At 48.9% G+C, this 55,396-nt stretch overlaps 1 protein-coding gene across 1 annotated transcript; it reads left to right on the forward strand.

The window, feature by feature from the left end:
• Window positions 1–24,096: 24,096 nt before the first annotated feature.
• CRY2 (cryptochrome circadian regulator 2) lies at window positions 24,097–51,853 on the forward strand. Its single transcript, XM_036764927.1, has 12 exons — window positions 24,097–24,356; window positions 32,192–32,300; window positions 34,188–34,330; window positions 35,762–35,946; window positions 36,276–36,364; window positions 37,951–38,091; window positions 39,132–39,443; window positions 39,698–39,849; window positions 39,950–40,152; window positions 40,502–40,591; window positions 41,391–41,573; window positions 49,838–51,853. The coding sequence occupies exons 1-11, from the start codon at window positions 24,106–24,108 to the stop codon at window positions 41,528–41,530; spliced, it is 1,815 nt and encodes a 604-aa protein (XP_036620822.1). The 5' UTR covers window positions 24,097–24,105; the 3' UTR covers window positions 41,531–41,573; window positions 49,838–51,853.
• Window positions 51,854–55,396: the final 3,543 nt, after the last annotated feature.

Genomic DNA, 55,396 nt, shown 5'->3' on the forward strand with positions numbered 1-55,396 from the left:
TACACAGGGTTTTTATTTAGGCTTTTTCACATTGTGATTTTAGAAAATAAAATAGATTTTAAGCGATTTTAATTTTGGAATGACATCTAGTGGGACTCATTTGTAACAGGAAGATAGATCTTAAGGTCTGAATGCTGTGATTGATAATAATAAATAATAAATAATGATAATATAATAAATAACTATTCATTAGACACTTCTGTCTGGAAGACGAAATGTTCTGATTAATGACGGTCTTAAGTACTCAAATATATATGCTCTGGTTCAGGGGTGGGGAAACTGCCTGGTTAGTTAAAAAAACAAAACTGTGAATTGGGGGAGGGGAGGTAAATAATACAGCAGACTTGGAGAAGTTGGACATGCTACGAAACCTCAGGAATCCAGACCACTCTGCCTTCCTCTGTTCAGATAACCTTAGGATGTTTGTGACTGAGGAGAGTGTAACCCCAGGCAAAAGTCCCAAGAATCCTTCTTGTTGGGGTGAAATGACATTCCAATTCTAGAGAACTGTGAAGACCCCTCCTGGAGTGAATGTCAACCTGTTCTCTGGAAAGCCAAAAGTTAAATCGTTGGCACATTTGTTTGGCAGAACGCCTGAAGCTTTCAAGAAAGGATTTTTCAGAGAGTACAAACTGAGGCCATCTTGGGACTGACTAGGCAATTTAGAAAACAGAGATCCGAACTGACTCCTTAGCCAAGCTCTGTGGCCTTTTTCGAGCATCAGGAAGAATAATTATGACTTAATTTGATTCCCCTCCCTCCCCCCCAGTTTTTATCAGCCATTCTAGAAGACTCTGCTTTTCTACCAGGTTTCTTTTTGGTATTCCTTACCTTTCCCATTAGATTGGGAGGCAGAGATTATCTTTCGCTTCTCTTTGTATTTATTCTCAGTGTACAGCACAGTGCCTGGCACGTGGTTGGTGCTTAATAAATGCTCATCGACTAGCCGACTGGTTGACATAATACACTTTAATAAAGGGAGGGGAAATTGGTGTTATCGGTGTTCACTGGCTTTGCTGCGAGGAAAATGGCTGAAATTTTTCTCTAACAGCCCAACAATATTATTGTACTGACTTCATCTGTCAGACACATAATGGCCAAACCAAAAGGCAGCTAGGTGGTCTAGTGGACAGAATGCTAAACTTGGGATCAGCAAGAGCTGAGTTCAAATCCAACCAAAGATGATTGCTAGCAATGTGAGCTAACCTCTCTAAGCCTCAGTTTCTCTGTTGGTGAAATGTGGATAATAACAGCATCTACTTTCCAGGGTTGGTAGAAGGATTAAATTCAGAGTGCTTTACAAACCTAAAAGGGTTTAAGAAATGTTAGAATGTTAGCTGTTAAGACAAAGTGATCTCCATACATGATGGTGGTGGTGGGGTATTGGTTATCATACAAATTGATTTTATTCAAATGACTACGTGCTATAATGATGAATGTGTTCTGGTTTAAAGGGATATATGCTTTTAGGATAAACTGGAATTTCAAATTAAACAGCTGAAAGACTTTCATGGTCAGATTATTTACTCTTTTAGACAGGAAAGCAGCTGCTGGAAACCAGGCTCTTCCATGCTGAGTTCATAGATACTGAGTTGTAAAAGGACTTTGGAACCCAAAGGATTAGAGGCAAAAGGACCCAGCGACTACACTAGTAACTTTTGATCTGTCCAGAGAAGAGGATGTGCAACTAGACTGGGCAGGGCAACTGGACTGCATTTTGTGGTGGTGATGAGGTGTTTGTGCTTGAACCCTAAATCCTAACAGCCTCTGCTTGGGTGCCTGTGCCTGAACCCCAAGTTCAAAATACAACCAGTTTTCATAAACACATCTTGTTCTCAAAACATTCTATCCCAGGCTGTCTCTCTCTAGCTAAAGGGAAACCTGCCCCAAATTATCTCTGCTTCTTCCTCAGTAAGGACCTAAGTGCAACTATAGATTGAATTCCAGATGCTGGTAATTGACTGAACACTGAGTCATAACCATATTTACTATTCACTGCCCTTTATAACATGTATCTTAGAGATAGTATTTTGTCTAACAAGACCCTAGATAAGAAACCATACAGAGATTCCCCTTTAGCTCCTACCCAAGAGTGAACTTAGTGACGTTTCACAGTAAAGACCACACCCCCCAGTGACCCCACTGTAGGCTATTTCCTAGAGAATTCTGGGTAATACACCTTCGAAATAGATACTAAATGCGTATGTTCCTTTAAGAACTAACCACTCCTTGAACACGCCCTAAACCACTCCCTAATCACACCCCTAAACACCTAACTGACATGTTCCCCCCCCCAATCCCCTATTAGCTTCTATAAAGATTCCCCCTGCACCTCTTTATGGTTGCTGGTTCTCTAAGAACTCTTGCCCGTTGAAAAAGCATAATAAACCTTTGCCTCCTTGACTTAAAGAATGCTTGTGTCTGTGAATTCATTCCAGGTGGCCCCTTCCTGGGAACTTTGGTTTGGGATCCCTGCATCCCTGGGTTTCTTCTCCCCCTCTACATTTGTTTCTCCCTCAACAGTGGTACCACTACCATGTCTGGAACAAAAGACTGTACATTAATCTCTAATTAGAAAAAGATCTTTCTGGAAGAATTGTGAAAGGTTTAATTGTGAATGTGAGATGTAACAATACATTATGTAACTCAATGTTGGAACAGCCAGAAACATTTATTGTTATGTCTCTCTACCTGCTGCTTCCTACCTCAGTGACCAGACATATAATCTTTAAGAAAGTGTTTGGTATGCTTGCATGCAGGGTACACAACACCTGTAATGATTTATTGTGCAAATTGTTGCCTTTGAGGGCCAGACTTTCTCTACAATAATGTCACTGCATGGTGTAGTAGATTTATTTAACCAGGTTTCCTGGTCCTGCTGTTCTAAGATAGATCCATAATACTATCTTATTACAGGAAAAGAAGGCAGGAAGGTAGATACTTGTAAATGCTGTGCTAGGGATTTTTAAATGACCTTTTAAATAATCTATGGTTTCCTAGTGTTCTTATTTGCTCTAAGGCTACAGCTATCTCATTTGACACAACTTGACTGCACTTAATAAGCACTGAGTACCCTTACAACCTAGGAGAGGCAAGCAAGAATTTATCAGATACCTCTAAAGATTTAGAAGGAGACCCCTAGATAGTATAATTAGAAAAGCCACTGTCCTTATGATGGAAACCTATTGAATCAGCTCCAAGTGGGTTTGGGAGAGCTCCCCATAATTTCTTCACTAGGTATTCACATAGAATGTCAGTTCCAAGAGAGCAGGGATTGTATTCCTGGTGCTTAGCACAACTCTAGGCACATAGTACTCACTTAATGTTTATTGACTGACTGACTCTCTTCAATAATGAGAGATTTTCTAACAGGCTGAGGTAACTCCAGTGGGACAGAGCAATGCTCTAAGGTCCAGAATTTCTTGAAGACCCAGCTGTGGGCCAAACATCATGACCTCATCAACACTGGCCAGACAATTCAAAGAATCAAGAATTCCTTCTGACCTCCAGCCATGGAGTTATGCCTGGAAGTTCTTGGGCTGGGAATACGGGGCTACCTCTGCTAATCTCCCATGCCTCTGGCTTCATGCAGGGGAGTCTATGCTCTGACCCAGACTCTAGGAAGGATGTATGTGGGACTGAGTAGCCCATTGGGTTGTGTGGAAGCTCAACCCTCCAGGGGAGCCTAGTAAGTACTCTTGGAATAATGTCAGCTATTTCGTCTGGAATAGAGAATTAATGGGCTTTCCTTGGAAAAGCCACTTGGAAAGGTGGGTGATAGTGAAGGTGTTCCTAAAGGAACTGGAATTCCGGTCATCCCTTTCCCCACCCCTCAAGACTCACTCCACCCCCACCCTTCACCAATCAAGGATTAAGACATCCATCAAAGGGAGGAGTTCTCTTTGTTTACTCTGGGGGGGGGAGGGGAGTTGGGGGGGGCGGGGAATGATTCAGGAGGTTATGGAATGGCGACTTCTGGAATTCTAAACCAAACTGTCTTGTTGTATATTGTGATTATCTTCTTCTGTAATATTCTAAACCAGAGGTGGGGAACCTGCCTTTGGCCCTCTAGGTCCTCAAGTGCAGCCCTTTGACTGAATCCAAACTTCACAGAACAAATCCCCTTAATAAAAGGATTTGTTCTGTAAAACTTAGACTCAGTCAAAAGGCTGCACCAGAGGACGTAGAAGGCCACATGTGACCTCGAGGCCACGGGTTCCCCACCCCTGTAAATCCTCTTGGGGCAGAGTCATGAAAGAGGCCATAGGAGACTCTGCTTCTCTCTTTCTGCTAAAAATGCTTAGATATTAGATTAGCAATAATTTATAATTAGATGAATAACAAAATTGTTTGACGGACTTGAGTCTCAAAATTCAGAGCATAATAGAAGCATTAATATTTGTTTTTCTTGGACAACTCCACGTTCTGTGTTAAATACCAGCGATATAAGAACAAAAGCTCCTGGCCTCAAGGACCTTACATTCTACCAGCTCTTCAAGTGTTAGAAAGCGTTGACCCAGAATATCAGAAGAGTCCCCGAACCACTGAATCTGTAGTGCAAAGAGGCACTTCAGACAACGGACCTGTTTCCTCATCTGTAAAATGAGGTGGCCTCAAAGGTCTCTGATAACTCTAAAGCCTCTCATCTTAAGACAGCAGTGCTCTAGAAACATAGTAAAGATGATATGATTTCTCAAGTCAACAATCTATGCAGAAGTTTGCTTTGCCCCAGAAGGATCACAGGCTGAGGTCTGTCTGCTTCCACACACCTTGCAGTGGTAATTATTTTAATTGAGCCAGGTCTATTACTACTACTGATTTGATCCCTTGCCTGAAGCCCCACCCAAATAAATGTACCTGGGTCAATTAGCATGAAAGCGTGCTCAGCTCGTTGAGATAAATTCAGTTTCGGGGAAAAGATTATCTTGGAGACACATAGCCCCCAGAAACACTGTCCCCTGGAAAAGGGAAGATCCCGAGATAGCTGCCACTGGGAGAAGGCAGAGAGAAGCCAGAAATGGGTGGGGAGAAGCCAGAAATGGGTGGGGTGCAGCCAAAGGTGGAGAGGAGTGGAATAGGCTATCTGGTGACTTCTTATTCTAAAGAATTCTTCTTGCTAATCAGCTCTATCCTTTCCATCTGCAGCACACACACAAGTGTAGCCAGCACCCCCTAAATTTCTGCACCTTGATACAAGGCTCCCGTAGCCCTGCTCTAGCTACAGCTCTCAAGCAATATTGGCAGGGGTCCTCAGGTTTGTAAGGAGCACCATCATCTTCCCTGATTTCTTCCTCATAAGCATGGAAGACTCCCTGGTGAGGGATCAGGGTTTTGAGTTTATTACTATATTAACAGCAGTCCAAGTAAAATCGGATGAGAGCTTCAGTTAGGAAGACAGCAATGTGGGACGGATGCAAGAGATATGAAGGTGGAATTCCCATGAATTGTCAACAATGTCTTACATAGAGTAGGCACTTAATAAATGTTTGCTCAGTTGAGTTGACTTCAGTTGATAAGGGATGAAGGAGAACCCTTCTTAGGTATCTTCTGTAAAAGGAGCATGACCACCATGTGCCCTAGAAGATGCTTTAAGTTAACATTCTGAACGGGAAACAACCAGTATGACCCAACAGGACAAGGCAGGGAGGAGGGAGGAGGAGTCTGAAGGGGATTAAGGAAGGCCCAGATCTTCAATAACAGACAAGTCACCAGTTAAGGTAGCCTTCCTCTCCTACTTTCTCCTGAGAAAAAAAGATAGAGACTAAGTATAATAGTAATGATAATAATGAGCGTTTATGTGTTTTATAAATATTATCATATTGGATCCTCCCAACAACCCTAAGGAGCAAAGACTATTATTTATCCCCATTTTACAGTCAAGGAAACTGAGATACTGAACAGAATTTAAGTAACTTGGCCAGGATCCCAAAGCCAGATTTGTGTCTGAGGTCACATTGGAACTCGGGTCTTCCTGAGTTTCTGGAGCTGCTAGGTGGCACCAGGCCCAGAGTCAGGAAGATTCAGAGACTTACTAGCTATGTAACCCTGGGCAAGTCACCTAACCCTGTTTGCCTCAGTTCCCATAAATTCCTGTAAAATGAACTAGAGAAGGAAAATGGCAAACCACTCCAATATCTGCCAAGAAAAACCCAAATGGGGTCACCAAGAGTTGAACCCAACTGAAATAACTGAACAACAGCCTTCCGACTTCAGGCCAGGTGCTCTATCTATTACACCGCTTAGTTTTCTCTGAGTATATTCAAGGGGTTGTTGGTAAATGTTTAACAACCAGCTCCTGGGGGAGGGTGGGGTGTACAAATGACATATTCAAATTTAATCTGTCTTACTAACAGTGTTCTCCATCACTTTCTCAAGGCTAGACAAGGAAGAAAATCAAGCCTCTACTTGTAATGTTTGCCCATTTCCAAGGTATAACTACTCACACTGAACATTTAATAGTTACTCTCGTGAGCCTCGTGAGCTGATTCTGGCATACCCCCCTATTAAGGTAGCCCTATTATCCACCCACAATCAGCAAATTCATAGGTTAACATGGTACAAATGATTATTTCTGTTGTTGTTGTGGTCATTGAGTCATTTCAGTCATTATCCAATTCTCTGTGACCCCATTTTGGGGTTTTCTTGGCAAAAATACTGTAGTGCTTTGCCATTTCCTATTTCCTTTAACAGCTCATTTTACAGATGAGGAAACTGAGGCAAACAGGGTTAAGTGACTTGCTCAGGGTCACACAACTGGAAAGTATCTGAGGCCAGATTTGAACTCAGGTCTTCCTAAGCTCTATTCTGCCTAGCTGCCCATATTATTATTAATTATATTATATTGATAGAATAGTTATATTATTAATTATTATTATACCGTGTTAACCTATTCAAGATAATAATATTAGCATTTATATCTTTTTTTAAGGTTTGCAATCAGTTGATAGATGGCTGGGTTTCCCACTGACTGGAGGGCTGGACAGCTGTGCTGGTCAAGTCATTCTAGATTGGCAAAGGGCTATTGCACATTTTTCAGTGGAAAGTTCTCTCGGAATGATTGCTGAATTCTACTTTCTTGCTTTTATCATGCAAACGTGTTTTCTCCTTCCCCTTGGGGATGGATGGTTTGGAAAAATTTGCACATTTTTCAGTGGAAAGTTCTCTCAGAATGATTGCTGAATTCTATTTTCTTGCTTTTATCATGCAAACATGTGTTTTCTCCTTCCCCTTGGGGATGGATGGTTTGGAAAAATTTCCATTGCTGCTGATTTCCACTAAATTAGAGTGATCTTGCATATCCCAACCAGTCAAAAGCTGGTCCACCATCCAAGACAGCCACTCTTTCCTCATCTTCCCAAGCAGAAGTATCCGCCATGGCCGAATGATACAAAGTATTGATTTATCACACCGCGTTGCCGGTGTCTGAGTCAGGCGAAACCAACAAGACACATCAACCAGCACCGATAAAGACGGCAGGCGCTGTGCTAAATATAGGGAGTACGAATATATGCAAAAAGACTATCAGTCCCTGCTCTCAAGGGGCTACTTTTTAGTAGGAGGAGACCCTAAAAGGAAGCTGCAAAGGGGGAGGGGAGGCGGGGAGGACAGGTGGAGGGTGACTAAGTCCGGAGAATGAGGGATGGCTGGTCTGGGCCCTTCCCTGCCACTCACCCAGAAATCACTTTAAAGACCCTCTGGGTATATTGTATATTTGCTGTATTGTCATCAAACGGTGGCAAGCTCCTTGAGAGCAGAGGCTGGGCTCATTTTCGTCTTTGTATCGCCGGAGCTTGGCAGTAACTCAGAACGTTGAATAAATGCTTATTGAATTGAATTAAAATGACTAATCATAAGGAAACAACAAAATTAAAACAACTTCTGGGATTTCACCTACCTGCCGTCCATCAATTCGACAACCATGATCAAAGATGGAAATAGGCAACGTAGATGAGTCATAGGATCATAGGCACATTAACAATAATAAAAATAACCGTAGCATTTATATGGAATTCTAAGGCTTGCAAAGAACTCTGTATGTATCTCATTGGCTCTTCACAACAACTCTGGGAAGTAAGTATTTTCACTATTCCCATTATACAGATGGGGAAATGAAGGCAGATGGAGGTTAAGTGACTTGTCCAGGATCACACAGCTAGTAAATGTCTGAGGCCAAATTTGAACTCAGGTCCTCCTGACTCCAGGGCCGGCGCTCTATCCACTGTACCACCTGGTTGATAGAGCTATGACTTGGTCCAACCACCTGGACTTGGAATTATTTAAGAATTTATTTAAGAATTATTTAAGAAAGAGAACCGGCTTGTTTATACCCTTTGACCTAAGACAAAAAGAAAGATCTCATATATTCAGAGCTGAATTTTTGTGGTATCCAAAAATCAAAAGCAAAATATTTGTCCATCAATTGCAAAATAGCTGAACTGAACGAATATCGGCATTATGCATATCAGCACAATAGAGAATTTTTGATTTGTAAGAAACAATGAATATCAAAAGTTCAGAAAAATATGGAAAGATTCATATGAACTGATACAAGGCAAAGAAAGTAGACGATACTTAAAAACCCAAATAATGCAAATGAAAACATCACTATAAATCAAAAAGATTCGTTTCTTTGACCAACCTTTGTCCCTAAAAGTAAGTGATGAAACACACTTGGTTTTTTCTTGGTAGAGAAAAGGTGGGGACCTACAGGAACAGAATGTTGTATACATCGTCAGACAAGGTAATTTTGTTGATTGGTTTCACATGGCAGTTTTCCTTTGTTACAAGGAGGGTTAAACGGCAGGATGTGGGGAAATTGTTGTTCGTCCTTGACATCATAGGACGTGAGATCAGGAAGGTGACGCCATGACATGCAAGTGAATTGGATTTCAGTGAGGTGGGGCTGTGCAAAGTCACCAGCCTCACTTTCTCCTCCAGTGGCCAGACATAGATCAGGATGACTGGAGATGGCCCCAGTTGTGGTGGAAGACCTTGGCCTTCTAAAGCTAAGATCTTTAGCAGGTATCAGTTTGACTGAGGCAACTCCCATTCAGTGATTAAGATTTAAAAAAAAAAAAAAGACACCAAGGGAGAAGTTGGACAGGACAAAGGGAAGTCTCAGGCTCTTACCAGGGCAACCCTATATCCGTACTAGGGCACTGTGACAGGGACAGTCGTGAACCGGCCGCTTTGTTTACCCGGTTCTGAGTCACAGATGGGGCAGATTGAGACGTGGACTTGTACAACAGGGTGCAGCTAGGTCCGTGGAGTCAGGAAGACTCTCCTTCCTAAGTTCAAATCTGGCCTCAGACATTCACTAGCTGTGTGACCCTGGGCAAATCAATTCACCCTGTTTGCCTCAGTTTCCTCATATGTGAAATGAGCTGGAGAAGGAAATAGAAAACCACTCCACGTCTTTGCCAAGAAAACCCCAAAATGGGGTCATGAAGAGTTGGACATGACTGAAAAGCAATTGAACTAATTCCTAAGATGTGTACTAAGAAAGGAAAAAGTTCAGAAGCCAGCAGCAGCAGCGGCGGCGGCAGTGGCAGTAACATGGCTCCATGGGGAAATTATTGCATTGTTTGAACCTAGCCCTATGTGGCTGCCAGACTAGATCTACTTAATGCTTAACTCAGGACATCCAGGTTATGCTGACCTCAGAATCCTTCCAAGGGAGAAGGAGCCAGCTGCCAGGAATATGCCAAGTTTTCTCCTGCTATTCATCTCAAGCAACCCCTGCTCTTATCTGGAAACTGCCTCCCTGCTGGCCCATCATCTGCAGTTCCCTCTTTCCTTTGCTTGAGCTCTATGTAATGTAAAACTTGGAGAGAATGTGGGACCAGGGCCATATTTGGGGTCTCCCTTCTGCCGGAGCACCTAAAAAACTTCCTTCTAAAAAGCCTTTCTCAGTTCGGGGTTTGTTCTCCATCAACAAAGGGCAACATATCAGGAAATGACTATGAGGTAAAAAACTATTGGATAGAATAAAACTTTTTTTTTTAAAGAAAGAACTTTGAATGGCAAGTCAGGAGGCTTACGTTCTAATCCTGACTCCGTCTCTAATTAATTGTGTAATGTCGCCCAAGTCTCCTACCTTTGCTGAGCCTCAGAATTTTCAAACAACCAAGCAATTCTAGCCAGTTTCTGTTACCATCTTGGAAAGGAAGAGGTCCTCAGCTTAGGTATTAGTTTCTTCCTCTATAAAATAGGGGTGAGATACAATGACTCTAAGGTCCCTTCCGGAGCTGCATTCTCTAATCCCCTAGTTAAACTTCCGTTGACACCACCTGTCCAAGTTAACAGTTTCTTTATTTAACTAATGGCCATGCTCTTCAAATGGGGATATTAGCACCAGAAAATGTGTTTGTTGAGCCTAATGAAATGATAAATAATATTTATCTTCTCTCTCTTGTCCCAAAGTCTAGTTACTGGAGTGTTTGTTTTGTTGTTTTAATATTTTTCCTCTGTTTTATGTCCTCTGAGGAGGTCAGAGATTTGCGGTGTATAGTGTAATAAACACTGAGCTTAGCATTCTGAAACGTAGGTGCCAGTGCCAGGATCTGCCACAAACTGGCTAGAGGAGGAGCCTTAATTTGATTTCCTCACCTGTAAAATGGGCACCATAAACGCTGGCCCTCCGTGATTCACAGGCCTGTGGGGAAGACAAGTAGCCTACAACGGTGGAGGGAGCTTCCACACACAGAAGGCCCCAAAGAAATGAAATACATGATAAAGAAAAAAAAGACACAATTCTTGCTCTCCAGGAAATTTTCGTCTAATACAGGGATGGGATGTGTGCACAAATGAGTACGATCCAAGGTAAAGATTCAGACAAAATCCTTCAGTATAACACCAGGGGTCATTCCACTACATCTGGTGCCCAATGAGGCAGATCTAAATGCCTGGGTTCTTGGTGGTTCTGTGGTGGTTTGGCCATGAAACTCATGAATGGCTCGTGATTGTTTCTCCAAGATGGAGAGAATGCTCTAACCATGGGCTAGAAGGGGAAGGAAGATAGAAGGGGATGGAAAGGTCAAAGGAAGACTTTTTTAGGATCAGGTTGGCCTGAATGCAGGGTGGGGCTAAGGAAGAGGAGGAGCCAGTAGATAGAAGAGACTGAAGAAGTTTGAGAGCCCAATCCATCTCCCAGAGGAGACAGGAAGAGATGGGATCAAGGGCACACTGTTCTTATCTTGAGAAGGAGAAGCAGCCCTTCAACCTCTGAGGCTGGAGCTGAGGATAGGATGGCAGAAGAAATAGATAGGTTTTTGTGGTGGAGAGGACGGACATCAAGAGAGATGCCCTTAGCCTTCTCAGTGAAGTAGGAGGTGAAGGCATCTGTAGGGGAGGAGCGAGGGATAGAGCTTGAGGAGAGAGGAGAAAATTGGGAGCATTTGCTGTGGGGAGGTGGGATCAGGATCTAATCAGACATAAATAAGAGAATTGCCTTGTGTCCTGGTTAGAGCCCATTTGAGGTTGAATAACATTAATTTGCAGTAGACCCAAGTCTTATTGGGCAGCTAGGTGGCACCATGGTGCATAGAGCACTAGACCTGGAGTCAGGAAGACTCATCTTCCTGAGTTCAAATCTAGCCTCAGACATTTACTAACTGTATGACCCTGGGCAAGTCATTTCACCCTGTTTGCCTCAGTTTCCTCATCTGTCAAATGAGCTGGAGAAGGAAATGGAGAACCACTCCAGTATCTCTGCCAAGAAAAGCCCAAACAGGATTACAGTCAGACACAACTGAACATGACTGAACAACAAAAGAGCACATTATTTCCTCCAGTAGTGTTCAGCACCTCAGAAGTGGGACCAGAGAATTTGGGTGGAAGGGCAACCCTGGATTGAGGATTAGGGCAGAAACACAAAAGAGTCAAGGAATTCAAAGATTCCAGAGAGTATTTTGTTGAAATGGTTTTCTAAAGGTCAGAGTTGAACAGAAGGAAAGAAAGAGATCAGAGCAGGCATGATGGATGGGGAACATGGAGGAAGGATAAAGGGACCAGGTGTTAGGATGAAGGTGAAAAACTAGTAAAGGAAGAATGAGACCGTGGGAAGGGGAAAAGAAAGGGGATTGTAATCTGAGAAATCATCAGAGTTCAAGATCTTGGCGACAGGACAGTTTGGGGTGATGGTGATGTCTAAGATGTGACTGATCCTTTCAGTGGTGGAGATACAACAGATTAGGGGATGAGAAGGGACCTCTGGCTATCTAGTCCAACCCCTTGGTTTTAGAAATGAGGAAACTAAAGTAGGGTGGAAGTTGTGGTAGTTGAAAAAGTTGTGGGATCTGGACTGTTATATAGGTCTACTAGATCTGGGATCTCGTGGAGGTGGGTACCCCTTCCAATGATGTAGGGCCATCAATCCTCCCCAGCTTGTGTGATTCTTGTCTGTCTTTCCATAATTTATTATGGGATGGTAGTCTGCCCACTGTGTCCTTGACATTGTATTGATACCAGTGACCCAAGGCATTTGTCCACTGGTTACCCTTAGCTCGCACTAAATGTCCAGCACATCCTTTTTTACTGATGAAATTCATTAGAAAAGTCATGAACATAAACACCATGACTGACATTTCTAAAGCACTTTAACACTTGCTAAGGACCTTATATATATTAGCCTTTGGAGCCTCGCAATGACCCTGGTGTGAGGTGGTTATTGTTTTTAATCACGCAAAGTATATTACCATTATTAATGATATTGTGAAAGAAGACACAGAGTGCCCCGCCCCCCCCAAAAGAAAGAAAATGAAATTAGTCTGCCTCAATCTGCATTCACAGTCCATCGGTTCTTTCTCTGGATGTGGACGGCATTTTCCATCATGAGTCCTTTGGAATTGTCTTGGATCATTGTATTGATGAGAAGAGCTGAGTCTATCAGAGTTGGCCAGTGCACAGTGTTGCTGTTACTAAATACAATGTTTTCCTGGTTCTGTTCATTTCATTTGGCATCAGTTCATATAAGTCTTTCCAGGTTTTTCTGAAATCAGCTTGCTCATTATTTCTTATAGTGCAGTAATATTCAGTTACAACCATATGCCACAACTTGTTTGGGCATTCCTCAATTAATGGCCATCCCCTCCATTTCCAATTCTTTGCCACCACAAAAAGAGCTGCTATAAATATTTTTGTCCTTTCCCCTTTTCTTTGGTCTCTTTGGGATACAGACCTAGTAGAGATATTGCTAGGTCAAAGGGGTATGTAAAGTTTTATAGCCACTTGGACATAGTTCCAAATTGTTTTCCAGAATGGTTCACCAATTCCACCAACAATGCGGTAGTTTTCCAATTTTCCCCACACCTTCTCCAACATTTATCATTTCCCTTTTCTGTCATATTAGCCAGTCTGATAGGCATGAGGTGGTACCTCAGAGTAGTTTTAATTTGCATTTCCCTAATCAATAGTGATTTAGAGCATTTTTTTCCACATGACAGCTTTGATTTGTCTGTTCATATCCTTTGACTATTTAGCAGTTGGGGAATGAAGTGGTTATTATAGGCATTATTAACCCCATTTTACAGACGAAGAAACTGAGCCACAGAGAAGTTACTTGGCCCTGCAGCTAGGGTCTGAGGTAGGATTTGAACTTAGCTCTTCCTGCCTTCAAGTCCAGAAGGCTAACCCCATGAGCCACCTCTGCCCAGAACAAAGCTAGCCATTCTTCTACATCAATTAATAGTTGTGAGGAAGTTGGACCAGCTGGCCTTGGTGGTCCCTTCCAGCTCTAGACCTGCATCCTCTAGTTCCATGACCCCAGCGCTCCATCCCTAGGGAGCGGTTTGCTTCTTATCTGTCTTAGTCACATCTTTGCCTAGAGCTGCCTCTATCATTCTACCAGCCATCCTGGTGTATTGGTAAGAACTCTGGACTTGGAGCTGAAAGACCTAGGTTCGAATCCTGAGTGCATAGCTTTGCTCGGTCCTGGTCTGGGTGACCTCGGATCAGTTAATTCTGATCTTGGACTTCAGAGTCCTTATCTGCAAAATGGGGCCAAAGAGGCTCACTCCACACACCTTGATTGCCTTGAGGGCTAAGCAAGCAAACAAAGCAGTGATTATGCAGATATATGCAAATATACCTCCTGGAGCCTCCTGGGAGTTTTTTTTGGGGGGGAGACCTAAGCCCTAAAGGAATCAGCATTACCAAAAACATGCACCTATAGGCTACTGAAAATTTGCTGTGCACATTTTTGTTCTTGTTCAGTTGTTTTCAGTTGTGTCCGACTCTTTAAGACTCCCCCACCTGGGGTTTTCTTGGCAAAGATGCTGGAGCGGTTTGCCTTTTCTTCTCTAGGTCATTTTACAGGTGAGGAAATTGAGGCAAACAGGTTGAAGTGACTTGCCCAGGGTCACACAGCTAGGAAGTGTCTAAATGAGATGGGATTTGAACTCAGGTCTTCCTGATTCCAGACTCTGTGGTCTATCCACTGTGCTGCCTAGTGCCCACTGTGCGCATTACAGTGGAGATCTTATTTCCCATTGTATAGATCTTCCTTCAAGTCAACAAGCATTAGTCAGGCTGGGTCAGCTAGGCGGCTGAACCTGGAGTCAGGAAGACTCATCTTCATGAATTCGAATCCAGCCTCAGACACATACTAGCTGTGTGACCTTGGGTAAGTCACTTCACTCTGTTTACCTCAGTTTCCTCACCTGTAAAAGGAGCTGGAGAAGGAAATGTCAAACTGACGGGGTATAGGCTGTGGAAACCCCCTTGAACTCCCTTTGAATCTTCCCACTTGATCTAGTGTTCACCTGAGGCATCTACCCATCCCAGTCCACCGGCCCTTCACTGTCTACACCTGGCCCCACCCTCGACCTCCACCCCTGGATCCTAAAACCCTGTTGTCTTGGTTCTTGGCATCCAACCTCTAGTCACCCAGTCTACTGGATGCTCCCACCAAGATCTTCCTCGACCCCTCCTCCAGTCACCCCAGCCTACTTGGCCAACCCTAGATCACGCCGGCAGTCTTTCTATATATATGATTCATCTCGTTTCCATGAAAGGGCTCAGATTCAATCTGGCTCACTTGCATTAGCGATACAAATGTTCAGATTCCTTAAGAGTCTGGCCAGTATGGCAGAGTTTTAGAATCACCCTCTACAGGTATTTTAATAAACTTCATCTTTGGCTGAGAGAAAGCTTGAGTCAAATACATTTGGGCAGGACCCGTGCATCCCTATTTCAGGGTCCCAGAACCCCTAAACCTCAACAAAATCCCTCCAGTATCTCTGCCAAGAAAACCCCAAGTGGGGTTGCCAAGAGTCAGACACAGCTGAAACAACCAAACAACAAAAAAGTATCAGGCACAGTGTAAAGTGCAAGTGGTACAAAGAAAGGCAAAACCAGCCGCTGCCCTCAAGGGGCTCACAATCCAATGGGAGAGGCAACCTGCAAACCATGAGCACACACAAGACGTAAATGGGAAGAAACAGAGATGGTGTCTGAGGGAGGGCATTGACAGAGAACCAGGAAGGACTTGGAAGAGACCGTGGAAGTCTGACCCATTCGTTTTACAGATGGGGAAACTGAGGCACAGAGGTGGAAATGACATATCCACAGCCACACAGCTAGAGGTGGGATTTGGCCCCCAAGATTCCTGGCTCCTGCAACATCCCATCCAGGGCATCATGCTCCCCCTCTTAAATGCAACGAAGAAAACATTTCTCTTCTCTCCTCTTGGAGAGTGGCCTTCTGGGCCCTACCTTTCAGCTGCGTCCCCCTCCCCTCCCACACACAAGGAAAAGCACGAAGAACTGCAAGCAGATTTGCCCAGGAGTAAACAGAGAGCAAAGTCCATGACCTGTCAGGCACCAGTAATAATAAGGCTCATGACTTTTAAGTTTCCTATTGACTCAGTGCTTTTTACTTACAAGGATTCAGGGACAGCTTAACCACCTTGTGCCCTGAATCGGTGGATCATACATTCAGAATTCATCAATTCTTTTTTTTTTTTGAATGAAAAATCCATTTTAATATTTCAATTCAGAGTCAGATAAGAACTGACATTCTGGGCTTAATGTGGTGAGGAAGGAAGAAGAAGCTCTTGAAAGGCCTCAATGGACTGCAAAACTGCTGCTCACAACAGGAAACAGCTCGAAGAAGCCCTTAAAGAGAGTGAGGGTCTGAAACACACTGGAAGTACATGCCATCTCACAGATGGAGTGCACGGCCAGCTGGGGGCTGCCCAAATCAAGCACCCACAGCCCCAGACAAGCAGCCAGGATGGGCCCGATGGTTGAGCCACAGCAGGAACCATGAACTCCTGAAGGGGCACCCCAACTCGGGCAGCCACCTCTCAGATCAATGCCTCAGATTGGAAGCATAACCTTGTTTGTCGTTCACCTTGATCACAGGTCCCTTGTGGAAAAAAGGTCGGTGGTTTTCTCCATGTTTATCCAGGTAGTGGGGTGCACAGCGTGGGCCATGTCAGCGCTGGTCATGTAGGATTTAGGCACGGCCTCCTCAAACGCCGTCACATTCTGGGATGAGGCTGAGATACCCCGAAGCACCAATTCCATTAGCAGCGACTCTGTTCCTTGTGCACTCTGGGATCCTACCTCCTCATGGTCATACAGTGCGATCATTCGAATGTGAGGCTCAGAAGCAAGAGAAGCTGGGACTGAACAGGAGTCGATCAAAGCCCGGAGGGCACAGAAGCAACAGTGCAGGTTGTCCAGCCTGGGGGCAGAATTCATCAATTCTAAGGATCTCCTCCACTGGTGCAGATTGCGACCCTTCCACATAGTCTCATACGTGTCTTTCCAGGAATCTTCCCTAGGAGTTATACTTAACAGGTTTGGGGCCTTCCTCTCATTGTTTTAGTGGGGGAAGGGAACAAACGCTTATTAAGTGCCTACTGTGTGCTTTACAAATGTCATCTCGTCTTGTTTATAGATGCTTGACCTGGCAAGTGGCCTTCCCTTCCTAAGGCTCGATCCCCTCGTCTGTGAAATAACAGTAATCCTACTTGTGCTGCCACGCAGGATTGTTGTGAGAAAACTGTAAAGGACAAAGCTCTACGGAAATGTGACCACTTTATTAATATTATTATTACTAATAAACATCAATGAATTACAAAACCTGGGTGACCATTCAGCCCACAATCACCTATTCTAAAGCAGAGATACATGCTAGGATCACAGCTTCCTCATTTTTAAAATTGGGGGGGCTGGTGTATCCTCCAGCTCTGTTAAGCACTTTGCTGTTGTCGAGTTGTTTCAGTCACGTCCAACTCTGTGTGACCCCATTTGGGGTTTTCTTGGCAAAGATACTGGAGTGGTTTGCCATTTTCTTCTCCGGCTCATTTTGCAGGTGAGGAAACTGAGGCAAACAGGGTAAAGTGACTTGCCCAGGGTCACACAGCTAGGCAAGATTTAAACTCAGATCTTTCTGGCTCCAGGCCAGGAGCTCTATCTACCATACAACCCAGCCGCCCCATTAAGCACTTTCCAGGTAACAAAGTACTTCCAAACCCTTCTTCTTTGTTTTTATTATTATTTCTTACTTATATGTATTGATATATTTCTTACACATAAAAATATTTATTATTCATTTCACCACAAACCCATGAAGTCTGAAGGGTAGTGATCATTATCCCCAATTTATAGATGAGGAAACAGAATGATGACTGACTTGTGGAGGTCACACCCTTAGTAAGTGGCAGGTTCAAGACTCCTCTGGGTTGGTTTCCACACAGGAAGGGCATTTACTTAGGAAAACACCAGAATGGCTCCCAAACTGGCTGCTACAGGATTCAATGGTCTTATATTTTGCCTTGCAAATCCATTGACACAAGACAAGTTAATGGACAAGCCCACTGTCCAGGCTCAATGAGAAACACAAATGGGTAGGATTGATTGGTTTCTTCTCTTCTTATCCATAAGCTTAAAAAATCAGGTGTTGCTTTATTCCCCAAGGCCTATGAAACTTCACTTTTGAAATACAGATTGCTGCAACATTCCAGCTCTTTCTCTTTTCCTTTGGGTTTCCATCTTTCCCACCAGCCCCAAGCCCTAGACCAGACCACGGGTACCAAGCTGCACCCAATGATTCCACCACAAGAGGGCATGATCATCTCAGGCATGATGCTACTGTGGGCTCCCTCAGGGAATCAGCTGGAAGGACTCTTCAGAGACCACCTAGTCCAACCCCCGCATTTGAGAAGGTGCAAACTGAGGCACAGAGATGGAAAATGATTTGCCCAAGGTGAGAGTAAGCAACAGACGAAATTGTGACCCGAGGTCCTTGACCATGGAACTAGGAACCGCTGCTTTCTGCTGTGCCAGAAAGTCCCTTCCCCACCAAGAAAGCTGCTTGCCTATCAATCAGCAAGTATTTCCTAAGGACTTGGTATGGGCACAATTGGGAAAGTCCCCTAGAGGTCATCTAGTCCAGTCCCCTGGCTCCATATAGACTATATCTATGCCCCAGGGCATTTTCCACCCAGCCAGATAACCCCAAGCCTGAGATAAGACATCACCCACCTTTCTGTTCTGCCTTAGCTCCAGGGACTTCTCCAGCTGGGCCCTCAAGGGAGAACCTTGAACAGGGTATTCACCTGTATCCCCTCAATGGACCTCCCTCCAGCTGGTGATCCTCTACCTGGATTCATTCGTGGACGGTTAGCATACTCCTACACTCTGTACTTTACCTTTCCCAATGATTCTGAACCCCTGGCTACCAGGTCCCTATCCCCAGTGACCGGCTGCTCCCTTACTCCCATCCTCCTCAATCAAAACCATCAATACCCTGCTCGATCTCTGACCGTGCCTTCTGCCCTGATCTATCTAGAAGGCCTGCTCCATAAATCACAAGCTTCCTTTCATTTAAAACCTCTTCCTTTGTTTTTGCTTCTTTAGAACTTGACTGAGGACGCCGCTTCCCTCAACATCCTTTCCCATTGCTTTCAGTCGTGTCAAATTCTTCTTGACCCCATTTGGGGTTTTCTTGGCAGAGATACTGGGGTACTTTGTCATTACCTTCTCCAGCTCATTTTATAGATGAGGAAATTGAGGCGAGTGACTTGCCCAGGGTCATACAGCTAGGAAGTGTCAAAGGCTGGATTTGAACTCATGAAGAGGAGTTTTAGATATGACTTTATCATCGCTTTAACCTCCATTCTTTCCACTGCTCAGTTCTTTCCAGGCCATCACCTATGCACTGTCTACACTGTCCTCCCTTCCCTATCTTGAACCCTTGGGGAACCAGTTCAACTTGAAACTATCCTTGACTCTCAAAGCTCACAGTCTTGGTGTCTGCCTCTTGACCTGCTCATAGTCCCCCACACAGACAATCAGGGCCAGATTTCATTGTTTCAGCCTTCACAGCATCTCTCACATTGATTTGATTCTCTCTGCTCACACAGCCACCCCCCCCCCCAGTCCAAGCCCTTGTTACCTCTTGCCTAAACTATCGCAACAACCATCTCTTTTAAAAATTATTGATCTTTTTAAAAATATTTCCAAATTTTCCCCAGTATCTTTTACCCTTATCCTCCCAAAGAGCAAGGAGGAGGAGGAGGAGGGGAAGAAGGAGAAGAAGGAGAAGAAGAAGAAGAAGAAGAAGAAGAAGAAGAAGAAGAAGAAGAAGAAGAAGAAGAAGAAGAAGAAGAAGAAGAAGAAGAAGAAGAAGAAGAAGAAGAAGAAGAAAGAGAAGAAGGAGAAGGAAGAGGAGGAGGAGAATGAGAAGTAGAAGAAGGAGAACAAGTAAAAGGAGAAGGAAAAGGAAGAGGAGGAGGAGGAGGAGGGGAAGGAAGAGGGAGAGGATGAGGAGGAGGAGAAGAAGAAGAAGAAGAAGAAGAAGAAGAAGAAGAAGAAGAAGAAGAAGAAGAAGAAGAAGAAGAAGAAGAAGAAGAAGAAGAAGAAGAAGAAGAAGAAGAAGAAGAAGAAGAAGAAGAAGAAGAAAGAGGAGGAAGACGAGGACGAGGAAGAGAATCAATACACCTGATTGAAAAAGTCTGAAAAAACGTACAATGTGAAACACATGTGGATGTCCCACTTCTACCAAGGACTAATTCGTCTTCTCATAGCTCTTTTTTTCAAGCTTGGCTTCCTCTTAACCCTAACCCCATAATTTTTGCAATAGCTTTCTTATTGGTGTCCCTTCCTCAAGTGTCTCCTCACTCCAATCCATTCTCCACTCAGCTATTCCCCCTCAATAAGCTCCAGCAGCTCCCTATTACCTCCCAGATCAGGCCTCTTATACTTTACTCTTAACCTGGCCTCTTATACTTTACTCCTCTCAAACTCTACAGTTAAGCTAAATTAACCTCCTGATGATTCCTCATATCTCTGGTTGCCGTGTCTTTGCACTGCCTGTGCCTCATGCCTGGAATGCTCTCCCTTCTCATCTCTGCCTTTTGTTTTCCATCTTCTTTCAAAACTCAGTTCAAATGCTGCTTTGTTCAGTAGGCCTTTCCCAGTCCTTTAAACTGCTAACTCCTTCTTGTAGAATACTTTCATCTCCTTTGCATATACCTTGTATGACCCAGTTATTTAGATGCTGTCTTCCTTGTTAGAATGTAAGCTCCTTAAGAGTTGTTTGTCATGGAATATACAGTGCCCATGGTTAGGCCATGCAAACAGAATGAAAAGGACCAACAAAAGAGAGTTTGTTGCCCTTCTTTGTATCTCTAGTACTTAGCACAGTGTATGGAACATAGTAAGCTTTTAATAAATACTTGCTGACTGACTATACCTCAAACATACAGTACAGAAGGCTGATTGTGTCCATTTGAACTATTTTTTTTACATTGCTGTCACTTCCCAATGATTCTGCACCCTCCTCCTTAACTTTCCTTCCTACTAAGAAGTACGTTGAAACCATTCACATTGTTATATCTAACAAGGCACACCCCATTCTATACCTGGAGTCTACCGCCTCTCTGCCAAAAGGTGGGGGGTGGGAGTCACAGTGGGTCCTCCAAAATCCTGATTAGTCATGGCATTGATAAGAGTTCAGGTGGTGTGCAGATAAATGTTTAATAACAGGCTCAACAGGCTCTCTGAAAAAAACTACTTACAGCATGCTTTTACGTTTAATTTATATCATTAACATTTGCTCCATAGTCAAGAAAACTATAATAAATCAAGCCCTGATTTGTAGCATTTGCTGATTTCTGAGGGAGAAATTTAACAATCTTCAAGTCGACTTCAGTATACCTCCAGAAAAGTTCTTCCAAGGTTATTTTTCATTACATTTATTGAGGTCAGTGTCTAAATTCTGACTAAATTCTGATTGTATTCCCTCTCAGTTGTTTGCCGCAGTGCTGAAAACACTTGCTAAAAGAAAGTTCTTTCTCAAGTCTAATCTAACTCTCTCGTATTTTAAAAAATAATTTATTTTTCCCCAATTACATGTTAAAAGAAAATTTTAATATATATATTATAATATATATTATATATTATATATATATTTTAATATATATATATTTTTAAAGCTTTGGGTTCCAAATTCTATCCCCCCATCCCTCCCTTCCTTCCTCCCTCCCTGAGATGGTAATCAATCTGATATAGGTTATACACATGCAATCATGTAAAACGTTTCCATATTAGTCGTTTCATACAAGGAAACTCAAACAAGAAAAAGGAAGGAAGGAAGAAAAAAGAAAGGAAAAATACCATGCCTCAGTCTGCATTCAGACGATATCAGTTCTTTCTCTGGAGGTGGATAGCATACTTCATCGTCAGTTTTTTGGGATTGTCTTGGGTCATTGTATTGCTGAGAAGAGCTAAGTCATTCACACTTCTTCATAGTACAAAGTGATGTAACTGTGTACAATGTTCTGCTGGTTCTGCTCACTTCAGTTTGCATCAGTTCATGTAAGTCTTTCCATTAAACCTTTCTCATTGCAGGCTAAGCCCATTTCTGGAGATGACTCTCACATTCCTTACAGTGGCTACAGTAGCACAGAGGATCATATACTAAATAAGATTGCCCTGACCAATATCATTCAGCACTGACTTCCTTGAATACTTTACAATAACCGATATCAACAGGAGCCTTAAAGTTTGCAAATGACTTGGCACTGTCGTTGTTCATTCATGTCTGACTCTCCGTGACCCCTTCTGGAGTTTTCTTGGCAAAGATAGGAGAGTGGTTTGCCCTTGCCTTCTCCAGCTTATTTTACAGGTGAGGAAACTGAGATAAACGGGGTGAAGTGACTTGCCCAGGGTCACACTAATAAGTGTCTGAGACCAGATTTGAATTCACAAATCATAACCTGCTCCCATTTGATCCTCACAGTGAGTTCCATTTCCATTGTTAACCCATTTTACAGATCAGGAAAACAGGCTCTGAGAGGTTAAGTAGTTTGCCCAGGGTCACGTAGCTAATAAGTTTCAAAGGCAGGATTTGACTCTAAATCTAGGGTTCTAGCCTGATCCACACTGTATTGAGTTTGAAAAACAAAAACAAACCCAACAACAATGACAAAAAACATCAAACCCAGTTGTAAGGCAATTTACCTAATTGTCCATTTGGCACAGCTTCTCTGCAGAACCTGTGCTCCCTGCAACATAAAGTAACATTTTTGCCTGAACCTCACTAGGTAGAACCTCACAGTAGTTATTACGTCAGCCCAGAGCCTTTCCATCAGCAGATGTGATAAGCCCTACTGGTTGTCATTCCTCCAAGCATTCCTGCTCTTCCTTGGACTGGTTCCAATTTTTCTATATATAGAGCCCAAAGTGGAGTTAGGACTCTAGCCTAACGGTCAATGCCAGTATTACTTCCTGGTTCTAAATTGTTATAGGGAAGAATCATAGAGTCATAGAGCTGGAAGAGACCTTAGAATACAGAATATTAGCTCTGGAAGGGTTAGAAAAGAAGATTGATCGCTCAACTGACGGGCATTAAGGACCCACTATGGGCATGAAGAGACAAAAACAGAACTGTCCTTACCTTCAATGAGCTTACATTCTATTAGAGCTAGGTGTTTTTAATTTTTTTTTGAAATTTAGTTATTTGCAATAATTATACTTATTTTTATTTATTTTTAATAAGTTTTAGTTCCCAATTCTCTCCCTCCCCCACTCATTGAGAAGACAAGCAATATGGTATCAATCATATATGTGAAGTCATGCAAAATGTTTCCACATTAGCCATGTTTCAAGAAAGGAAGGAAGGGAGAGAAGTATGGGGCAGTGGTTCTAAACATGGGGGCTATGAACTCATTTAAAAAATATTTTGATAACCGGATTTCAATATAATTGTTTTCTTTTGTAATCCCATGTGTTTTATTTTATGTATTTAAAAACATTTTGCTGGGCTCACCAGACTTGCCAAAGGGTAAGAAGCCCTGTAGTAGGTAATGATCACTGCGTGTGTGTATAATGTGCGTGTATGTATATACAAGGAGAGATGGCATCGGTGGCACCTATTATCATGGGGGGTATATGTGTTGGCTGACATACAGCAGGTGCTTAACAAACGCTAGCCGCCTGCCCTCCCTGAACGAGAAGAGGAAGGGGAACGCGAAGGATCCCTTCCTTCCCCCTCCCCCAGCCGACGCGGAGGCCTGAACTCATCCCACGCCTTCCAGAGAAGAGTACAGGAGGCTCCGACATCAGAGGCTCCGGCTCCTCCCACAGAGAAGCCCCGCCCCCGCCCTCCGGGCCCCGCCCTGCCCTCGCCCCAATTCCTGAACTGGACTGAGGGAGAGGCGGAGCCCGGAGGGCGGGGCAAACGGCATCAAGCCGGGGCAAAAGCAGGCACACGCGTGCCCGCGCAGCGCCGGCGGGGCCAGGACCAGACACCTCCCTGGGAGTCCAGGGTGGAAAACGAAGAACAGACGTAGCCAGAAACCCGCAGGATGCCGGCCCACGCAGGCGCAGTGCGTCACCGCTGCCACGCCCGTGGTCCCGCCCCCTGCCTGGGCCGACACACACATGGTGGGAACGTGACGGGGCGGGACCGGTCCCGGGGCTCTGGGCCAATCAGGCCGCGGGAAGCCCCGAACCAGTAAGACTGGCGCTCTGAGAGCAGCGGGGCGGGCCGGCAAGCTCAGACAAAACTCTATTGGTTGAGGCATCGAGAGGGGGCGGGGCTCGAGGGCCCAACCTGGGCGGAGCGGCGGCGCCGGCCGCAGTCTGGGCTGTGATGGCGGCGACGACTGTGGTGACTGTGCCGGCTGCGGCCGCGGCCACTGCCCCCGCCCCGGCCCCGGCCCCCACCCCCGCGTCAGCCCCGGAGGAAGGCGCCTCCTCAGTACACTGGTTCCGCAAGGGGCTGCGGCTCCACGACAACCCGGCGCTGCAGGCGGCCCTGCGCGGGGCGCGCTGCGTGCGATGCGTCTACATCCTCGACCCGTGGTTCGCGGCCTCGTCCTCGGTGGGGATCAACCGCTGGAGGTGAGCGGGCCGGGGGCTCGGGGGGTCGAGAGAGGCACGGCCGGAGGGGACGGAGGGACAAGGGAGGGTTGGCTTCCCGAGGGCCAGCTGGACAGGAGAGGCCTACCGTGGGGAGGAGGGCAGGGGTGACGCGATGGCTGGGTGGCGGTGACAGGAGGGGGCCAGAGAGAGGCGCCTCAGGAGAGGATTCAGAGGGAGGCTCCGGGAGGGGGAGGGGAGGTAGGAAGGGAAACCCTTGGAGGGAGAGATCGAAATAAGGGAGGAAAGAAATGCTTATTAAGCGCCTACTGTGTGGCAGGTACTGTGTGCCAGAAGAGAGATCGTGGAGAGGAGGGGGGATGGGAGGGGAGACCCTTTGGAAGGGACGGCCGAGGGAAGGAAGACTTCCTGAAGGAGAGGGGATTGGAGGAAGGCGATCATTAGAGGGGAGGGGAAGGGAGAGGAGGGGGTAACCTTAAAGAACAAAGGCGAGGCTGGTTTAGGGGCAGGTTCACTGCAGATTTCTGGTAGGAACCCCAGGGTTTGTGAAAATAGGGCCCCAGAAGAGGCATTTGGCCCAACATTCCAGCCCCCTGGCCTGAGGACTTGACCCCATCTGAGTAAGAAAAAGCCGTGAAGTTACCTGTGTTAGGGAGGTGGGGGGAGTAAGTTTAGGGTGTCTGGAAAGGGAGAAGCAGGAGCAATTCCAGGTGTGCTTGGAGCTAGCATTAGTGGAAGTTGGTCTTTGAAGTAGATCCATATCCTCCTGCAACTTGGTAGATCTTTACGTCCCCATGTTGTGACCTCAGTCGGTCCTTGCTAAACCTCTGGCTTTCTGAATTACCTTCCTTCCCCTTGTTCCGCATCTTCCTAGTTAGTGTCTGTCATTGGGATCCTGTCTTAGCTAATGCCAGAGAAAGGACCACGTATACTTCCAGCTATAAATAAAGACCCAGGAGATGTCTTTGAGACAGGTATCTTGTGTCCTGCCTGGGCTCTAATCCAACTGGTTTGGAAGAATTCTCAGCATCTGGGGTTAGTAGACAAATGAGCAGCTTGGCTTCACCCTTTGCCATACTTCCTGAGGGAACTTGAGAACAGATATCCATGCAGTCATCTTTTATGTAGGGTGGACTTGGGAGTAGGGAACAGGAAAGCTGTGATGTCAAGAGTATCCCCAATACCGATGTCCCAGAGAGGATGGTGACAGATTCTTGAAGGGCTTAGCAACTGTTTCATGATAGCTTGTGTTTACTTCTGCAACCAGAGGTGAGAGCAGTTCAAATTTGAGACACTGTGTACCCACTGTGTACTCTAAAATGTGATGCAACAGAATGGTTTGTTTGCATTGTTCCAGAGGGATGTTTGTCCAAGTGGCTTTGGTGGTAGCAGAGGTGCTCCTGGCTCCAGGGTGGCTGTTCCTCTTGGATAGCTGGCCGCAGCTTCTGACTGCCCCCTCCGAGTAGAGCTGTGGTCGTTGGAGATAGGTCCCTGTACAGAGTTGGCCTGCTCTGTCTCTGTTGTCATTCATTACACTTGTGTGCCAGTTTCCATAAATAGTAGCCTGGTATGTCAAACTCATGACCTCAGATCATAGATGACGGTGCCCAACATCAGTATCAGCATCACTGTCTTTCCTCCTCCCAGCATCTTTTCTGCTTAGCAAATAAGACCTGAATCAGGCTTTTCTGTCTTCGTGCCCCTTCCACACGGCAGTACACCAGTTGGGCCATGGCCCATAGGCTGTCTCTCACCTGCCTGTCATGTCATTGGATGGACATTAGGGTTGGCACTTTTGAGGTCTCTTATTCCGGCTCCTCATCTTATGGAGGAGGAAACTGAGGACTAGAGACCAGAATAACTTTGCCTTTCCAGTGTACATTATTTAATGGAAACTGGATCGGACTGTGTGGTTCATTGAAGAGTGCCTGCTTACTAATTGCTTCTGAATTTGGCAGGAGTGATATATGGTGTGGATTTTGGTACTTGCCATGAATGTTCTGTGATTATGCTTCAAATGATTTAATGAAAGGAGGGATAGCAGGCTACTGGCACCTGACTTACATGCTGTGGGACTAATACAGAATCCTAGTGAGCCTTACAGCCCTTCCAGTGGGCTGCATTTCCATGCCTGGTACAGGCTCTTTGGCTGGCCCAGAAGGGCAGAGCAGGCTATCGTGTTGCTGAGGCCTTGAAGCCAAAAGACTCCTCCCCCCAGGGGTGGGGCAGGGGGAGGTAGGGTGACAAGAGACAGACCATAATGAAGTGGCATTCGCACATATAACAGGTATACTGCTGGCCACTCATAAGTGGCTTTGGGTGGCATCAGCTGCTTTCAGACCTCCCGAGTGTGCCCCGCATATGCATTCCTCAGCCCACACTCACCTCCAGTATGCCCGGGATCCTGGGGACAGTCCTAGCCACACCTTAGAACCAAAAGAGGAGAATGTGAGCTGCCTTCCGGTTGTAGATGTTGGCATTTAAAGTAGAACCCCCCTTTGGTGCATGTAGGCCTGCCTGAGCTGCAGCTCGTGTGGGCAGGGGCCACAAACATGTGCTGCTCATGGACTCAGACAGACACTGTCAGTAACCTGGGGCAGCAGGGTGTGCCTCAGCCCCTGCAGCGGTTAGCAGGCAGGCCCAAGAGAGAACTCTGCAGGATGACGGCAGGTAGGGAGCAGCCTGTCAGCTGTGTCTGATTGGGGGTGGCTCAGCACAGTCAGACTCCAGTACAGATGCAGCTTTCCTGGGATTGGATCAGTGAGAAGGCAGGTGTTTGCCTGGGGTGTACACAGGTCAGAGTGTGGCACACTCATCAGGGATATTGTGCTTCTTTCAAGCCATCCAAGCAAATACCCCAGCCAGCCGCTTAACCATTCTGCTTTCAAGGTTCGGGTTTACCATTTGTCCATAGGGGAGAAAAATCTCCATCCTCACCTTTCTAAATTGGTAGTAGGGAAAGCTTTTTATAATTGTAAATGGTTTGGCATCTAGGCCCTGGGTCCCCTTCCTATTTGGGTAATAAAGCATGCGACTGAGACCAGAAACCTGATCCGGCTGGAAAAATGCTAGCTTACAGAAATAGCAGCTGAGGCCTGTGTGGTCCTCAGTGATGGTGGAAGGTTGGCCAAAGGCAAGGACTGGACCCCAAGAGGCCTTCATTTCACAAAAGCAAATATGGCCTATCTCTAAGCCCTCCTACAAAAGAGCAAGTACCTTTCAGCCATTCTGTAAGAACAGGTTCCCTTTGTTGAGGACTTGGGCTAGAAGAGAGGGTCTTAGTCATTCCTTAGGTCTCTGTCCATAAAGGCCCTTTCCTGAGGGCATTCAGGCTGAAGTTTGACCGTGGACCTCTGGCATCCCTTCCTGAGCCTCCAATCCAGGGAGACTGTTCTCTTTATTTCAGCACAGAATCCCCCTTATGGGGACACACCCGGGTGCCTCTGGCCCAGGAGGGTGGATCTCACACGTTCTTTTGCATGGGCCTCACCTGCTCTGCCAGGAGCTGAAGCTGGCCAGGAACTCCAAATCAAGCTCTGCACTCTGGAGCCCTGCTCTGAGCCCCAAGGATGAAGGGCTAGCCAGTGTCTTTTATTTTCTTCCTCCTCCCATGGGGATAAATGAAAGCTGGTGTAGGCCTGCAGGAAAGGCCTTTGCTTATATCTGATGCAAGAGTATCCATGTCTGCCAGAGCTGGCTGGCCCGGCTCCAGCTTGCCTTGATGTTATGCAGAGCTGACAGCAAAGTGCTGTGGGGGCAGGGCCTCAGCTCTCTGCTAGAATTGGGGCGTCTGTCATCCAAGGCCAGGCATAGTCTCTTCCCAAGTGTCCTGGCTACTCATTCTAAGCAGTGACCAGCCTGAAGCCTCCGAGTTCAGAGGAACCTGGCTCTGATGAACAAAGATGAATTCGCCAGGCCTCTGTGTGTGCCCTTTTTATAACAGTAGTACACCAGATGGAGCATAGCGAGTGGGTGCCATCTCTCAGAAGGGAAGACGAGCAGACCTGTGTGTCCCTAGAAGGTGCTAGACACAGTTGAATCAGTCAATGAACATTTATTAAGTGCCTACTGTATGCTGAGTCTTGTACTAAGCTGCGGGGATACAAAAGACAGTCACTCTCCTCTTGGAACTCCCAATCTAATGAGGCAGACAACACGCAAACAAATATGTAGAAAGCCAGCTATGTACAAGATAAATAGGAAATAATTAACAAAGGTCATTCTTGAAAATTAAAGGGGGCTGGGAAAGGCTTCCTGTAAAAGGTGAGATTTTAGCGGAGACTCAAAGGAAGCCAAGGAAATTAACAGGTAGAAAGGAAGCGCGATCTTAACGAGGAGAAACAGATTGAGGTGAGTGGAACAGGCCAGATGGTGGGGTCCTAGGACAGGCTGCCTCCGGGCGCTGGGTGAAGCAGTGACATGGTTGGATGTAGACACTCTCGCACGGCTCTGGTCTCTGCCTCTGCCCCCCGGGCTCAGGAGAGGGGAGCAGCTTTTCTTTCCTAGCCTGGCCCAGCTGCCTCCCTTGCCACTCAGACAAGTTGGAGAGGTACACACATTTTGGCGAAGGTGGCTCTAGAATGCTGAGTGAATTATAGCAAGACTGCTTCTGGCTTCATCTTCTGGAGCTTAAATACAATGTCACAGAGCCCCTGAGGTGGAAGGATCTCAGAGACGCAGCATCCAACCCCTGGCCAAACAATGATCCCCTCTACAACATCTACCAAATGGTCATTTGTCCTGTGTTTGAAGACTTCACTCACCTCGAGGTTGTTCACTCTATTTTAGGAGAGTTCTCCTTGTTAGCAAGTTTTTCCTTATACCAGGCCTCGATCTGCCTCTTGGTGATTTCCATCCTTTGCTCCTCATCCTGCCCTACGATGACAGACAGAAGGGGGCTAACCCCTTTCCCAGAGTTATCATGCCTGCCCCAAGTCTTCGCTTCTCCAGGCTCACCATCCCTGGCTCCTTCAGCCAGCCTTCTGACCCTTCACCGTCATGGTTATGCTTTTCTTAGACCCTCCCCTACATAAGGATGTCTTCTATCCGTTTGCTAGGCATCCTTCCCAAAGTCATTCTCTACTGCTTCTTCCCAATGGGAATGAATGCAGTCCTGAGATCTTAGCAGTGGGTGTACCAAGCTGGGTCAGTTTCCCGTAGGGGCCAAGCAGCAGAGAGTTGTCTGCTTTCCAGCACCAGCCCAGCTCAGTTCAGAGACAGGTTGGCCAGCCATTGGACGATGAATTATTCTGGCCGCAGAAACTCAAGAATGCCATCAGATGTAGAGTGGTTGTTACCTGCAGGGGGGGGAGGGAGGGAAGGCTCGTGCCAAGAGCATCATGGCACCTGAGGGTGGTAAAGTATAAGTAAGATGAGCTGTACATTAGGAGCAGTGTGGTGCAGTGGGGGAAGCCACTGGATTGGGAGTCAGAGGACTGGGGTCCAAATCCTGGCTGAGCCATTTCTCACGTGACCTTAGACAGGTCACTTAACTTTGCTCATCGATAAAATGAGGTGTGGGACTCAGTGTCCCGATGTCCTCTCCAGATCTCTGGTAATGATAACTTGTAGCCTTAAGTCAACAATAAGCCTGAGCAGCCTCTGAAGGCCATATTTAGGAAGAATGTTGACAAACCAGAGTGTGTCCAGAGAAGAGTGACCCACATAGGCAGGAGCCTCTAGCACATCTGGTTTCTTGAAGGAGCTGGAGGTGCCCAGTATGGAGAAGACTTGGGAAGAGAGCAGTGTGAGGACAGTCTTCCTGGAAGTAAGAGAATGGCCTGCCCTGAGATGCTTCCAAAGTGCACAGTGAGAGCTGCTGCAGGGGCACACCCCCCACTCCCCCGTACAGAGTTTGCTTTGTGGTCCTGAAATGTAAAGTCACACCATTGCTTCTGGGCCATCTCTGGGAAACCACACCCACTTCAGGTGGCATCAGGTCATTCACCACGTGCCTGTCCTCGCTTTTCCTCTGGGCAGAGTAGTAGTGACACAAAAGTTCATCGTTCCTTTCCATTTCTGAAAGTGTCAGCTTTTCGGAATGCAGCAGTTCACTCAGGCTGGGCGAAATCAGGCCAGTTCAAGATCTCCTTTCCCTGTCCCTGGGAGGGTCTCCAGCATGATGCTTTGGACCAAGCCCTGGAATCACCCTGTGTAGGAATGTAGGTCTGTGGTAGCCACCCTGCCTTGTACGTCAGCAGCAGCTTTGAGGTTGGTGGTAGCTGGCAACCAGGACATTGATGAGTGACTGGCTGTTGGATGCTCTTCCCTTCCACTCAATGGAATGGGATGCTCTGTAGGAGGAGCTGGGTTTCATTATGCAAGGTACGGTGTGGAAGTCTCCACATGTTGAAACCAGAGAAGGAGATGCAGGGCCCTGATTAGGGAAGATGCCCATTCCATGGCTTTACTGCCCAGAGGGCAGACTCTAGGCTCCTCAGAGATACCTAGACACTGCAGACCTACCTGTTTTGGTTCCCTTTAAAATACCGGAAGTGTTGTGGTTTTTGAAATAGTGGACAGTTGCCTTAAATTGAATAAAGAAGTCCTCAAAGTCCTCCTGATGAAGCCATGACTTGGTTTCCAGGGCAGATGTCAAGAATGTGCTTTAGGGTCAGAATGCCTAGAATGTTAATGGTGTAACCACAGTCAGACCCGAGTTTGCCTGAGGAATAGAGTGGAAATGTCCTGGTCCACAGCTTATGGAAAGGGCAAGGGCTAGGGTTGTCTCTGCAACGTGCCCTGGACTCACCAGAGGCTGAATGCTCAGCCCTGAGCGGGTGCCCCCTGTAGCTCTAGATGGAGTACAGACCAACCCTGGAGGGAAGTCTGGAAAACGGGATTCTGTTTGACCTACCAATCTCGTTGGCATGCAGACATGATGCCAGAGCAAAGGGCAGAGAGAGCTGGACTGCCAGCCTGCAGCCCCCTGGCACAGGATGCTGCCTGGTATCCCAGCAATCCAGGGAACAGGTGGGGCAGTTCATAAGTAATAAGAATAACCAGCTAGTGTTTCTGTAATGGGCACCTTACATGTGTTACCTCCTCTGACCCTCACAGTAATCCTGCGAGATAAGTGTTGCTATCCCCATTCCACAGAGGAGGAAGCTGAGGCTGAGAAGTTCAGTGGCTTGCTGCTCAGGATCCCACATACTATGTGAGCTAGGATTCAGACTTAGGGCTTCCTGACTTCCTATTCACAAGGCCTTCGAGCTGGCTCAGGGAGATGAAGGAATTGGGCAAGGTCACATGACCACCCGTCCTGCCCTCTGTGCGCCTGGCGACATGAGGTGGCTGCCGCCACCATGCAGCTTGTGCGCCAGTGACAAGGCCTCTCTGTAATCTGCAGGCCTAGGCTCTCTCATTAGGAGAGAGAAAAACAAGTACAATCTCCAAACCTCCTGACTCAAAGATCTCGGTGCTGGGTGTGATGAAATATGACTGTACCAGAAGAGGTGAGTTTGAGGTATTCCAAGAGACCTGAGGAGACTTAGATGAACCGACGCCAACAACAAGAACAGGAGTGAAAACCAAACCATAGATGTGCTGTTATGTGACTTCAGTGACCGACCGTGGTCCTGGAGAAGAGTTCCGAAATGAAGCTCCCTCATTTCTTGGCCCTGGTGGGAATAGTGCAGAGATGGCAGACACACTTGATGGGCTGTTAGATTTTGCTTCACTGCTTTTTTCTTTTTTGGTTCAAGGCATGGTGTCCTGGGCACGGGAGAGAAGGAGGGATGTATTTGGAAGTTCAGGTGCTGTTAAAAAAAAAAGATCTAACCATAAACATTTTTTTTGATGATGAGAATTGCTTTTTTTCTATCCTGTTACTAACCAATCTTGCTTCAATTGTACAGGTTCCTCCTCCAGTCCCTGGAAGACTTGGACATCAGCTTAAGGAAACTGAACTCTCGCCTCTTTGTAGTCCGAGGACAACCAACCGATGTGTTCCCAAGACTCTTCAAGGTGAGGGGTTTGTAGGTGATAAGAGAAATTCAGCCTCTCTGCCCTGGTGCAGCTTTCTCTCCAGGGGTCCCTACAGACACCGCAGGGTACTCAGGGAGTGGGAGAGATTCGTTTGACCTGACCTGGGCCGATGCGGATGAAGGCCAAGGGAGCTAGAAGCATCCGCTGCTCTGAGTTGGATGGCCAGCAGATGGGGAAGAGTGTTGAGGAGGAGTCCCATGAGATGGGTTTCTTGTTAGAAAAGCTTTTCATTCGGCCCAGACGTGGGATGTGGCAAGTCTGACTGACTCTCCAACCCAGACAGGAATGGCTGCCTTTTCATATTTCCCTTGGCTCAAGCCAGCAAGACCGAACAAGGCTCCTGGCTCTTTCTACTGCAGGCTTCTCTCTTCAGGATAGGGCCGGATCTGATTACTGGTGTGGGATGGGAAGAATGTCAGCCTTTCTAAATGACCTTCTACTTTTTATACAGTAGTTTATTGAAAAATCTTAGTTTTGGTGGGCCATGGCTCCCCGGTTCATCCAGCTGGTCTCCATGTTAAGGAGCCAGGCTCACTAATTTCCAGCCTTTTGAAAAAGCAGCCTTCAGTGCTCAGAGTAGATCCAATCCTCAAAGCCAGAGCATCCTGGGATATCCGTGGACCAAACCTGGATCCATGCCACCTGCCATCCCTGATCCCTTCTTTTGATGCTCCAAGGGTCTCTAGGGGCCTAAGTGTCTCATCAAGACAAACTTTCCAGTGACTGGCTTATCTCCCCCAGCAATCAAGGGCCCAGGTTCAGGACGCAGCTCTTCTGCTGGGAGTGACCCTGACCATATCCCTCGGCCCTTCCAGTCCTGTTTTCACATCTGTGAAGAGGGGGTAGACCAGCCAGCCTCTCAGTTTCCTTAGGCTTCCTGTTCCTATCCTGGTTAGTCCACTTCTTGCCCCAGGAGCTGCGTTTTGGGGAGTTCTCTGAACAGCAATGGCCCACCTCCCTCAGACACATTGCCCTAAGCCGAGTGGCCTGGCAGGAGGCGCAGACGGCACTGTGCACAGAGACCACTATTTTAGGAGATTGCTCCCAGCAGCAGGTGTGGAGTTCTATTGGGTTGTTGCCACCAGAGAAACTTGGCTTTGCCAGATTTTCTCAGTGCCTTCTATACCATGCTGTATTCTGGTTGTTGACCCAGCCCTGAAGTTCCCCCACAAGCCTATCCTGGCAGGGAGAAAAAGGATCTCTCCTCCCCTCCCCCGATCTGAGGTGCCCATTGCCCAGGTCGGGGAGAGGGCAGAGACTGTAGGCGAGGATCCCTGCTCCAGAGAGGCAGAGCGCTGCCCTTAGAGTCAAGAGAGACCTGAATTGGAAGCCCACCTCCGCCATGCACCCCCACTTCTGCCAGCCTCAGTTCTTTATCCCTCGGATGGGGATGACTGCAGGGGCCGTTAGGAGAGGTCAGCCTTCTCTGCTCTGGCCACAGCAGCAGTCAGCCAGGGCCTGTCGTGTTTATTTACTTGCCGCTGACCTCAGGAGGGTTGCTGTGGAAACCACAAAACTATTTCTCTGTTCAAGTCTGCCAGGGAAACTAGGGCAGGGTCTGCAGGGCTGTGTCAGCCTTGGGAGAACTGCTGCAGAGCTGGGGGATCCTGCGCCTCTCAGGCCCCACCGCTGAGTGAGACAGCTGCACGGACTTTGGTGGGGCCGCCGGGGCTCCCCAGGGAGACCCCATCTTGAGCCTCCTCAGAGCCCATGCCCCGCCCCACCCATTCTGGTTCTGTTTCAAGCACCATACCTCATTTGCCCTGCTGCCCGTCTTTGTTTGTCCTCAGCCCCATTCCCTCCTTGGAGGCAGGGGCCGAGTTGGGTCCCCCCCAGCCCTGGGTCTAGCAGAAACTTTCTCCACAGGAATGGGGTGTGACCCGCCTGACCTTCGAATATGACTCGGAGCCCTTTGGAAAAGAACGGGATGCAGCGATTGTGAAGATGGCCAAGGAGGCTGGTGTGGAGGTGGTAACAGAAAACTCCCACACCCTCTATGACTTGGATAGGTGAGGGGCCTGCAGGCTCAGGGGAGCCTGGCATTGTGAGCTGGGAGGGCCCTGGGAGCAGTGGGGGAGACTTGGTAGAGTGAGCATCCCGACCCGAGGCCCCCCAGAGATGGGTATGTCTGGCTGCCATCATTAGCTTGCCCTTTCTCCAAGCCACCCCTCCCCAGAACTCTTTCTGCCAAGCCGGTCCGGGCTCCCCAGGTCCTGCCTATCTGGGTTTCCAGGCCATGGAGCTAGTTAGCTGTGGCGGTTCCTGCAGAGAGCTGCTGGCCTCCCTTGTTCCCAGGCTTTTGCAAATAGGTTTTCAGGGGCAAAGGGGAGATGCAGAGAGAAAACCCTCTCCCTGATTCACCCAGCTGGAAGCCTTGGCTCTCCTGCCGATTCCCAGCCCCAGGACCCCCACCTAGTGGTGACTGCCGGCAGGCTGGGTCACACGGCCCTACATGTGAGCAGAGGCAGCTGGAGCAGGCCGAGCATGGCACCCCTCCCCCTTCCACGTGAGGAGGAGGAGGAGGAGGAGGGGGAGGAAGGGGGCGTGGCCCAAGGCCTCCACCCACCTGCTATCTCTGACGAAGGGGAAAGCCTGAGAATGGAACACAACTGCCCTAGTCTTGCATAAACCTCTGAGCCAGCCCAGCGGCAGTGGCCTAAATGTCAGCAGGAGTCTGGGGAGTCTGTCTCAGGGCCGCCCCCTCATCTTGACAGAGGAGGCTGTTAGTACCCTTGCAGAGCATCATTACTCCTGCTTAGGAAAGAGAATGCCCCATAATGTTAACCTCTCCCTTGCACAGACCGGGGATCTAGCCATCAGAGGAGCCTGGGGCCCAAGGAGACTATTGCAGAATGCACCAAGCTGGCCAGCTGCCCCCTTCCCCAGCACCCTGTGTCTCCTGCTGCCACTTTGGAGTTAGGAACAAGGCCAAGAAGGAGCTAATTGTCCTTGGGGCTAATCCCAGCAGGCCCTGGGGTTCTCTTACCCATTTTGGGAGTAGATATAAGCTGGCCTTGTCCTGTCTCCTACCAGCAGGGGAAGAAATGTCCCTAAGGCCATTCTAAAAGAATCCCCTTAGGTTAGTCTATGGAAGTGGGCTCACAGGGACTTGATCTTGTGACCTAGGCAGCTGAGGAGATGTGGCTGGCTTTCCTTCTTTTTTTTTTTTTTTTTGGCATTTCTGTCTAGACATCCTGGAACTGGAAATCTGGTCCTGGCTGGCTCACTCACTGCCCTGCTTTGGCATATCTCTTTTGCCCATTGGTGCCTCAGTTTCCCTCTCTGTAAAATGGTGATAAAGCCATCCACTTTTTCTCAAGTCAGTGGAATATCATAGAAGCACCTTGTATGTGTTGGGCAGGTTACTTTGAAGGTGAACAGGCAGGGTCCCCCAGCCACAGGCCTTGTGAGTGACACTGAGTATCCTCTGGGATCCTCAGGATCATTGAACTGAATGGGCAGAAACCACCCCTCACCTACAAGCGCTTTCAGGCCATTATCAGCCGCATGGAACTGCCTAAAAAGCCCGTGAGCTGCGTGACAAGCCAGCAGATGGAGCGATGCCAAGCCGAGATTCAGGAGAACCATGATGACACCTATGGTGTGCCTTCCCTGGAGGAACTTGGTAAGCTTTCCCCCACACAGGGCCCACGCTGGGTTCCTTGGACCTTCCCAGGGCCACATGGAAAGGAGTACAGCCTCTCTCCCAGTGACCTGTGCTGAGGTCCCTGCCAGCTGGGCTGGAGGCCGTGGGGGTCTAGGGATGGCCCTTCCTGTCCTGGGGAGGAGCAGTCCCGGGAGGAGGAAACACTGGACCCACCAGAGAGCAGAGAACTGCAAGGATCCTCGAGGCCTAAATGCTGTTCGGTCCCTGCATAGCAGAGAGGGCAGGGCAGGTGTGGTGGCCTCCTTGTTGGGCACTTCCACTCCTCTAACCTGGCTCTCCTCTGCCAGGGTTCCCCACTGATGGACTTGGCCCAGCTGTTTGGCAAGGAGGAGAGATGGAAGCTCTGGCCCGATTGGACAAACACTTGGAAAGGAAGGTAGGAACCCCTTTGGGGGAGAAGTGGGCATGTTCCCAGCCAGAGGAAGTGTGAACCCCTTCCTTCCATCCTTTCCTTCTCAGAGAGCATCGCATCTGGGGGTGAAGACCTGGCTTCCAGTTTACCGTTTGCTGGCCAGGTGACTGCGGCCAAGTCACACTATGTCTCTTTGCCTCAGTCTTTTTCTCTGAAATGGGGGGAGCAGAGCTTGTACAAGCTACCTCGGAGGGTGGTTGTAAGAACAGTGCTTCGTAATTATCTGGGGGTCAGTGTAGACTCTCATCATTAGCCTCTGTGAGCACTGCCAGGCCCCAGCTGCCTCCAGGGCCTCCAAGAGAGGAGGAGCCAGTGGATATGGCACTGGAGGGGAACTCTGAGGGCCCTTACCATGCTAAGCCTGGGATTCTGGGCTCAGGACAAGCTTGACCCCTCCCTCCCCCTTTTCTTTTTCTTTTTTTTTTTTTTTGCTTTTTGGTAGGGCAGTTGGGGTTAAGTGACTTGCCCAAGGTCACACAACTGGTATATGTATTAAGTGTCTGAGGCTGGATTTGAACTCAGGTCCTCCTGACTCCAGGGCCAGTTCTCTACTCACTGTGCCACCTAGCTGCCCCCTCCCTCCCCCTTTTCTGCATCTGCTTCGGTGTGCTGCTCCCCAACTTCTGAGCTGAATGAGTGGCCTTGCTCAAGATTGCACCTGTACAGGGATGTAGGCATTGACAAGGGAGAGGAAAGAGACATCAGGGCCACAGCCCCTGGGAAGGGTGTTCTGGGGTGATGGCCCTGGTCCCAGGAGGAGGTCATGAGCTCTCACCTTTTTGTTGTCCTGTCCTGTGTAGCACAGAGAGGGGGTAGGGCCCTCTAAATAAAGGCTGGCACATCTGAAAGTTCAGGGGGACCCTTGTGGTTATAGGGGAAGGTTCTTGATTTGAGAAATTGGCCTCCCCCTTGGTTTTCCCACATCCTCTGAGCCCCTTCACATTTGTTCTCTGAATCTCTGGGAGAGGGCCTGGGCTTGCTGGATGAGCAAGACCCAGAAAGATCAAAAAGCTGCCCTTAAAAAATGACCCAGCAAGCTAAGGGCCTGAGCCAGGACTGGACTACAAGCCTCCTGACCTTTATCTGTTGGTCTTCCCCTCACCCCGTGCTCTCTGGGATCTCTGGCCCCAGGAGAGATGAGGAGCCTCAAGTCAAGCGTTTGACCTGATCAAGGTTGTCTGTCTCATTGTAGGTGAAATCAGTGCCTGCCCCTGTGGTACCATTGAGGGGGAGCCCCCTTCAGCCTGCTGTGGTGCCCGCAACACCCCCATTATTAGAGGCACTCTGGATGAAGTCCAAGAGCATTCTATTAAATGCGTACATGTAAAATACCAAGCCAGTCGTCGGCCATCGACCCTGGGCCGGGTGCTCATTTAGCAGACATTCTCCAGCTAATGGGAAGGGAGCAGAGCCCAGGGGGAGCAGTAGGATGCCTGGCCTCTCAAAGGGGTGTGGGGAGAGAGGGGGTTTGATGCCTGGCCAGCAAGGCTGTTATGGAAACTCTGGAAGCATGTGGGATGATGCCTCTTGTTTTGATTCTTTTTTGCCAGGCCTGGGTCGCCAACTACGAGAGACCAAGAATGAACGCCACCTCCCTGCTGGCCAGCCCCACAGGCCTCAGCCCCTATCTGCGCTTTGGCTGCCTCTCCTGCCGCCTCTTCTACTACCGTCTCTGGGAACTGTATAAGAAGGTGAAGCCAGCATGCTGCCCCATGGCAAGGCCTCTGGCCACAGAGCCCCCGAGCCCAAGGGGCCCTTCCATAGCTCAGGCTGTCATCCTGGCCACGCCACTAGGGCTCAGGGAAGGAGGCACTAATGGGCCAGCCAGCTGTGGTTTGTCCATGGTTACCTTAGATTGGGTCTATCAGAAAACATCCTCACCCTTGGAAACAGATGATAGGGAGCAGTGGAGAGAGCTCTGGATTTGGAGTCAGCAGCCCTGCCCTTCTCTGGATGCCTCAGACATCTGGAAAACGAGAGGTTTGGGCCAGGCAGCCTCTCAGGTGCTTTCTGACTCTAAAGCCAGTGACCAAAGAAAGCCTAGCCAGCTATATAAGTCAGCATAGAGTGTATATATTTGTAAGTATGCTTTCATTTACATTTCTAAATTACGACTTTGTCTTTATCATGGCCTCTGATTACATATAGTAACTTTGGCCTGTGTACTTTGAAGTCTTGGGTGTCCACACTCCAGGCAATTGTGTGGGGCTTGTTTTGCCAAGTTCCAGACGCAGAGCATTATTCTTACTTAGAAATGAAAAGTTTCCTTTGACAAGAGACTGCAGGACAGGATCTGATCTGGCTCAAGATCTTCTGAGCCTCAGGCCCCTTCTGGCTGGTGCTTTGTCCCCTCTGACATGGCACCCCTTTCTTTGCTTGGCATATTCCAGCCATCCGGCTGACAGCTGGGGCCACTGACTGCTCTTCAGACACATGGCGCCATTGCTTCTGGGTTGGGGAGGCTCCAACCCAGGATTTAGATCTATAAGAGGCACTTAAAGCCCAACCTTCTCAACCGAAAGAAGGAAAACCAAGGCCCAGAGGAATGAAGTCATTTGACCTGGGTCATCACAGGTCTTAAGGGACAGAGCTGAGATTTAAACCCAGGTCCTCCGACTCCAATCCAGGACTGTTTCCACCGTACAGCTCCCTGGCCTCAAACTTCCCCCATAGGAGGGCCTTGGCTAATGGCCTGGGCCTTTCTGATGACCTCTTACCCTTCTGCCTTCAGGTCAAGAGGAATAACACCCCACCGCTATCTCTGTATGGGCAACTCCTTTGGCGAGAGTTTTTCTACACTGCAGCAACCAACAACCCCAAGTTTGACCGAATGGAAGGGAACCCCATCTGCATCCAGATCCCCTGGGACCGCAACCCGGAAGCCCTGGCCAAGTGGGCAGAGGGCAAAACCGGCTTCCCTTGGATTGATGCCATCATGACCCAGCTTCGGCAGGAGGGCTGGATCCACCACCTGGCCAGGCACGCTGTGGCCTGCTTCCTGACCCGCGGAGACCTCTGGGTCAGCTGGGAGAGCGGGGTCCGGGTGAGTGGCCCTGGCCAGGGCCAGGCTGATGGCCACAATGGGGCAGGGGAGGTCCCTCCTGGAAGCCCCCAGCCGAGGACCTGGGTTCACATGCTGGCTTTGCTCCTTATCGTGCGAAAGTATTTGGGAAAATCCCTCCCCTCCTCTGGACCTCAGCTTTCAGAGAAGAAATTCTCAGACTCAGCAGCATTTAGCAAAGAGCATGGCCTCCTCCCCCAGCTCTCAGTGATTCTCCCAATCCCCTTGTCCCTCAGGTGTTTGATGAGCTGCTCCTTGATGCTGATTTCAGTGTGAACGCAGGCAGCTGGATGTGGCTGTCCTGCAGCGCCTTCTTCCAACAGTTCTTCCACTGCTATTGCCCCGTGGGCTTCGGCCGCCGGACAGACCCCAGCGGAGACTACGTCAGGTGGGGGAGAGAGCCTGCTGACCATTCTGAGGCCCCTTTCTGGGTGTGGGTGTGCTGAGGGCTCCATGTGAGTGTACTGAGGGCTCTGTGTGCATTGTAGGCGCTACCTACCCCAGCTGAAAGGATTCCCCTCACGCTACATTTATGAGCCCTGGAATGCCCCCGAGTCTGTGCAGAAGGCGGCCAAGTGCATCATCGGGGTAGATTATCCCAAGCCCATCGTCAACCATGCCGAGACCAGCCGGCTCAACATCGAGCGCATGAAGCAGATCTACCAGCAGCTTTCCCGCTACCGGGGCCTCTGTGAGTGTGCAGCCTGGTCTGACTGGATGCACAGTCTAGATATAGACCCATCCCTTCCCTCTGAGCCTTCAGGTGCTTCCCCAGTGACCATCCCAGGACTGTGGGGAGGAAAGCCATTTGGGAGCTTGTTCTCATGAGGTCACCAAGGCAGAGAGGAAGGTTGCACCGCCAATTCTGACGCTGCGTGTGTCCTCCCTGGGACACAGAGGAGTGTGTACTCACATACTCATACTAAGCAGGAGTGGGAGTGAACAGGCAGAAGGGAAGTTTGAGAATCCTTTCCATTCTTGTTCCCCCTTCCCGTACTGGTCTCACTGCTTCCCCTTCCCCTTTCCCAACCCCTCCTCAGGTTTACTGGCTTCTGTCCCATCATGCATGGAAGACCTCAGCAACCCCATGGCAGAGACGAGCGTGGGCCAGGCCAGCGGTGTTAGCACAGGTGAGCTCTGCTACCCTTTCTGGTCAGTATGGTAAAGCAGCTGCCCCATGGGCTCTAGGTGCTAACCTCAGAGCATCCGAGGCAGGGCGGGGCCACAGCCTGAAGGCCTGGGCTTGGGGGCCAGGGGGCCCAGATCTTGCTACTGCTGCCTGTGCCCAAAGGCGCTCCAAGGAGCCTCCGGAGGCCCCACCTCTTTGTGCACATACTTCTTCCCTTCCTTCCCTCCTCCCTCCTTCTTTCTCTTCTTTTTTCTTCCTTCTCTGCCTCCATCTCTTTTGATTACTTGTGTACACAAGCACACAGAGCTTGACTCTATTTCCCCCACAAAATGCATTTATTTATTTGTTTTTAGTTGTCAGCGCCCACTTTTATAAGATTTTGAGCTCTAAATTTTCCCCTTGTCTCCCCTTTCCCCTCCCCAAGACGGGATGCGATCTGATATAAGCTGTACGTGTATGGTCATATTAAATATATTTCCACGTTGGTCATGTTGTGAAAGAAGAATCAGAATGAAAGGGAAAAACCAGGAGAAAGAAAAAAAGAGGGAGAGAATAATCTGCTTCCATCTGCATTCAGACTCATAGTTCTTTCTCTGGACGTGGACAGCATTTTCCGTCACGAGTCTTTTGAAATTGTCTTAGATCATTGCATTGCTCAAAAGAGCCAAGCCTAACAGCTGGTCGGCATACAGTGTGACTGTTACAGTATACAATGTTCTCCTGGTTCTGCTCCCTTCACTCAGCATCAGTTCATACAGGTCTTTCCAGGTTTTTCTAAATTGACTCTACTTTAATTGCAGGCCCAAAGCCCCTCCCCTGCAACCCAGCATCCCCCAAACGCAAACTGGAAGCCATGGAGGAGGCATCTGGAGAGGAACACAGCAAACGGGCCCGTGTGATGGCGGCGTTGCCCGTACCAGAGCTGTCTGGCAAAGTGTGAGAGTGTGAAACACCAGCTTGAGGGCATTGGGAGAGAGGATAGTGTGAGTATCGGCCACTCTTGGCCTTCTCTGGGGCATTCAAGGGGATCTGGGATGGCCAGGGAGCCAGCAGGATGGCCAGGGAAACAGTGGGATGGTCAGGGAGATGGCGGGATGGCCAGGGAGACAGTGGGGTGGTCAGGGAGCCGGCGGAATGGTCAGGGAGACACCAGGATGGCTAGGGAGCCAGTGGGATGGCCAGGGAAGCAGCTGGATGGCAAAGGAGATGGCAGGATGGCCAGGGAGATGGTGGGATGGCCAGGGAGCCAGCAGGATGGCCAGCAGTGTGCCTCGAACTCTAACCTCTAACCCTTGTTTGCACTTGGGCAGAGCCCACACTATTCAGAAGTTGCAAGGTATTATATAGGACCCATTAGATGTTAATGGAAAAAAATCAGAATCCTTTCCTCTTCTTGCCAGCTAAGAGAATGTTTGTTTCCCAACCCCTCCTCCCCTCAGAGTGAACTGAATCTGTGAGGAAACAGAGGGATGGGGGAGGGAGGGGCAGAGAGAGAGGGGGAAGGAGAGACAGAAAGAATGAACACTAGATGCAAGGCCCTGAGAGACTGCCCAATCAAAGCCTGACCTGCTTTAGCAGACAGGAAGGAGAAATTCGTGACGTAGGCACGATCTGAGGCAATGCTCTTCCTCCTCCCCCTCCCCCCTTCCTTCTTGTCCTCTTTCTCCCCCTCCTCCTCTCCCTTCTGTTCTTCCTCCTCCCCCTTCTCCCTCTTCTTCCTGCCTCTCCCCTCTTCCCATTCCTCCACCTCCTCTTTATCCCCCTCCTCCCCACCTGCCAGTTTCCCAGCACGTTGAATTCCTTAGGCCAGCCAGCAGGGAGCAGCACTAACCCTTCAGAAGATTCTAAGGTGCCCATTGAATCATTGTGCCAACAGAACTTCCTTAGCACTGCCCACAATGTGCCAGGCATTCCTCAGTGTTACTGCAGAGATTATAGGTACGAAAAAGACCGTGATCTCCGCCCTCAGGGAGCTGATTGACCATGCCTAGCCCAGTGCCATCCAGACACTGACCAGCATGGTCAGTGTCCATCATTGTCCTGGGCATTTATCCTCACTGCCCAGCTTGGAGGTGCCAGGGTTAGTCCTCTTCTTAGCAGGAGCTTCTTTAGTTCTGGAGAAAAGCCTCTCTCTTTACATTGGAGATTCCCATCCAGAGTCCACCTTCTCCCTGGGGGCCCTGTCGGAACCTGTTTCCTTGTCTTAGTCTTTCTGTGATTCTCGAGTTGAAGATGCCATCATCCGTACTACTTGGTGTTTCTTTTTCTTTCTGAATCCTTACTGTCTTCAGGTCTCTGGTGGTCAGCTGGTCTCTTTTTTATTTTTAGATTAATTCTCTTCAACAAGGCAGTATCAGTTCTGCACATGCAGCTACCTGCCTTTTGTTCCTTCCCTAAATTCTTTGTTGTCTTTCTTCCTGATGCTAAGGACTACCAAGGTGGTCATGCAGTGTCCTGGGAGCATCGGAGAGTTCATGAAACTTGTCCTGGTTGTGAGATAGCGAGCAGGAACATTTCCTTTGTTTTCCGAGCTGTGGGAGGCAAGCAGGTACCCTGGACGTGAAAAACCAGAACGATCAAGTGACTTGCTTGTAGTAAACCAGCAGGTGATTTTTGGGCTGTGACTTGGGGCCCCACATTGTGCTTGGTGCTAGAAGGGTGAAGTCCTGCCGGGATGATGCCAAGACATCCCCAGGAAAGATTTACTAAATGGTACAAGACAGTGTGGGCTAAGTACAACATGAATGGTGCAGGGCACAGGAGTTCAGAGGCAGGATTTGGTTAGCTCTTTGAAATAATTAGCTGGCTAGTCTGGAGAAGAGGAGATTCAGGGTCCCCGTGGAAGTTGTCTTCAGGTAGCCGAAAAGCTGTCTGAAGGAGGAAGGAATTATCCTTGTTCTTCTGGGCCATAGAGGACAAGCCAGGAGCCATGGGGAAAGGTTGCAAAGGGGCCAGTATGGGCGCTGTATCGGGACCAGATTCCTCTCAGCTCTATCCAGACTTACAATGGGTGGCTTCAGACAGTAGCACCGTACCCCCTCCCCATCCTCACTGGAGGTCTTCAAGCAAAGAAGTCAACACTGGCTAGGCATGTAGTGGAGGGGTTCTTGATCACGTAGAGATGGGACTCTGGGGCAGCCTCTGGCACATCCCTTCCAACTTTGAGCCTCCATGAAGACCTGGTGATGGAGAAAGGGAAACTTACAGATGGGGGAGGGGAATGCTGAAGAGCTTCATTGCCTAGCTGCTCTGTCCAGTCCAGAACTGGGGACAGGCCTAGCAGGCCAGGAGCCAGAGAGGAAGAGCTCATGGCTGGGTTTCACTTTGCAACACGAGAGGCTCCCAGGCGTAGACTTGCAGGGGAGCGTGGAGATCACTTCGTCCAGTATTACCCTTTTACAGAAGGAGATACAGAGTCTCCAAGAGATGAAATGATCTTCCTTATCTCACACAGGAGGCAAAGCTCAGGTTTGAACTCAGGTTCTTGGACATTTGATCCAAGGCTCTTTCTACTAGGGAAGGACCCTTAGTTCCTAATTCGGTTATGAGGAAGGGAAGTGCTCTGAAAAAATGTATGGAGGCAGAAATGGCCATGATGTGTTTAGGGACATGATGTGAGTGGAAAGTTTGTATAGGAGATGTATCTGGATAAGTAGGGGACAATCTTGAATGCCCTCAGAGGTGTTTGAACTTTATTCTGAAGCCAGTGGGGAGACAGTGAGTGTTTGTTGAGCCGGGGAGAGTGACTCAATCCAAGAAGGGATAGAAAGATTGCTCTAATATTGTGTGTAAGTGAGATGGGCAGAAGGGGAGATGTGCTGCCCTCAAGGCAGGCACCAGCCTCAGGTGGTAACCCTTGCAGTGGAGAGGAAGGGTATGGTCATGAGAGTTGTCATTTTTTTCAATAATGTTTTTTTCCTGATTGCATGTAAAAAAATTTTTTTAACATTTTTAACAAAAGATGTGTGAGTTCTAAATTCTTCCCTCCCTCCCCCCTCCGAGGTGGTAAACAGTTTGATAGAGGTTATATATGTGCTGTCATGTAAAACATGTTTCCACACTAGTCATATTGTAAAAGAAAACAGACAATAAAAAAGAGACAAAAAAATCAGGAAAGTGAACGATGGTGCACTTTGGTCTGTTTTCAGACGCTGTCAGTCCTCTCTGGAGGCAGCCAGCATTTTTCATCATGTTCCTTTGTGATTGTCTTGGACCATTGTATTGCTGAGAATAGCCGAGTCCTTCACAATTAATCATTGGACAATACTGCTGTAACTGTGTACCGTGTTCTGGTTCTGTTCCCCTCACTTTGCATCAGTTCATGGAAGTTCAGGTTTTTCTAGTCTGCCTGCTCCTCATTTCTTACAGCACAGCAGTGTTCCATCACAATCATATACCACAGCTTGTTCAGCCATTCCCCTATTGATGGGCATCCCCTCAATTTCCTATTCTTGGCCACCACAAAAAGAGCTGCTACGAATATCTTTGTACAAACAGGTCCTTTTCCCTTTTTTAAAAACATCTCTGGGATACACACCTAGCGGCGGTGTTGCTGGGTCAGAAGGTATGCACAGTTTTATAGCCCTTTGGGCATGTTTCCAACTTGTTCTCCAGAATAGTTGAAACGGTTTAAGACTCCACCAGTAGGACATTAATGTCCCAATTTTTCCACATCCTACATTTGTTATTTTCCTTTTCTGTCACAGCCAATCTGATAGGTGTGAGGTGGTACCTCAGGGTTGTTTTAATTTGCATTTCTCTAATCAGTGGTGATTTAAAGCATTTCTTCCCATGATTATAGATGACTTCAATTTTTTCCTCTCAAAACTGCCTATTCATATCTTTTGACCATTTATCGTTTGGGGAATGCCTTGTATTCCTATAAATCTGACTCAGTTCTCCCTGTATAAATTGAGAAATGAGGCCTTTATCAAAGACACTTGTAAAAAAAAATTTTTCCTACTTTCTGCTTCTAATCTTGACTGCATTGGTTTTGTTTGTGCAAATCCTTCTTGTTTAATATCAAATTTATCCATTTTACACCTCATAATGCTCCATGAGAGTTGTTTTGAAGAGAGAATTGCCAATGGAACAAGTCTCTGCCTGCCCCTTGTCCAGTGTGTTCTTCATTACACCACATGGCTGAGTTGGCCCTATGTGAAAGCTGGGACAGTCCTTCACCACCTTCTCAGAGACAAACCATAAGCCGCCTGCCTCTGTCCTTCACAGAAGGGTTGTGCAGATAAAGGGGGGGCTGTCACGGTGTGGGGGAAGCGTTTTGAACACCCGTTCATGCCTCATGCCAGTTTCAGTGTTACTTGCCCCACAGTCAGAGCCCCACCCCCAGGCTGAATAAGCAGACAGTGGGGCTGATGTGTGACAAGAGTGTGGGGTGATGGAGGGCGAATCACCTGGGCTCCCCCCCATTCTAGGGGAGTTACTTTGCCTCTCTGGCCTCACCTTGACCAGGTCTCCCTTGGAGAAAATTGGGGCCTGAACCAGCCAGTCCTTGAGGGCACTCTCTGCTCTAAGATCTAGGAGTCTGGTGTCTCTAGCTCAGGGCTGTGGCCCTCCCCAGGATGGAGTGATAGGGTGCAGCTTAAATCAGTCCTGTGAGAAGATGTGTCCTGAAACCATCAGGTCAAAATCTTCTCCAGAGTGGATGCCCATGGCTTCTTCTTTCCGGGTGCTCTGCCCGTTGGACCAAAAGAACAAGCGATCATTCCAGCTGGTTCCCTGTAATCCCTAAAGCTGCTTACTGCCCCCGTTCCATTATGCTGGGGTTCTTTGCAGATTTTTCTCATTATTTATCTAATTATTGGCCATTTGGGGAGAGCAGGAGCACGTGTTTGCCTCTCTCCCTCTGCACAGCAGCCCCATTGAATACAGCGGGGCTGCAGGAGCCTCCCATCCCATCCCTCCTCCCAGCTTCCTCCTCCGCCTTCTCCAGAGCTTTCAGAACCAATGCGTCTCCTTGATTTTCTGGCCTGTTGTCTCACTACCTGTTGACTTACTCTTTGGCTGCTTCTCCCCTACATGGGGTGGGGGCCAGCAGCGTTAACATTTCATAGCATCTTCTGGACAAGACTTGTGTGATCACATGGTTGTAACATGTCTGAGACCTTCAGGGAATCCTGGGCATGGGGTCCTGAAGTCCTAGAACTTGGAGCTGGACGGGCCCTTGAGGACCATCTCACCCAGCCCCCTCATTTTACAGAGAGGGAAACTGAGACCCAAAGAGAACAAGAGACTCGGCCATCTTAGGAGCAGGGGGCCAGAGCCTGGTCTTCTGATTCCCGGTCCAGTGTCTGCCCCTGGGGGCACTGCTCTTGTTCTAGGCACAGCTGCCTTTGGACCTCCCCACCAAAGCCTTGCCCTTCCCTGACTCCATCCCCACCCCCACCCCACCCCACCCCGCTGCAACTGCTGGGCCCCCTTCCAGTACCTCCCCCCAGCCCCAGCCTCAGCAGGCCCAGCATGGAGGGGAGCCCTGGGCTTCTTGTTTAGGGAGTAGGAAGTGCTGTGTGTGCAAGGTTGTCTGGCCTGTTTCATCCCGTGGTGGGAGCTTAAAAAAAAGAGATAGGCAGTCTTCACTCACTTGTGTCCAGTCTCCTGTCTCCCTTGTGCTAAGGAGCCAGATACCTGACAGGTGGATTTTTCGGCCTATGCTTTCTCAGTGGGGTTTCCCCCCTTGCCTCTTCTCTGGCTGTGAGGTTTCATTGATTCCCCCTGCCCTGCCTGTCCATTTTCTGCAGACTCACCCCTCTACTGATAACGTACTGCCCTTCATCTGCTGACCCAGCATAGGGAGTTAGGCCTTGTGCCTTCATCTGTAGCTGAGCTCGGCCTCATTCCAATCCAACCCATGGGTTTCTGTGCAGCTGGGCTAGGGCACAGGGTCACAGGGATGGTGGGAGGCTGATGAAAGCAGCCTTCTTTCCCTAGGCCAGTGGAACTCCAAACTTAAGAGGTTTTTCCCTCCCTGAAGCAGCCCTGTCAGAAAGCAAGATCAGTCACTGACTGGCTTGTTCAGCAAATGTTTGTCAGTAGCCCTGGCATGGCTGGTATGCTGAGCGCTGGTCCGGGCCCCAGGAGAAGGGGTCCTCTGGCCTATTCTTGTCTTCTCTGATCTGGTCCTGGACATCTCAGTGCTAGAGATGTGGGCCCACTGCCCCCACTGCCTCTTCTGTAGGAGGCCTTTCCTGGCTCCCCCCCACCCTGCTGGTAGCATGGCTATACCTTCTCAGAATGTGAGCCCCCAGAGAGCAGGAGCCGTGCTTCTCCTTCTTTATTCCCAGTCCTTAGTGCAGTGTCTGGGATACTGTGAGCATGCACATGCTTGTTGACATACTGATGGTCACGTACATGCCTATATATTAAACCCATAGAAGGTGTTTGCCTGAAACAGAAAGAGGCATTAACAACCTATAGTTATTGATAATAGAACTATTTATCATGAAAATTGGGGTCTAGGACAGTTTAAGGAATTCGGGAACGTGTTCCCGAATACGCACATTGGGAGGACAGCGTGCTACCGCAGATGACACAGACCTACTTCTATCTCAGCCTCCTTGCTATCCTGCCCTCTCCCAGACAAATAATTACCCAGATTACTTTGAGCTGATGTAGATATTTGAAATCTCCATATGTTAGGGATTTCTCCTTGAGTTACAGCCTCCAGTATCTTTGTATCTCAGTCATGTTTGTTTGCAAAGAATGTTGGAAACACTGAGTCCCCCACCCCCACCCCCATGGGTCAAGTGCTATGCCCATCAGACCCAGTGCCAGCTTTTGGAATGTCTTCTTTCCATTAGTGTGATCACTGTCACCAACCAAGACTCTTTTTCCCGTAGCATTCTGGGTGGATTAATTGCTGTCTACTAGGAATTCCCTGTAAGTGAGGAGTTAGACTCCATGTCTCAGGCCCTTCCCTTCACTCCCTACAAGAGATGAGACTCATTCTGCTGGGAAAGTTCTGACAGAGGCTGGAGGTGCTGCCTCCCAAGGCTATCCGCCCCACTCCTGGACTGCTGGTTGTCCACCTCCATGGGAAATTCCCCTAGCTCTCCCCCATGGCAGCTCTTCCTGCCCCTCCCTTCTGTGTTGCTGGGGAGCAGAAATGAGATCTGTTTGGACCTCAGGCTCCGACTCATCGTCCTCCTCCCCTCCCCACCCCTCAGCCTTGAGTAAGATGACCCCCGAGCTTCCTTGTGGCCTCCTTCCCTGCTCCTCTGAGCTCTTCCTCTCACCCCCCTGACCTTTTCCATGCTCAGTGAATCCTAACCTCCTGGTGTCCAGTCTCTCAGCCCCCTCTCCAGGGTCAGGCCGCTCCTTCCCTCATACCTGCAAGCATTTATTGGCCACCTCCCAGGCACCATCCTAGGCACCAAGACAAGGAGTTCGAATTCTGCTGGAGGGAAACCAACAGACAGCACCATGTTAGTCTCTGTACCATGTTCTGACCTTCCCTGTGCCATCATTCAGCAGCTGCCTCCTCCCTTCAGAGTCCATTCCAGCTTGCTACTGTCTTCCTCCCAGCTTCCCTGCCCCCAAGAGCACCCAGCTTTCCCAGGTTTCTCAGCCTCCTCAATCCCATTCCCCTTGCCTTCAGGATCCCACCCCCTTACACTTACACGCACACACATGACTGAATCTGCCCCAAGTGACAAAAGTCCCCATTTTGTTTCAGTGACACTGTATAGATAGGCCCTGGCTTTCATGGAGTGCTGTTTTAAATGGATTCCCCCACTGTCAGCGGCCTCCTCCCTCTGCTCCCAGTTGGTCCCCTTGCTCCCCTTCACACCCTGGCCTGGGCTGTCTTGGCTAGGCCACGAACCCAGAGCCCACTTGGCTCCTTCCCACTGGAAGTTACTGGTGGGAATGCTGGGAGAATGGCCTTGTGGCCAGCTCTGGTCCTGAGGTGCTGCCCCAAGCCATCATTCTCTGCTCTCTGGGCTTGTGCTTTGCACATCTGATGCTCTTAGCACTGTAGCTGTTACCACTGGTTCATCCTCAGAGTGAAATCCCCTTGGATTTCAGCATGGCAGGGCTCATCTGTTCTCCGTGGACAGAGATCACTGCCCTTACCAGGACCCCCCACATCGATTGTCCCTCGGCCCCAGCTGCTGGGCCCTAGGCTGGTCGTCCTGGGGAGTGGGACAGTGGGGATGAGCAGGGGAGGGGGGAGTGTGCTCCTCTGGTTCAAGATGTCAGCTGACTGTTGCTTTTGGACATTTTCCTCTTTCAGATGCAGAGCTGAGCAGATGCAGAAAGATGGGTGCAGGAGGGCCGCAATGCCAGTAGACCACAGACTACGGGGAAAGCAAGTCCCCTGAGAAGAGAGTGTATGTGTGTGCCTGTCTGTGTGCCCGCATGTGGGGAGGAGCCTGAGTAAGGGCGTGAGGTGATATGTGGTGGGGAGGAGGCAGCCTGCACTCCTAGAGACACCCTTGTATCCTCGAGGCCACTCGAAGCACCTTGGACTGCAGCTCTCCAGCCCCCCCGCAAGCCCAGAGGTCAGGCCCCAGTAGGGGCCCCTGGAGCAAGTGACCTTGTCCTCCCGTTTCCTTGTGTCAGGGTGATAGGTCTGTGCTTCTGCTCCCATCTGGGCCATGATGCTGTAGTGGGAGCAGCAGGGCTGGACACTGGCCAGACCCTGCATTTGCCCAGCTTTGCCCAGACCCCAGCCCTCCAGTGCCAGGCCCTGCTGTGGTAGAGCCTGAGCATCTTCTAGATTAAGGGGGTCTGAAACTCTTTCCTCCTCAGAGAGCGGGACTAAGCATCCTGATCGAGCATGGCATCATGCAGGGGGCTGTTGGAAGACCCCTCTGGGGAGTCTGCCACAGCCCACCCTGCCTTGCCTTGCTCCCTGGGGGCTCATTGCCTCAGGTCAGGTGCAGAAATTAAACTCTATTATAAAGCAGAGGCCACTCATGGCATCTTAGCTTAAAGGGATACTGGGCCTCAGAGGGTAGAAATCTCCTTCAACCAGTAGGTTGAATTCTTCATGGAGTTCTTATGGTGGCACCCCGCCCTTCTCCCACCTGTGGCACCCAGTGAGGAGGAGCTGCCAGCCTAGCCCCAGGGAGTCGTCCCCTGCTGCTATGGACATTAAAGCCTGGGAACTGGTCAGTGTACTGGGATGGCCAGGAGTAGTCAGCTGAGGGGAGGCCTGGATTTAGGGGTGTCCAGAGGCCTCAAGCTTCCATTGTTGCCCCCCCCTCCCCTGCCTCCTCTTCCTCCCGTACAGGGGTGAAGGCCTGCCTTGGGCTGGGTCAGAAACCAGCATGGAATAAAACTTGGGGTAGACTGAAGTAAAATGTAACCACCTGGAAAAGTCTTCCTTCCCACTCCAGCTCTCTTGGGGCTGCAGAAAGACGGGTGCGTGCGTGCGTGCGTGCGTGCATGCGTGCGTGTGCGTGTGCGTGTGCATGTGTGTGTGTGTGTGTGTGTGTGTGTGTGTGTTCATTCATGTTAGTGTTCGTGTTCATTCTTCCTGGTTCTGTGACACCCAGCTGGTCCCAGAGCCTTGCTTCTCTTCCAGTCTCCTTTAATCAGAAGCTGTGTAGCCTCCTTGGCTCCATACACTGTCCCCTTGTGGCCTTCCTGTCCTTCACCCACAGCTTTTGGCCACCTTTTTCCTGAAACCTCCCCCAACTCTTGTCCAAAGAGCTACCCTCACCATTCAGCTGTCACCTTGCCCATTTCCTCTAGAAGTGCACTTTGTCTGTCCCAGAGTGGGTCGTGAGAGTAAGGAGCAGTAGAACATGCCCCTAAGCTCCCTTCTGTTTGGGGGCTGCTGCCACTAACCGGGCACAGACTGACCTGGCAGTGTGTGGACCATGGAGGATGTGCAAGAAGTTGGGGCAGCAGCCTCGGAGTGGGGGTCCAGGTCAGAGAGCTCTGCTGATTCCCTCCCCCCAAAAGAAAGCAAAACCTCCAGTCTTCTGCCCCGCCCCCACCCCTCCTTAATTTATTGGCAGTTGTAGCCTGTCCCCAGTCTGACCTGCAGATGGAGCAGGACAGGTCTTCTCCAGGCCTGGATTAGCCCTTCTCCCTTCCCTACCTTAAACTGGCCTCTGGGGCCCACTGCCCCAAGCTTTTCCCCAGCTAGTTCCTAAGGGAACTGTGGGGATTGACGGCAATGGGCCCAGTGCCCTTTGTACAGAGACTTCAGAAGCTGCTTTCTGTTGTTTAAAGGTGTGGTGTTTCTCCTGTGGTCTGCCTGTAAAATATATTTTTGTTTTATAAACGTCTGACCTTGCCTGTGCTGTGACTGTACCATCTGTCCCATCGGCCGCTGGGGGTGGGGGTGGGCAAGGCTGATGAAGGAAGTTCTCCAGACTCTCTGGGGGGAGGGGAGGGAGCAAATCCTGCTTAGCTGCAGGCCTGGATCCATGGTAGGCTACCTCAGTAGAGCCATAGCACCTTTGAGGGGACAGAAAAGGGGTCCCTGGAACCCCTGACTGCTTTTGGAGCCTGAGACCCTTGAATTCGGCAGCCCCACAGGGAGTAGTAGGGTCTTGGCACACTTCTATACTGGCCTTTGGCCTGGTATGAATATTGCTACAGGCTTGTTCATACACCTGCTGGGAAACTATCAGGACAAGCTTCCCCAGCACCTGCCTAGAGATCCCCCAGCCACCATTAGGACAGCATATTTCTGGTCTTGGTCCAGTGGTGCAATGGCACAGTGCTGTGGCAAGCCATCCTTCAGCTTCCTAGTCACCGTGACAAGTCGGCTTGGTCAAACACTGGCCCTTAGATGCCAAGCATAGCCCAGTGGGGAGGATGGTGGCCCTCTCCTTGGAACTGCTTTTGAGCAATAGCCCTTTCTAAACTAGCCTGGGGCCAGCTCTCCTTTTATCTGTCTCCACAGATTCTAGAGCATAAGGGCCAGTTTAGGCTTTAAATGGGTTGGGGGAATGGAGCTGGAGGGAAGGAAATCCTCACCCACCCATTTCCTCCAAGAGGCCTCGCAGGGTCCAGATTCCAGGGTGGGAACAGGCCCCATACACCCATACCTCCAGAAGTAATCGCTGACATCCATGATTCCCACGGAGGGGACTGTACTACAGCAGCTGAGAAGGCCCACAGGAGGGGGGCCTGATATTCAAGCAGCAGTGCAATGATAAGGGTCTCAGCTAAGCCTTCAGGATGAAAGAGCAGTGGGCCCCCCAGCCTGTTGGATTCTAGGGACATTGCCTGCAGATGCTTTTGGTCTGGCTGCTGTCAGCAGTGTTTTGTCCATGGAGCCACTGTCTGGGGATTTGTGCCAAGCAACCAATTCAACAAATGCTTAAGCACCAATTATTACATACAAGGGACTAAGCCAGGGCTGCATAAACTAAGATAGGACAGCGACTCTGTGCCTAAGGAGCTCACAGAGCCCGAAATCAGAGGGTAGAAAGGACAAGAAGCCAAATGATAAAGACCAGTGCTCTGAGAAATTTCAGGAACAAGGCTAGCATCACCTGGAGAGTTCTGCGGAGGAAAAGGTCGCACTTGAGCTAGCCTTAGTGGGCAGTCCATTCTGGGGGTTAGACCATGAGCAAAAGCATGGACACCTGAGAGGTCAGCATAGATGGAAACTGAAGGGATGTAGAGTGGGCTAAGTCCAAAAAAAGCAGTTTGGGGAGGTCTTTGAATGCTGGGATCAGGAGTTTGCACATTGAGTAGGCAATGGGGATCCTAACAAACACCCCCCGCCCATTAAGCAGCACCTATTAGGCAGTCACTTAAGGTTGGGGGGGGGGGTGCTTGCTCCATTATCTCTCTAGGTGTCTGAAGGAAGAGATGAGAAGGTTACAATGTTCAAGTCCTACAGAAATCCTAGGTTTAGGAGTGGAAGGAACCTCTCAGTCTAGCCCTCTCACTTTGTCAACGCCCAGAGAGATGTAGTTACTTGCCTAAGGCCAGAGAAATGAGCAGCAAAGGCAAGATTTGAAACCAGATCTGACTTCAAGTCCAGTGTTCATTCTAGTACTTAACAGAAGCCCGTTAGGGTGGAATTATAGGAAAGATGCTTTTTGGGGCCAGACTTGAAGCCTGAGAAAGCAGGAGGCTGTTCTGGGGTGCATGGGGGATGCTGAGATGGCAAAGAGATCCAAATATATAATCTTTGGGTCAGGACACCCCCATCAACCCTGTGGGGTTTGAACCTATTACAGGCTCCAGGGGCCCTGGTCTTTGCCGACATCACAGTAATAAGGTAGTTCATTAGGTGAATTTCCATAGGAAGCTCCATTGAGGGGATGTTAGGAGCTCCAGGGACTCAAACAGCATAGGCACCAGTCTCTGGAGAGGGAAGAGCCAAGGAAGGTATACCAGGTAGGAGCTACTCAGCCTGGGTTTTGTGTGAGTGGAGGCCTGAAAGAAGAAAAAAATAACTCAGAAAAAAATCCCAAATGGCTAAGATGTAGGAGAACCCTAGAGTCTGAAATGAAACTCAGAAAGTCATGAAATTAATGGGTGGATATATTTAGGAGGCAGAGCCTGTGCCCTGGCAGAGAAGAGAGTTTGTTAGCCTAGAGAGGAGCACTTTACAAGGAGCAAAAGCTATCGAGGTGCTAAGAGAGAGTCGGTGAGGTGAGAAAATCAGACACTGCTGACAGCCTTGGGGGTGGGGAAGTCTGAGGAGACTTGGATTAGGAAAAAGAGGTTACAGTGTCCCTAGTCTGGAGCTGATCTGGGGCTAGGAGTTGGGAAAGGGCCAGGACTAGGAAGGGGATTTCAGAGGCCAGGAGAACAAGCTCCAGGCGAGGACAAGAGGCAGCTTGATGTAGTGGAAAGCGGCATTGTCCTCGGAATCAAGACACCCGGGTTCAACTCAACCCTGCCACCCCATGAACTGTGGGACCTGGCAAGTTCTAGAGCCCCAGGGCCTCTCCAGGCCCATATTTCTCTGTAAAGTGGGGGCAGTTGGATTTGGTTTCCGTGGTCCTTTCCAGCCTCTAACACTCGAGCCTATAATGATGGAGTCCAGATTTCTGGGACCAAAGGCTATCCAAGGTATTCGAGGAAGAAATGGGTCCGAGTGGGAAGACACGAATCTGGATGAGCTTCTCCACCCCTCCCCACCCTCTTCATTTTGTCTGTAAAGCTCCCAAAGTGAAGGGACCTTAGAGGACGTGTAGTCCAATCCCCTCATTCTACATATGAGGAAACTGAGGCCCAGACCAGGAAAGGGATCTATCTCGGGTCCCACGGAGAGTAAGCGGCAGAGACGAGATTCCAGACCTGGGGCTCTTTCCACTCCACCTGAGATCCAGTGATAGGAGACTGTGAAGATCCCACATAAACATCAGGCTTTTAAATCTCAGTAATTCTGCGTTTTTCTCTAGGGAAGGGAATAATCTCTGAGATATTCTGAGGCCTGACAACTCCCCCCAAATATGGTGGACAAGGTGGGGTTGGGGCCGGGGTGGGGGGCGGGGCAAGATGACAGGTAACCACAAAGGGCGGTTTCAGCACCTTGGAGAGCGGCGACGGGGGGACCGGGGCTACCCTGTGGTGTTGGAGGCGGCAGAGGTGCGGAGGAGAAGAGGAGAGTGTTTCCCCTCCCGGTCCCTCGGTGTCCCTCCCACCCGGCCAATTCCAACGCTGGCACCCTCTCCAGCCCCTGCCCGCACCAAGTCCCTGGCTGCCCCAGGCTGACCCTGCGCTACCTGGTTGCGGATGCCCAGCCCCAAGACTCTGGAGCCCAGGGCTGTAGGTGTGGCTGAGCCCTCCGCAGGTGCGCCCCGCCCCTTTCTCCTCCCCCTCCCCTCCTGGTGTCTGCCGGCTACAGCAGCAGCTTCTCCGCCCC

The sequence above is a fragment of the Trichosurus vulpecula genome, chromosome 6 (genome assembly GCF_011100635.1).
Source record: "Trichosurus vulpecula isolate mTriVul1 chromosome 6, mTriVul1.pri, whole genome shotgun sequence".
Lineage (NCBI taxonomy): Eukaryota > Metazoa > Chordata > Mammalia > Diprotodontia > Phalangeridae > Trichosurus > Trichosurus vulpecula.

Bases quoted from the DNA above. Each gene is read 5' to 3' on its own strand.
- CRY2 (XM_036764927.1), top strand. From the start codon at position 24,106: ATGGCGGCGACGACTGTGGTGACTGTGCCGGCTGCGGCCGCGGCCACT. The intron at 24,357-32,191 runs GTGAGCGGGCCG...TCAATTGTACAG, and splicing joins GTGGGGATCAACCGCTGGAG to GTTCCTCCTCCAGTCCCTGG. The intron at 39,850-39,949 runs GTGGGGGAGAGA...TGTGCATTGTAG, and splicing joins CCCAGCGGAGACTACGTCAG to GCGCTACCTACCCCAGCTGA.